The sequence below is a fragment of the Aedes albopictus genome, chromosome 3 (genome assembly GCF_035046485.1).
Source record: "Aedes albopictus strain Foshan chromosome 3, AalbF5, whole genome shotgun sequence".
NCBI lineage: Eukaryota > Metazoa > Arthropoda > Insecta > Diptera > Culicidae > Aedes > Aedes albopictus.
In genome coordinates, this window is record NC_085138.1 from 429,696,727 (window position 1) to 429,768,815 (window position 72,089).

Here is a 72,089-nt window from a genome sequence, read left to right on the forward strand (position 1 = left end):
GAAGGCGATTTGACGCTCGTAAATAGCGCCTTCGCTAGCGCCCACCTTAGCCAGCGAGTCCACCTTCTCATTGCCCGGAATCGAGCAATGTGAAGGGATCTAAGCTATGGTAGTGGTGTATGAGCGTTTGGTCTAAGCACTCAATACTTGGCGTATTCCATTCAGGAAGTACACTGAGTGCTTCATCCGTTTCATTGACCGAACAGCCTCCAGAGAACTTAGACTGTCGGTAAAAATAAAGTAGTGCTCAGGTGGAAGAGTGCGAATGTACTCTAAGGTGTAGTATATAGCCGCTAGCTCAGCAATGTATACCGAACATGGCTTTTGAAGCATGTAGGTGGCGCTGTGAAATTCGTTGTAGACACCGAATCCAGTCGAATCATCGGTTTTCGAACCATCTGTGAAGAACTGTCTGTCCCCGCTAACATGCCCGAACCTACTTGCAAAGATCTGTGGAATACATACGGAACGAAAAGATTCCGGAATACCGGTGATCTCATCCTTCATAGAGAGATCAAAATCCACTGAGGAGCTGTCGAAGTTTGAGAAGTTGTCACGATTGGTGTTAACCGGAGATGGGCTTACCTCCAGCGTCATGTACCAGTAGTACACACTCATAAAACGGGTTTGAGGATTTTGTTCGAGCAGCTTTTCAAAGTTTTCTATGACCAATGGATTCACAACCTCGCATCGGATGAGGAACCGGAACGACAACTCCGTAGGGGAGACTGGGGAGACTTGATCCCTTTTTCTTAATTTAACTGTAACTTTAAGAAAAACACAAAACTAGATCCGATTTCCGTACAGAATGGCAGGTAAACATCTTTTGCAAGTTATTACACAACAGAAGGCCTTTAAATCATTGTTAAAGTTTTCAAAACTGTGTTTTCATGGAGGCATGTCTTATGATGTATTTTTCAAAAATGGGTGACACTTGATCCCCCTTTGAGCACATGGTTTATTTAAAGGGAAAATAATTCCAGAGTCTTACTATTAATTTTCTTTTAGCGTTTTCTTGTATTTTCGATGAATATGGAGTGTTTGAAATTGTAAAATTTCCCTAAATTTTTAAGGATATGCGCTATTTTCAAAATGGGGAGACTTGATCCCCCTTTTCATGGTTTGTACTGAAGTTATAATTATTTGACACGTTTTATCGTTGAATAGACTAGAATTTCAAGTAAATAGAGGCTTCCGAATAGAATTTTATTTTTCACATATATAATGTGTGTGTAATCCTCGAGGGATCAAGTCTCCCCATGTCACTGTTGTTTATACTAAGCTGATTTAATTAAAATATGTTAACAACAGCCTTATTTGGATAAATAAGTTAGAAAGTATTTTATTTAAACTATGTGCTGTGAAATTTTGACACGATTTGGTTCAATTCTCACAAAGTTATTGAGATTTTTCGGAATCGCCGAAAAGATTTCTGAAGGACTGAAAACAAACCATCAGCCGGTAAAAAATAATGCAATGTAGAATCGAAATCACTTGTAGCCAAAACATAGTCGTTTGTCCAGAAGTAGTTTTGGAAAAATTATACTAGAAGAAAAATGCTTTTGATTCTGAGAAAATATGGGGGGAACAAGTCTCCCCAGGGATCAAGTCTCCTCAGTCTCCCCTAAAGCGAAACTGATACTCTTCTCGCGGTGGAAGGACTTCTACCGATTGCTCACCGTCGATAATTGCTTCCGCGTACTTCCCCCAGTCAATGTGTTTCGTGAGGTCGTAGGAAATGTCGATAGATGGAGGTTGACGTGAACCATTGGAAATAGAAACAACGATCGGAAGGTGATCACTACCATGGGGATCCTGGATAACCTTCCATGTACACTCCAGCGATAGTGAGCTCGAACAGATTGAGAGGTCTAATCGGCAGTCTCTAGGACTGCCATCTTTAGCTGGAGGTGCTACTCGCGTAACTTCTCCGGTGTTCAAAATTGTCATGTTGAAGTCGTCGCAGAGGTCATATATCAAAGTTGAACGGTTGTCATCGTACAGTTCCCCCCAGCCTGTACCATGGGAGTTGAAATCTCCCATGAGCAGCCGTGGCTCAGGCATAACCGAGCAGATGTGGGCGAGATCCCTGCGAGATATCGCAGTTCTCGGTGGAAGATATCTGGAGGCAACACTGAGGGTTTTACCTCGGATGGTCACCTCACATGCGACGGCTTCGATGCCTGTCATCGGATGAAAATCGACTCTGTAAAATGAGTACTGCTTTTTGATCCCTACACACCGACTATAATGTGGCGTACTATCGTTGATTATGTCTTGTCTTAAATGTTATGTTGAACAAAAAATGTATGTGTGTATGTATGTATGTATGTACGTATGTATGTATGTATGTATGTATGTATGTATGTGTATGTAAATGGTACATTCCGGTAAATTACATTCCGGGTAATGGTATAGAATCAGACCATACCGGAATCGGCGAACCACTCTCGACAATAAGAGGTCTCAAGACCGATTAAGCAAGCGAGGATCAGGAATCACAAGCATACCAATTCTAACTTTCCGAAGGACAATTCAAGGTAACATAAAGGAGAAATCCACCAAGAAACAGTCGCCTATCCGTTACGATAAGACCAGCACTCGCCGACGATGTCATTTCCTATTTTCCTCCCCTTGATAAAAAGTTAACGATAGCCGACCAATAATGCTTAGATTCTTCAGCATACCACCAACGGTATCATGGTCGCGATTTTTACCGCAGTCAAGTTCGCAGATTGTGAACAATCCTCGGTACCCAATTACATAATTTATGTTTAGTTCTTTACTGTCAGATCGGTGTAAAATGCTAAATCTCATTTACACGAAAGGCAATTTACACGGAAAAATACACGGTAATGAATATTATTGGGAACCGGACTGGACACACAACATTTAATGGTTTTCTTTGATACATTGAGGTCTTGAATTTAGTCTATGATACTACTTCAATCATTTTATGGCTATATCGGTCTTTTTCTACTCAGAGTGTAAGGGAGTAGAAATCAAAGTTGATAATAAAATGATAGATTTGATAGTATTCGTTAGGTTGCGAACAAGTGTGAAAGTTTATAGAAGGTGAAATTAGGCAATTTGGCCATGTATTGAACGAATAGATCGAATGCGTGAAACTTCTGCCGTACGACCTGTGCTTTTAAAAAAATCTGCTTGGTTGGTAGGTTCGGTGTACACAAATCACCATGAACGATTACAGGGTTCATGTAGTCGATAATGTAAATTGTTTGTCACTTGGTGGTGATGTCATTATCCTCACGGACCATCTCATAGATTTTCGGAAATGGATAGCTTACCAGACTTTCGTAAAAATTATGGTAATGATAGATGTGATCCTCAATGAGTTCAACCATCATCCCTACTTTGCCGCCAGAATAGGGACCATCATCACTTGGTTCAAGGATTGTTCAGCCCTGACCTCCACCAAAGCAACAACTGAGATGCGTGAAATGCTAGAATGGTTGGAAACCCGGAGATGAACAACATTATATGAAACGCCATCATAATGCATAATGTATTGGGCACTTTTACAACTTTTACCCAGGAGTTTAATTCAACTGGAAAGCCGATTGAGAGGGAGGTCTCAGCAAAGAAATGGTTTCGGTGGATTGCGCTACTCCCTAATCTTCAAACTACGAAAATTCCGCGTTGCTACTTTGATGAAGCGAAACCATCAAACTTTCAGTACCTTGAATTGTAGCTTACCGTATCCGAGATATTTTGAGTCTCACCAAACCAAACGAATGGGGCTGGGTCGCAACCAAGAAGAATATAGCCGATGTGTTAACAAAATGGGGAAAAATGGAACACCTTTGGAGACCGGAAGCGAATGGGTGCGTCACCCTAACATTCTTTATTAATAAATTATGGGTGGTCATAAGAGGTGCACTTCAAAAAGGCAATTTCCGAGGACCGAGGTCAAGGACCTTGATGCCTTTCACTTACCCGGTAAACATTGTTCAAACCAGTTTGAAACCTAACCAACGGAAAGTTTAAACTCCAGAAAGATAGTTTGAAGTGAGCCAAATTGATGAGCTAGAAGAGGAGTAAAGTGGAGTGAAAGTGAGAAGATCACATCAGGTAACGTAACTCAACCACCCGTCGTCCCCCTGTTCCCTTACACCGAGATTTTTCCGCCTATTTGATAAGGACCCCACAGTTTCGGATTGAAGCTACCCAACAGTTCTTCCTAGCCCTACCCCGTCCTAGTGCTTCAACCGGGTAGATTCCGACAGCGTTGTTGGCTGAATGCCGATTAGTCCAATATTTGCAGACTAGGTCGTGCAGGAGGGTCCATACTCAGCTGCAACTGTACCCCAAAGCCACCCTAAGGCGAGAGACGCGGCCAGACGTGGCCTGAAAAATCGCACCTCGTAAAAACGGACACCGGCGGCCGATCGTGAGCAGAAAGAAGGTGGAAAGGAGGTTGCTGCAGAGAAAATGGGCCCCGAACAACAGAAATAAGATTAGATAGATTGTAAGGAAGTTGGGAGGAGTAAAGAAAGGAGTAGGGCAATGAAGTGTGCACAGTGTCAAGAAATCCAGTAAACGAAATATAGGCCCTGTTTAAGTGAAGTGCTTGATGAACACCCTAAATCGAGTGCGAAAGTTGCCTGTCCTGCGGGTAAGCGTGGAGGCAGTTGAGGCGGGGAGTCTCTAAGGCGCTTCTGATTTGCTGACCCGATACTTACACGTGCAACGTTTATCAATTGTACTCCAGAAAGGCCACGACATAACATCGAAAATCCTTGTACACTATCATAAAAAGTTCGGCCACGTGAACCGCGAAACATTTGTGAACGAACTGTGTCAGAGATTCTAGGTTCAAATACTCATGCTGTTATCTGCAGGTCATTAAGGACTGTTCCATGGTGCAGAGTCAACAAGTGTGTAGTAGGGCAGTTCAGATTTCAAGCATGTCCAAATTTCAAAGCTCCCGTATGCTCATTGCAATCCTAGGTGCAAAACATTTTTTTTTTTATTATCTGTATTAACGAGATTTTTAGCCCTTGGCTAGTCCATCTCGGGACCCACGCTTTACTTCCCTTCCGAAGGAAGAACTCAGTGAGTTTTGTCGGGAGTGGGATTCGATCCCAGGTCCTCGGCGTGAAAGGCATGCGCGTTAACCATCACACCAGGTCCACTCCCCAGGTGCAAAACATTCATCATTGAGATCTTAAGAAGTCAATTTGACTTCGACCCTACGACTTTATCCATGTGTAAATGTTCAACATCGAGGAGAATTTTGTTCAAAAATTTTCCATAGTAATTCACATTTAAACCTTTTTGCTTTTGGGCCACCATTAAATCAGCACCGAAATGGCAAAATAATGACAGGATTCTAGTTTTGCACCAAGGATTGTAATGAACATATGGGAGCTTTTAATTTTGAACATGTTTAAACTGTGAACTGCCCTAGTGTGTACCTGCGGTTCCTAGGATGGCTCCTTTACAGGTGTAGCTTCTCACTACTCAGTTACGTCCGTTTAGTTATGTAGGAGTGGACTACTTCCGGTAGTTAATACAGTAGGGCAACGCTCAGAAAAGAGGTTGATTTGTCTTTTTACTTGTCTGGTCACCCGGGCAATCAACATGTAAATCGTCCATAGCCTGAGCAGCCAGTCTGGCAGAGCCTCTCAAAATTATTGAAATTCGGAATATATCGACGCAGTTCATCTAGCTTAGGCATATCCGCGTGAAAACTAGTGCATTGAGCTGAAAAAAAGTTCAATAATGTCCAATTTTGGAGAGCTTTGACCCTGTTGGCGTAACTTTAGGGTGAGAAAACAGCTTTTGCAGTTGCTGGACTGGGCAGCTTCAAAGCTGTATATTTTATTCAAATTAGTTCAGTTTCTTTTACAATATTATAACTACAAACTTACATTTCTGTTTTCTTCCTACACAAATTCCACTAAAAACAATATCAACGGATTCCAACTGAAAGAACTGTGAGCTGATTTGAAAACTAATAAACCATCATCACTTACTGCGTGACTGTACTGGTCTCTACAAAACGGACTGATCTTCCTTTGTGTCGCTCAAACAGTTATTGAATTCTATATCGGCGCGCGAAGATGAGCCGGTTGTTTCACAAGCTGAATCGACTGCCCTAGGCGCTGCCCATAAACTACGTAGACTCAATTTTGGCAATCTCAGAACCCCCCCTCCCCCCTCGTAGACTTTTGTCCATACAAAATTTTAGAAATTTGTATGGACCGTAGACTTTGGCCAGACCCCCCCGTCCCCCCTCTGAGTCTACGTATTGGGCAGGCCCCTACTACACAGTGGTTGCGGCAACAGCCCCCAACTACGGCACAAGTTGGCACTTATGCGCCCAGGTTCATCATCCAAAATAACAAAAATAAAAGTTGTATTATTATAAGAAGTTTGTACAGGGGATAGACAAAATGATCGGGACAGGCAAAATTTTCCCTTCTCAAAAAAATGTCAAATAGCTGTAACTTTTCGAAAAATGCACCGAATATTCTCAAATTTTCACTGTAAGTTGAACAACTATTTGTGTATCAGTGAACAAAATTCGGAAAAGGTCGAACGATTCTGCACGAAGTTATGAAGATTCTAAAAAAAGGTAAAATTATCCGATAGCCAACTTTGAGCTGTTATATCTCCAAATTTAATGAACCGAATGCAATGAAATTTTGACCATATATGACTTATATAAGGCTGACACAAATTTCGATTTTCTCTAATGTCACCCCCCCCCTCGGAAAATTTTGGTTGGAATTCGACATTTTGAGGGGGGACACAAATAAATTATACAAAAATTTAAAAATTTTGAGCTGAAATTAGAGTTTTCGAGAAAATTTCTTAACAAATCCGATGAGTTTTACAATTTTGCCTAATTGTTTGGGTAATTTTTCAACAAATACATTTATTATTTATTAACCACCCCCTTGACGAGTCAACGAGCAAAGTGACAAAAGAAGAAAATGAGATTTGTTCCGGCCTAATAAGCTTCGAAAAACTTTTGACATAACTAAAAATTCTTAACACGGAAGAAAATTATAACGATTAGATTATTTCTCTAATAAAACACCCAATTTTCTTAAATTTCAACATCGTTTAAAAATTCAAGATGCTAATTGTAGTTCATTTAAATTCCCTCTGATTCTCTCGAATACAGATATGTTTTGAAAGAAAATAACAACATAGGCGGCAATTCATTGAAAAAGTAATGGGATGCATATTAAAAATAGACCAACTTACTGAAAAATCATAAAATTAATGAAATCGCTTTAACTTTTTCTCTCGTTAATAACTTCAAGTTGTGTCAAACATTTTTCAGATGTCATTATATAAGTCATAAACGGACAAAATTTCATTGCATTCGGTTCATTGATTCCGGAGATATAACAGCTCATAGTTGGCTATCGGATAATTCTACCTTTTTTTCTAAAATGCTTATAACTTCGTGCCGAATAACCCGATCTTTTCCAAATTTTGTCCACTAATACACAACTATTTGATCAACCTACAGTGAAAATTTTAGAATATTTGATGCACTTATCGAAAAGTACATTTTTTGTAAAGTGGAAATTTTGCCTGTCCCGATCATTTTGTCTATCCCCTGTATATCAACTCTTGAAATGTGCACAATATATTGCTTACCATTCTTTTCTCAGCTCTGCCTAAATTGCATATCGCCCTTGCTCAAACCAGCCAAAAGCATAGCTCTAAATCAATAAAGTGGACCATATTTAGAGACGTATTATGAGCTCATTCATTCCATTAAGCAGTCACATTCCATTCTTCCACCACTCGGACAACAACGAAGAGCGCCAGACCAATAAGCTACTAGTACTAAATCTTCTAAACTCTCACTTGATATCCTGTGTGTAGGCTAGCTCTTCTGCTTCGCTCCCACCCATCGACCGTCAGTTGTTGTTCATATTGTAGGCAATTCAAAAGTGCTCCCACAACAGCAAGTTCAGGCCAATAGAACACCGAGATGAAAAACAGCAGCACGGACGAACTATAGAGAGCATCAACGCCTATTCCTCGTGGAACGTCGACTCTGCTGACAGTATGTGTATACGGAACGTGGATCACTGGCCGCATTAATATCACCCACCCGGGCCGAAGAGCTCTGGCTGAAGCTGACCAGTTCGACGTTTCCAGCTGTTTATTCTCACCCCTTGTGCTATTGTTATTTCGTTCAGCAACAACACCAGGACCGACCTGGGGGCCGAAGCGTAAAATCGAATGAATGCCGCGCGCCACGTTGTCGTCGTCATCGCCATCGTCGTGTCGTGATATTTGCCCTTCTGGAAAGTAGCAATGAAACACTTGCCGTGGAATGACAAAACAGGACTGGCCGGTCGCTTGCATGTAGATAGTTTGTGGAAGCCTATCTGCTTTAAAGTAAGGTGGGGTGGCTACTAAGATAATTTATAAATTAGGCAAATTTCCTCTTCACTAATTGAAACCTTTTTCTTTTACTTCTTTTGCTTGACATAATATCTCTGCTTCAAAAGGCGCACATTCCCCTTTATTGGGAAAATTTGTGTTTCTCAGTAAAGTGTTCTACAGTAAGCAATTACGCCCTTTTGAAATGTTATTTTTTTTTATCTGCATTAACGAGATTTTTAGCCCTAGGCTAGTTCATCTCGGGACCCACTCTTAACTTCCCTTCCGAAGGAAGAACTCACATTTTGCGAGTTTGTCGGGAGTGGGATTCGATCCCAGATCCTCGGCGTGATAGTCAAGTGTTCTAACCATCACACCAGGTCCGCTCCACATTTGAAATGTTAGTGTCCAGTTATTATCTGAGAGATTCCTCTACCAAGGCCAGGAAGTCGAAATATATTCATCATTCTTGCTGATTTTTTTTGTAAACTTCACCCCACTATACTCTATTTGCGACGGAATCGGAGCCAAACCTAGAACGGATTCACTGCAGCGACAGTAGCGTAATTGAATACCGAGCTTTTAAACTAGCACCTTCATGGCTGAAATATGCGAAAGTGTCCAATCAGCCTAGGACCTGCTCACTCCAGCTTAGGCTACCATTACCATTCGCATCCTGTTTGGGTTACATTCGTGAACTGACCACCAAAAGGCCAACCGGAAGCGGCAGACACACATTCCGAGCTACAGCTACATAGTGCTGTTCAGGGACCCATATCAGGCATTCCCTCAAAATAGCTGCATAATCTTCAGTGTGCGTTTTAGCAGCGCTTGGCGATGTTCCAACCTTCCCGTTGTTCAACATACATGCTTTTCGGGGACGAAGGCCACCACAACACAGCATACCACCACCAACTGCAGCAAGTAAACTCGCCACGGTGGAATTTTCAAATAAAGCGCAAGTGGTCAACTGAGGCCAGTAATTGAATCTACAGTAAAGGATTGTGAAATGCATCGAAAAGATCTATGGGATGCAGCGTTTGAGAAGTGAACAAAATGTCTCTTGAATTATTTCGACGTTCCTTTCAGGATATATCACATCACCCACTAGTTTGTTTGACAATGGCGCTGTCCATAGCTACGTAGACTCATATTTGACCACCTCAGATTTCAATTCCACCTAAAATTTTCGAAGTTTGTATGGTCCGTAGACTTTGATTAGACGCCGTCTCCAATTTCCGCAGTTTCTTCCCGCTTTCCGTAGTTTATGGACAGACCCCAGGCAGTTTAATAAGAGGGTCCCACAGGAATTTCTTCCGGGATTATTCCTTTCGGCATTTCTCATGCAAATAATTCTAATATTCGTCCGGCATTACTTTGATTGCGCCAGGAGTACAAGGGCGTAGCCAGCTTTTCGGCCAGGGGGGGGCGAGCACCCTTACACTGAAAACCACTTTGCAGTAACAAGGAGTTCAAATACTTCATCATTTGAATAAAAATAAAAGTGAAGTTTGAAATATGGGTGATTAACAGGAATGGTTCAATGGAAGAATCATATATGATTATAATCCTGAGGAATTCCTCAAGATATTGCTTCAGGAAATTCTTAACAAATGCCATCATGAATTTGAATTTATCCAGCAGGTTCTCCAGAAATTTCTTTAATATTTTTCCAGGTTATTTTAATGTAGATATTCCAGAAGAAATTACCTACGGAAAACTTGCAGTAATTCCGTTGGGAATACCTTCAGAAATTTCTTCAATAATTCCTCCAGAAGTTTTATTACGAATTTCACCATGCATTCTTTTGAGAGTTTCCCCAGTAATTTTTTACAAATATCATTCTTAATTCCACCAGAAATCCGTTTGAGAAGCTCCAGAAAATACTTTAAGAATTTCTCCGGGAATTCTTTCAAAAATTCCAATCAAACTAAGATTCCTTTCCTTGAGGAATACCCTAAGAAATTTTTGGAGAAATTTCTTCGAAAAATCCATTAATGAATTTCTTCGGAATTACGGGAAAAAATTCTTTGAAAATTTCTAAAGGAACTCCTTCGGAAATTCCTGGAGGAATATTTTTGGAAGTTTCTAGAGGAATGCATTCGGAAATTTTTAAAGGAATCAATTAAAAAATAATTTCAGGAATTTATTTCAAAAACCCATGAAGAATTTCACCTGAAATTCCTTGACAAATTCTTCAGAAATTTCTTGAGGAATTCCTTCATTTCTAAAGCTCGTTGAGAAATTCCAAGACATTCCTTCGAGAGTTCTTCTACGATTTCCTTTAGAAGATTCTTCGGGAATTCCTTGAGGAATTTCTTTGAAATAGATTTAGAATATTCCTTGAGGAACTCCTTCGGAGTTTTCGTGAGGAATTCTTCCGAAAATTCCTTGAGGAATGCCTTAAAAAATTCTTGGAGGAATTCATCCGGAAATTTCTGTGAGAATTCCTTCCCAAATTCCTGAAGCAATTCTTTCGAAAATATTGAAAAAAAAAATCACTAAAAGTCTCTTGAGATATCCCTTCTGAAATTCCATAAGGAATTTCTTTAAAAATCTTTCAAAACTTACTTGAAAAAATATTTCGGAAATTCCTGAAGAAATGCTTTTTGTGATTTTTTATTTCCTAGAGGAACTCATTCGGAAATTCTTTGATGAGTTCCTTTAAAAATGCCTTGATAAGGAAAATTCGGAAATTGTTAAAGGAGTTCGTTTGGATTTTTTTTACATATGTCTGAAATGTCTTATGGAATACCTTCGGAAATTTTGTGAGAAATTGTTTGATAAGTTCGTTGAGGAATTTTTTTCGGTTTTCTTATAAATCTTTACGAAATTCCTCAAGGAATTCCAGCGAAAGATCCTTGAGAAGTTTCTTCGAAAATTCCTCAAGAAATTCCTTCAAAAATGTATTGCGAAACTCCAACGAAAACTTGAGAAACTTCTTCAAACATTCCTTTAGAAACACGTTTGGGGATTATGTAAGAAAATCCTAAGGAAATTTTTTGAGGACAACCGTCAAAAATTTTTGGAGGAATTCATTCGGAAATTTTTGGAGCTATTTCAAAGCAAATCCATAAGATATTTCTTTGGAAATTCCGGGAGGGATTTCTTTGGAAATTCGTATAAGGAATTCTTTCGGAAATTCAGGAGAAAATCCTTTGAAAATTCCAGGAGAAATTCCTTTGAAAATTCCTGGAGGAATTCCTACGAAAATTCCTGCACAAGCTCCTTCAAAAACTCATGGAGGAATTCCCTCGGAAATTCTTGGAGGAATTCCTTCGAGAATTCGTGGAGGATTTCCTTCGGGAATACCTGGAGGAATTTCTTCGGAAGTCCCTGGAGTAATTCCTTCGGAAATACCTGGAGAAATTCCTTCCTGAAATTTCTGGAGGAATTCCTTCGGAAATTCATGGAGGAATTCCTTCAGAAAATCCTTGAGCGATTCCTTCGCAAAAGTCCTGGAGGAATTCCTTCTGAAATTTATGGAGGAACTCCTTCGGAAATTCGTGAAGGTATTCTTGGAGAAATTCTTTCGAAAATTCCTGGTGGAATTCATTCGGACATTAATGAAAGAATTCCGGAAATTCAGGAGAAAATCCTTTGAAAATTCCAGGAGAAATTCCTTTGAAAATTCCTGGAGGAATTCCTACAGAAATTCCTGGACAAGCTCCTCCGCAAACTCATGGAGGAATTCTTCGGGAAAATCCTGGAGGAATTCCCTCGGAAATTCTTGGAGGAATTCCTTCGAGAATTCGTGGAGGATTTCCTTCGGGAATACCTGGAGGAATTTCTTCGGAAATTCCTGGAGTAATTCCTTCGGAAATACCTGGAGGAATTCCTTCCTGAAATTTCTGGAGGAATTCCTTCGGAAATTCATGGAGGAATTCCTTCAGAAAATCCTTGAGCGATTCCTTCGCAAAAGTCCTGGAGGAATTCCTTCTGAAACTTATGGAGGAACTCCTTCGGAAATTCGTAAAGGTATTCTTGAAGAAATTCTTTCGAAAATTCCTGGTGGAATTCATTCGGACATTCATGAAAGAATTCCTTCAGAAATTCCTGCAGGAACTACTTTGAAAATTCCAGGTGAAATTCCTTTTAAAATCCCTGGAGGAATTCCACGGAATTTACTGCAGGAATTCACTCGGAAATTCCAGGAGGAATGCCTTCGGAAATTGCTGGAAGATTTCTTTCGGAAATTCCTGAAAGAATTCCTTCGGAAATTTATGAAGGAATTCCTTCGGAAATTGCAGAAGGAATTTCTTTGAAAATTCCTGGAAGATCTCCTTCGGAAATTTCTGAAGAAATTCAGCCGGAAATTCATGGAGGAATTTCTCAGGAAATTCCAGGAGGAATTCCTTAGAAATTCGTGGAGGAGTTTCTTCAGAAATTCGTGAATGAATTCTTTCGGAAAATTTCTGGAGCAATTCCTTCGGAAATTCATGGAGGTACTCCTTCGGAAAATGCTTTAGGATTTCCTTCGCAAAATTCCTGGAGGAATTCCTTCGGAAATTCATGGAGGATTTTCTTCGGTATTTCCTGGAGGAATTCCTCCGGAAATTCCTCGAGGAGTTTCTTCGGAAATTCGTGGAGGGATTCCGTCGGAAAATTTCTGGAGGAATTCCTTTGGAAATTCATGTAAGGATTCCTTCCGAAAATTCTTTAGAAATTCCTTCGCAAAATTCCTGGAGGAATTCATTCGGAAATTCATGGAGGAATTCCTTCGGACATTCATGGAGGCATTCCTTCGGAAATTCCAGGAGGACATCCTTTAAAAATTCCAAGAGGAATTCCTTTGAAAATTCCTAGAAGAATTTCTTCGGAAATTCTTGGAGGAATTCCTCCGGAAATTCCTCGAGGAATTTCTTCGGATATTCGTCGTGGAATCCCGTCGGAAAATTTCTGGAGGAATTCCTTCGGAAATTCATGGAGGAATTTCTTCGGGTATTCATTAAGGAATTCCTTCGGAAATTCCAGGAGGAAATCCTTTGAAAATTCCAAGAGGAATTCCCTTGAAAATTCCTGGAAGAATTCCTTTGGAAATTCCTGGAGGAATTCCTCCGGAAATTCCTAGAGTAATTCCTCCAGAAATTTGTGGAGGAATTTTTCCGAAATTTCCTGGAGGAATTTCTCCGGAAGTTCCTGGAGGATTTCCCTCCGAAATTCCTGGAGGAATTCTCTCGGAAATACATGGAGGAATTCATTCGGAAAATCCTGAAGGAATTCCTTCGCAAAATTCTTGGTGAAATTACATCTGAAATTCATGGAGAAATTCCTTTGGAAATTTCCAAAGGAATTTCTCCAGGAATTTCCGAAAGAATTTCTCCTGGAATTTCTGAAGGAATTCTTCCTGGAATTTCCAAAAAAAATCCTTCAGGAATTTCCAAAAGATTTTCTCCAGGAATTTCCGTAGGAATTTCCATAGGAATTCCTCCTGGAATTTCCAATGGAATTCCTCCGGGAATTTTTAGGAAATTTCTCCAAGAATTTCCGAAGGAATTCCTCCAGGAATTTCCGAAATGATTGCTTCACGAATATCAGAAGGAATGCATCCAAGAGATTCCGGAGGGATTTCTCCAGGAATTTCCGAAGAAATTCCGAAAGAATTCCTGCAGGAACTTCCATGAATCTTCAAACGAATTCGTCCAGCAATTTCCGAAAGAATTCCTCCAGGAATTTTTGAAGGAATTCCTAACGGAATTTGTAAAGAAATTCCTCCATGAATTTTCTAGGGAATTCCTCTTGGAATTCCCAAAAATAAAATCCAAAAAGACTTTCCGAAAAAAAAATTCTCCAGAAATTTCTGAAGGAATTCCTCCAGGAATTTCCGAAAGAATACCTCCAGGAATTTCCGAAGGAATTCTTCCAGTAATTTCCGAAGAAATAATTCCAGCAATTTCCGAAGCAATTCCTCCTGGAATTTCCAAAGGAATTCATCCAGTAGTTTCCGAAGTAATTCCTCCAGGAATCATAAAAAGCATTCCTCTCCTCTAAGAAATTTAGAATGATTTTTTTCCAGGAATGTCCTAAGGAATTTATCCAAGGATTTTCTCAGGAATTTCTTTATAGATTTCTGAAAGAATTCCTTCAGAAATTTTCGGAGGTATTCATCCAAGATTTTTCGAGGGAACTCCCCAAGGAATTTCCGAAAGAATTCCTCCAGAAATTTTCGAAGGAATTCCTTCAGGAATTTCCGAAGGAATTCCTTTAGGAATTTCCGAAGGAATTCTTCCAGGAATTTGCGAAGGGATTCCTCCAAGAATTCTGAAATTTTTTAAGGAATTCCTCCAGGATTTTTTGAAGGAATTGCTTCAGGATTTTCCGAAGCAATTCCTCCCGGAATTTCCGAAAGAATTTCCCCAGGAATTCCTAAAGAAATTCATTCTGGAATTTCCGAATGAATTCCTCCAGGAATCTCCGAAGGAATTCGTCCAGCAATTTCCGAAGGAATTCCTCCCGAAATTTTTGAAAGAATTCCTCCAGGAATTTCCGATGGAATTCCTCCTGGAATTTCCGAAGGAATTCCTCCAGGAATTCCGCTAGGAATTTCCGAAGGAATTCCTGCAAGAATTTCCAAAAAAAATCCTAAAAGTATTTCCGAAAAAGTTCCTCCACGACTTTCCGAAGGAATTCCTCCAGGACTTTCGGAAGGAATTCCTCCAGGAATTTTCAATGACATTCGTCCAGGAATTTCCGAAGGAATTCCTCCAGGAATTTCCAAAAGCATCCCTCCAGGAAGTTTGGAATTATTTTGTCCAGGAATTTCGTAAGGAATTCTACTAAGGATTTCCTCACGAATTTCTCTATGGATTTCTGAAAGAATTCCTCCAGGAATCTCCGAAGGTATTCATCCAAGATTTTTCCAAGGAACTGGCCAAGGAATTTCCGAAGGAATTGCTCCAGGAATTTCCGAAGGAATTCCTTCAGGAATTTTCGATGGAATTCTTCCAGGAATTTGCGAAGGGATTCCTCCAGGAATTTTGGATGGAATTCCTTCAGGAGTTCCTCCAGGTATTTCCGAAGCAATACCCTCAGGAATTTTCGAAGGTATTCCTCCAAGAGTATCCGAAGGAATTCCTGCATACATTAAAAAAATACGAGGATGCAGGAGAATTTTATTTTTACTAGTCAAAAACAGCTCTGATCATCTAAGTTTTTCGGTTAAGTTAGAATATAGTTGATCGGTCAGGGGGGGGCCACGCCCCCCCCCTGCCCCCCTGGCTACGCCCTTGGAGTTGAATCTGGGAGTTTCTCATGTGATTTCTCTAGAAATTCAATCGTAATTGGGCATCGTACACAAATTACGTAACGCTATAGGGGGAGGGGGGGGAGTCCAGCTTAGCGTTACGATCCATACAAAATATTTTCAATTTTCATACAAAAAGCGTTACAAGGGGAGAGGAGGGAGTCTGAAATGTACAATTTTAGCGTTACGTAATTTGTGTACCATGCCTTGCTCAAGAAGTTCCTCTGGAACTCCTCAAGGGACTATTTCTGAGATTTCTCCAGGAATTCTTTATGTATCCTCAATGAATATTTTCCAGGAAATCTTACAATCAAGAATTTCTTTTAAGATTCTTCCATCAACTCCTTCCGGGTATCCTCCAGAGACTCCTTCTAGGAATCCTACAGAAGTTACTTCACAAGTTTCTCTCATTGATTCTTCTGAAAATCCTCCAGATTGTTTTTTAAATCCTTAGAGAAGTGTTCAGAAACCTCAACCTGGAATTCTCACAAAAGTTTTTTTAAAACTCCCAAACCACTTTCTTGAGGAATAACTCATAAAACTTGCAGTTCTGTTTTCCTCCATTTTTTTCTGCAGTTCTGATTTTCCTCCATTTTTTTCTTCATAGAAAAAAACAGAAGACATTAGAAACGAAACAGGAGGCATCTCAGAAAAAAAATCGTCAAAGAGTCCCTGAAAGAATTCTAGAGGAATTTCATAAGGAATCCCTGGAAAAATCTCGGAAGGAGTTCCTTAAGGCTTAAGCTGTTCTGGATTAATTTATGGAGAAAACACAGTAAAAAAAACAAATTCTGGGGGAATCCTGGATCAAATTATCCAGAGGAGTTCATGAACGAATCCCAGAAGTATAGTTCAGATTTCAAACATGTTAAAAATGCAAAGCTCCCATATGTCCATTATAATCTTTGGAGCACAACTAAAGTCCTTTCAAATTTTCGGCCATTTCGGTGATGATTTAATGGTGGCCCAAAAGCAAAATAGGTTTATATGGGAATTGCTATGGAGAATTTTCGCGTTAGAGAGCACACATGTATGAAATCATAGAATCAAAGTCAATTTGAATTCTTCAAATCTCAATGATGAATGTTGCCGAAAACCGCAACTCGTTTCGACTCACGAGACAAAAGTTATAAATCAATATTCATCTTGTATGCTTGAACAGAAGTCCACTGCTCGATCGACACGCTTAACACGCAATCATTGTATGCGTGTTACCTTCTTGCACACCTTGCAGTATATCGTGTATGAAAATGCGCATGCGAGTGAGAATTTGTTCTATTTATTTCTATTTTATTCCCGATTGTCGAAATAAGTTCCGGTCTGCGGCAACATTTAAATTGCCTTTGACCCTTTGACCCTATGACTTCATCCATGTGTGAATGCTCTACAACGCGGAGAATCAATTTTGAAAATCCTCCATAGTAATTCTCATATAAACCTATTTTGCTTTTGGGCCACCATTAAATCACTACCGAAATGGCTGAAAATTTGAACGGACTCTAGTTTTGCACCAAGGATAGTAATAAACATAAGGGAACTTTGAATTTTTAACATGTTTAAAGTCTGAACTGGATCCCTCACAGAAGGAGTTCCTGGTCAGACATCTAACAGTGTATGTGTTAGATATTCATCTAATCCCATCCGAAGGAGGTTTGGATTGTGAAAAGAAGATAACCATGTGCGACTGTGGAATCGAGTTCAGTTCTAGGCCTGCTGGCGACGGAGATAGCCGAGTGACTCCGTAGCTTGAAGGAATAGAAGCGCCCGTCTAGCGAATTGGGAGTCATGAGTTCGAGTCTCACAGGAGTTCGTGATTTCTTTTCATAATTCAAATCTCAATTTGTTCATCGAGCACATGTTCTGTTGTGCACATGGATGTCGAAGCATTTCCAACAGTGTAATTTCCCACATGGCTTGGTCAGCCAAGGCAAAATCAAGAAATTGACAATCGCAGAAGATACTCCTGAACAGGCTTGGAAAGCGTCAGCGTCAGCACGGGTCATCACGCGAATTTTACAGAAGTGCCTTTCTAAATGTCATCGAAACGGAAGGCAATGACCAAGAGAGGCTAACAATATTTGCTCATTTTTCGGTCATGACGGAGCGTGACATGGTTGTAAACAAGGCCAATTACTACAAAATTCATGGATTTTGTCATTGTTTAAATCCTGCAAAGCATAAATGTATACCCTCACTATCTGTTAAATATAACGGCTAGCCTGAATTTGCTTGGACCAGGTGAAAATTTTAATTTCAAAACAATATAAAAGTTTCCGTCATGACGCTTGATCATTGCAAAATGACATGACGAAGTGCGTGAATACTCGTTTTGTCTTGTGACGACGAAAGAGCCTACTTGTTCATTGTCATGGGAAGCTCACGACCAATAACAGCGCTGCTCCTGAAGAGGTTTTGGGCGGAATTCCTGGAATAATCCCGGAAAGAATTGTTAAGAGAGCCTCCTAATGAATATCTGAGTAAATCCCTAAAGAAATGCCTGAATCAAACTCTTAAGGAAGTTCTGGAGGAATCTTAGAATGAAGTTCTTGAAGAATGCCGGAAGAACTTCGGTTCAAACTCCTGAAATTCTGAGAAAACTCCGAGTGGAAGCTCAGAAGATAGCCCTGGAGGAAATCCAGAAGCAGCTCCTGGATGAACCCATCATCAACCTCTGGAGGAACCTTTGAAGAAATTTCGAAAGGAATTTCAGAAGAAACCTATGGATTACAATTAGAAGGAGGAATCTGTAACCGTTTGGTTACAGATTGTTGATTTTTGTTTTTTATTATGTGTTGTTTGTCGGACCCTTCACGTTTCTTGTGTAAAAACAGTTGGAAATTACCACAGAAGTGAAAGGGTCAAGTACCGCTGTAACTGTGTTGTCGCTACCAAGAATGTAATATGGCTGGCTGTAATATAATATTAAAAAGTGGAATGGGAGATGATGAAAATTGAGCTGCCATTGCCCAAAATTAGGCAGCTTTTGTAATCAGGCGTCCGTGTGCTAAGACGTGTTTGAAATAGTGCAGTGGTTATAAGATTTGAATCTCGGAAACCGACCCCCCCCCTCATGGCCCTTAGCAGGAGCTAAGTGGGAGATTGGGGAGAATACCGTTCAGGTAAATAAGATACCCTGCACATTGCACAGCAATTGTTTCTAAAATGAACTGTCCTTTAGGACCTCTTTTGTATGGACCTTTAGGGTCTACCGTCCAGCACACGGCTCGGCCCGTGGAACCGGGAACGGTTCACGCGCCTAATCGTAAAAGACCGTGAGTCCTTGTACGAGGACCAATAGCTCGGGTCATAGGCCCTAAACGCCAAGGAGCTTTCCCCTCTCGGCCGTCCAAGGTGGTTAGTCCACGGCCGGCCGATTGCGTCCAAGAGGGAAGACGCCTGCATCCCCCCACCAGCAACGCCCGCTGGCCCGTCGGCCGAGTACCGGCCTAGACACCGCTCGCCTTGCCATCCGGCGAGATTTCCGGCCGCACAGCTCGATTGGAGTCGCTGTGTCGGCCGCCGAACCCAGCACCATCAAGCAGCAGCGGTATGTACCGGTACCATCATTAGAATAGGCAACACTTAACAAATTTACACTAGGGGTGGTGGGGGTAAAGTGGACAGGTGGGGTAAAATGGACAAGGTACAGTTTCATGGCTTTTATTGTTTTTCAAAATGTTTCAACGATTGGAGCTTATGCCTAAGCATGAATCATTATACTTTTGCTGATCTTGAACATTAAAATCAAATAAACCTCTTCAAGATGACAAAAACTTTAAAAATCACGTGAAAAATCGGAAATGATGTAAAATCTGCTTATAATTGCTAAGGTTTTCTTGTAAGTTGTTTTCAAATAATTACAAGTTTTAAACCCTAAACCAATTAAGTCCACGTAGGAGAATATATTTGACAGAAAAAAAAAATAAGTTTTGTAAAAAAAAAGTTTTTGGAAATAATTTTAACAAAATCAGACCGTGGGGGTAAAATGGACAATCGCTTCAAATTTCACCAAAATTTCATATTATATTTTGCAAACTTCAGAATCATCAGCCGTCATACCTATCGTGAGATAGTTGAAGTAAAAAGTTATAAAAAAATAGTTTATATCAACAAAATATAATTTTCATCCAAAATAGTGCTTGTTTTTTACACTATTTTTACAATAATTATTTAAGTGTGTTTTAAAGTTTGCATTAAAAGTTTGAAAACAAAAAAATAAAGGTATCGTATGAAATTTGATAGTTTGTATTTAAAAACATAGAAACAATATGCTGTTATATAACTTTTAACGACTTGTTCATTTTACCCCATCGATTGTCCATTTTACCCCCACCATTTTTTTTCACGCTATTTTGATGCACGATTTGGTGAAGAAAATAATCAAAGAAAACAATATTTTTTAAATGCAACCCCTTACAAGATTTCTAGAGTATATCATTACCTTCCATGTAACTCGGAAAAGCAGATGGATTTTTCCGCATTTCCGCTGGAAACGACCAAAATGCTTAGGTTGTCCACTTTACCCCCACCACCCCTAAACAACACGCACACGCCACAAATAGGAACTTTTAATAAAAATGTGCAAGTAACGTGAAAGATCTGTGTTTAGTGTTTTTGTATCGCGAACCGCCTTTGATTACCCGGTAGCTAGCCGACCCTGGGATTGCCGGGGAATCTCTTGTGTCCTGAGTCGGCCCGGCACTGATAAGTTGACGATTAGTTTCAAATCTTTAAAAGTAGACATACACACTTATTTCAGAGTCACTTGTTCGGCTGTTCTATTTTCGGTAAAAGTTCGGATTACCGAAGTTCAGCACAGTTTACCGAAGTTCGGCTATTTTTTACCGAACGTTCGGTAAACATTACCGATGATTCAGTAGAGTTTACCGAACGTTCGGTAATTTTTTGACGAACTTCGGTAATATGTTGCTGAACATTCGGTAATCTGAACTTTTACCGAAAATAGAACAGCTGAATACGGTACTTTATTTTAAGTGTGTACAGACGAACACCCGGAGTAATCCCATGAAGAATACCTTTAGAAGTCTCAAATGGAGTTCTTGGAAAAATCCAGGAATGAGCTGCCGGAGAAATACCAGAAGAGACTCCTGAATTGTGAACACACCCCCTCTGCCGGATAAAACACCAGCAGTCGTAACGAACACCAGTTTAACCTTCAGTAACTCTCACGGCTGGCCACCACCGCCAGCACTACTCTTATGCTGAATACAAAAAGCAAGATTTTTTCAACGTGTTGCATAATAGTTATTTATGCAACAAGTTGCAAAATGATGATTTTTTCAGCACGAGTTGTACGTTTATCCAACGAGGCTTGCCGAGTTGGATAAATACGACGAGTGCTGAAAAAATCGAGTTTTGCAACGCGTTGCATACAAAGTTTTTTGTAATTGCAAAAATACCCGTACAGTATAATCTCTCTAGCCACACAAACGTGTATCAGCAGCAACCACGTGCGAGCCTCCATGCGCGACAGGACGTAGTGCAAAGTATTTTCTTCGATCAGGTAGGCTATGGTAGGCCAACTGTCGTAATTTTTCAAGCTCCCGTCGTCATCATGCAGCATCATAAGCAAAAGCAAAAGTAGGTTCAGTTTCTGCGTCTACGCCTGGTTGGCAGATCAAATCAAAATCTGAATCGTCCTGATTCGGACTCGAACTGCTCAGTGCATGTAGAAGCAGAAACTGTATCTACAGAAATAGCGGAACTTAACAAAAAGTGTGTGCTGGCAAAAGTGCCGAAAAGTACTACTTTCAGCACTCTAAAGAGTGCCGAAAAGTAGTACTTTTCGGCACCTTTGCTTCAGTGAAGAAAAGTAGGCCGTTTTAATATTGTTTCCACGAGTGAAAAATAGGGGAATTCGCAACGCAATTACAAAAAATAAATACAACAGTGCGACAACTCGAGGGTTAATAGTCAATTTGAGCCAAACAAATCTGTATGGGTTTGACACATAATCACTAATCAGGTCTGTTACTCGTCAATAAAAAATTGGGACTATTTTGATATGCTGTGGCAGAGTTATGGATAAAAACTGTGTTTATAGGCGTTTTGATACAATTTTAATGAAATAAATAAATATGGAATAAAATTTTGTAGTAACAGGAAGAAGAAAAATCTCATAACCTCTTGATGTCGGAGAATCGTTATTCTACTATGGAATAACGATTCTCCGACATCAAGAGGTTATGAGGTGGAGGTGCACTCGAATAAATAATAAACTACTAGTGCTTCTTGCAGAAAGGAACATTGGCTAAAACATTTTAAACTATTTTTTTCGTCAGTCTCGTCGTGTCTTTTTCCTAAGTTTTTGAAGCTCTCATATTCATCTATTTGACCGGGGTCTTTCATAGCTATAATTAATCATCATACTGAAAAGAATAAGATATGATTACGGTCCCGTTCAATAGTTTTTTTTATTAATGACACTTTACACTAAAAAGTGAGTTCGTGTCAGAATAGTTTTGTTGTATATTTGATTTTTTTCATGTATTTTGTGCATCAGGTATCTCTATGATTACCCCAAAATGTATTTTAACAACTTCAGTAATGCTGGAAAGGGCAGCTCTTAGTTAATAGTTGTGGAAGTCTTCATAAAATATATTGTATACATAAGCTGGTAACCAGGTCGTATTCCAGTTGGGCCATGAACATAAAGAAACAGATTTCATGGCATTTATTCTAGCCATGATGCCATGATTCAATGAACATTATTTAACACAAAATAAATGAACATCACTCCAATAAACTCGATTTGAGTCGAGTCAAGTACAAGACACTGAAGACGGCCTTACAGATGAGGTCGAATTACGTATCTGTCAAAGGATGCAAGTTCTTAGTGGAATTCAAAGGAACAGTACTTAACACGATTTTCTTTTTACTTACAGATATTCCCCTAACACGCCCAGGTTCATTATCATCGAAAAAAATATCACTGATTCTATAAAAAGTGTAGAAAATAATAAAGTAAAAGTGCATTTTATCTTTTTTTTTAATTAAATTACTATCCTATTATACTATTGTTTGAATTGTTATGACTGTAACGGCCGTGACTCTAGAATGGTTGGGATGGCCCAATACATCGCCTGTGCTGTGAAGTTAATCTCTCATACTTTGATGTACATGTATGGATCTGATAAAATCAGTTCTGACATATATATTAGTTTGATATCCTGTTACAAGAATATATGAATAGGCCCAGGACATTACCATGACCGAGTGTAGAATGCAGTGTTGTGAATACTCACTTGTGAAAAGTTATACTCACTTGCTTCTATCTCAGTCCAGAAGCATGATATCAAAAAATGATGTTTGAAGAGATTTTAGATTGTAGTTTAATCTAAAAGCTTGCCGTATAAAGTAAAGGTCGCAGACGCATACCAAAATCGTGAGAGAGTTGTGAGCACAATGTGAGTATAAATTACACGAATTTAATCACCTCGTACTCACAGCTCACTCACAACTTTGGTATGCGTCTGCGACCTTTACTTCATTCGGCAAACTTTTAGATTAAACTACAATCTAAAAGCCCTTCAAACATAATTTTTTGATAGCATCCTTCTGGACTGAGATAGAAGCAAGTGAGTATCACTCTTGCAAGGGAGTATTCGCAACACTGGTAGAATGAGAGAACCTAACTAGTAACTCGGATTTTAACGGCTGCGCAGTCTTGATAAATCAAAACGAGTTGTTATCTAACTCGACGTTTCCACATTTTGGATGGCTCCTTCTTCGGGGGAAAGATACGCCCCCTGAAGAAGACACTATCCAAAGTGTCGAAATGTCGCGTTAGTTAACAATATCATTATGATTTATCAAGACTGCGTAGCCATTAAAATCCGATTTTCACAGCATACAGTTGATTCTCCCCCATTATAACTAGTAACATTATATGTTTCAAAATATATATTATAACATAAATAATAATGCTCATTTGATTCAAAAAGTAAACAAAGACTTTTCTATTCAGTAGACCAGCTTCCGAAAGTTCTGGATGACCTGGAGGTCTATATTATAACCAGTGCTGAAAAATTCATTTCGTCATATCTAAATTCTACCACTTACAGCTCATTTTAGAAGCTGATCCTGTGAATATGGTATATAGAAAACTTGTGCGGCTAGACCAGTTCTGCTAGAAAGTCACTGAAAAACCGCTATTTTTTGAATAATTAAGGTAAATGTCACGGACTACCTTTGAAAAATGCAAATGATATTCACGGTGAATATCATTTGGCATTTTTCAAAGGTAGTCCGTGACATTTACCTTGAATATTCAAAAAATAGCGATTTTTCCGTGACTTTCTTGCTGAACTGGTCTAGCCGCACAAGTTCTTCATATACCATATTCTCAGATTCAGCTTGTAGGTGGTTGAATTTAGATGTGGCGAAATGAAATTTTCAGCACTGATTATAACTGTATACTATACAATACTAGCTTGAAATCAAATAATTTACTTTTGCTTCGTTATAACGTACAAACAGAAAATTTATTTGTAAGTTAGGGGAACTTACGTATTTTCGGCACTTTTGTTCTCTTCGTCATGGGGGTTTTTTTGAAGCCTGTTGAACTCAGAGTTGGCCTCAAATCCTTTCCAACCAAGCTGAGTTATATGCCCAAATTTCAGGCAATTTGGCCCATAAAAACCCTCCATGACGAAGAGAACAAACCTGCCGATAATACCCTTCGTCACCCTATATCAAAGAGTACCTGCATCGATTACAAAATTGGAACAGATCATTGTCACAGTGACGCAGTGGCTGACTTCATCATTTATTCTACTCCTTCATCTTGGCGTGACGTCCCAACTGCATTGGCGTATCTAGGATTTTCTCCCAGGGGGTGTCTAGGGGGTGCCAGTTTCAGTGGCTTCTAGGTTATTTTGTTTTTTTTTTTTTTTGTAAAAGGAACTACCGATCTACCCTCAATTTCTTAGTATAATGATATACTGCGTCGCGGAAAAAAATAGAACGTAAATTTAAACGCGCTATATTTTAAAGAACTGTTTTTTTTTGGAAAATCCAAACCGTTGTAGGGTATCGCGCCACTTGGGCGGTGGCTTCTATATTCGTCTGTTTTCCACTATAACTCAGTCAATTTTGATCCAATTGACTTGAAATGTTGTACACGGGTGGATACTATACCTATCTCACCGCATTCCAAAAGTTGTGTCAATTGGTTCAAATTTGACTGAGTTATAGTGGAAAACAGACGAATATAGAAGCCACCGCCCAAGTGGCGCGATTCCCTACTGATGTGAGGTTTGGAAACTTGATAACTTGATTGCGTATAATACATGAAATTTGTATTTTAGAAATTGTTGTGCAATTTATTTCAATTAAGACTTCTTTTGCAAATCTCTCAGAAATTCCTTTGGATTTGGCAAATTTCTTCGGAAATATCTTTGGATCCCTTTCGGCAATTTCTTTAAGAATTTTATTTTGTAATATGTTTAGAAATTGACACTAAACACCTTTCACGCATCTTTTGAAAATTTTATCGGCAATAGCTTTGAAAATTTATTCGGAAATTCTTTTATAAATCGCTCCAATAATTGTAATGAAAATTCTTTAGAAAATTTCTTCTAGATTTCTTCTGTAATTACTTAAGGAATTCCTGCAGCAGATAGTTTTGGAATACCTTCGGCAATCCCGATGTTACTTGCATTGAAAATTTATTTGGGAATTTTATCAGCAATTTCCTTGGAAATTTTGGTTACTTCGATTATTACTGTGGAAACTTCTTCGGTAATTCATTTGGAAATTGATTCGGAAATTCCTTAAAGATTTCCTTCGTAAATTTATTTGGAAAAAAAATCTTTGGTGGTTCTTAAAAATTCTGTCACGGTGATACTACGACAATTTCTTTTGGAATTCTTTCAAAATTTTATTCAGGAACTCTTTTGATGATTTCGGAAAATTCTTTGAGGATTTCTACGATTTTTGTTTGTGAATGTTTGTGAAAATTTTTAAAGAATATATTTCGGCAATTTATTTTGAGATTACATTTAGCCAATTAAAAAAAAGCCTTGATGTTTTCTTTAGGAGTTCCACCGGTAATGAATTCCTTTGCTACTACTTTGAAAGATTTTTTTATCTGTATTAACGAAATTTTTAGCCCTTTTTCAATTTCTGTGGTAGTTTCATTGGAATTTAATTTATTTAATTTCTTTAGTTTTTTTTATAATTTCAATAGCTATTCTTCTGAAATTATTTCAGCATTTTTTTCCAGTTGTTTTGCAAATTTCTCAGGCAATTTCATCGTGATTACTTTTGCAATTCTTTATGATTTAATTCTAGTTATATCTATTGCTCCCGAAAATTGCTGAATTGAAAAATCAGAAATTCTAAACTGGGCTTGCTTGAAGAAAATCCTATGAAATTCACGGAAAACTTCCCGACAAATTCCAAAAGAAATTACTGGGAAAATTTCCATCAAAATTACCTTAGAATTTTCGAAGTTGTGGAGTGGACCTGGTGTGATGGTTAGATCACTTGACTATCACGCCATGAACCTGGGATCGAATCCCACTCCCGACAAAATCACAAAACAATGTGAGTTTTTCCTTCGGAAGGGAAGTAAAGTATGGGTCCCGAGATGAACTCTTCGTTTTTGGATGTGTACGAACAACGTACGAAAATCAACGCAGTCAGTCGGACATTGTGCTGTAGATGGGCTAGATCACGCCCGAAACCGGCAATTTTAATCTTTTCTTGATGATTGTAAGAACGATAAGTGTTATGTCTTGTCTCATGTCACGTCTCGTGTGTGATGCTGAAGGAACCTGCAAAGAAATGGCCATACTGTGGTCTAGCGAACACGGAGTCGTGGGTTCGAATCTCACCCATCTCTTAATTTGTCAATTAGCTATAATTTGTGCCTTCTAATTAATTATAAGTTTTTCCCGTACATCCCTAAACGATTTTACTAGTGATTTTTCTAGTAATACCTCCTGGAATTTCTCTGGAAATTCCAACTATTCCCGAAATTCTTTTAGGAAATCCTCTAGAGATTTAGCTGAAGAAATTCCACTTCAGCTGGAATTCCTTGAAGAAGACCAAGAGGAGTTCCTGGAGTATTATCATGATTAATTTCTAGAGCAATCCATGAATAAAAGCTCTAGAGGATCTCCTGGATGAGTCTTAAGAAAAATCCCTGGAAGAATCAAATGCATTTCTGAAAGTATCCAAGGAAAATTTCCTAGAAGAATCCCAGCAAGAATACCAGAAGAAATCCCTAAAGGGATTCCTGCAGGTATAACAATAAGAATTTCTGGAGGAGACCTAGGAGGCATTGCTGACACATTAGAGGCAGCAGGAATCGCTTATGGAATCCTAGGAGGAGTTCCTGGATGAAAGTCAAGAGGGGTTCCTGGAGGAATCCAATGATAAATATTTGGAGATATCCCAGGAAAAAACATCCTTTAAGATTTCCAGGAAGAAACACTGAAGGCAATGCTCCTATGAAGATTGCCTTGAATAATCCCAGCAAGTTTTTGGAGGAATCCCTGGAGAAATTCTTAGAAGAATCCCCAGAAGAGTTCCGTGAGGTATTTCAGTAAGTATTTCAGGAGGAGTGCTAGGAGGAAATGCTGGAAGAACCACAGCAGGAATATCTTGAGAAATCCAGCTGAAATTCCTGGAGGAAGAGCATTAGAAGCTTATGAGAGAATCCTTGGTTAAAAATTCCTGGAGGAATCACTGGAGAGCTTCTGAAGAAATCACAGGAAAAATCTCAAGAGGTATTATTTGCAGGATTCTGGGATGTATCATTGTAGAAATCTCAGCATAAATCCTAGAAGGAAACTACACAGGAAATGCCTGGGAGAATCCAAAGAAAAAATCCTTGGAATACCTAGAGAAGTCCCTGTAAGAACTGGTAAAGGTATTTTGAAAGAATTTATAACGAAGGCCCTGATTGAATCGCAGAAGGAATTTCTGAAGGAATCTCAGGAAGATTTTCCGGAAGAATTTCAGCCACAAAGCTAGGATAAATTTGTATAGGAATCACTAGAAGAATTTCTGGACATATTCTAGTAAGAATTTATGGAGGAATTGCAGGAAAAAACGCAGGAAAACTTGTTTGAGGCATTCTTGAAGGAAGGCCAAAAGGAGTTTATGCAGGAATTTCTGGAGGAATCTTTGGGTAAAATCTCTGAAGGAATTCCTGGATGAGTGCATGGAGAAATCCGTGGTAGAACAATCAAAGAAATTTCTGCAAGAATTCCAGGAAGTTTGCCTGGAAAGATCCCGACAAAAAATCCAGGAGAAAGCTCTAGAAGAATCCTTAGAATAATTTCTAAAGTTCCACAGTTAGAATTTCTGGAGGAATAATAGCTGGAATAACTGCAGGAATAGCTTGAGGAATCCCAGCTGGAATATCTGGAGGAATTCTTAGAATCAGGAATACCGGGGGTATCCTAAAAGTAGTTCCCCTAAAAATGCCTGGAGGATGCCTGGAAATCTCAGAAGGATTTTCCGAAAGTATTGCAGCAAGTAAGTATGCCAGGAGAATTCCCTAGAAGTATTTCTGAAGGAGTTCAAATGGGGATTGCTTGAAAAATTCCAGCTGGAATTCATGGAGGAAGGGCAATAGAAGTTCTTGGAGAAATTTTCTGTGGAATTTCTGGAAGAAACTCTGGAGGAAGCCCTGGATAAATCCTTGGAGAAATCTCTGGAAGAACCACCGAAGTTATTTTTAGAAAAATCCAAGGGAGATTTTCCGGAAGAATTTCTGGAACTTCCCTAGTAGAATACCTGAAGGTACCATATTGAGATTTTTTGGAGGAGTTCTAATAGAAATTGCTGCAAGAATCGCAGCAGGAGTTGCTTGAGGAATCCTAGCCACAATTCCCGGAGGAAGGCCAATATAAGCTCCTGGAGGAATTCTATGAGAAATTTCTGGAAGAATATCTAATTAAAGTCTCTGAAGGAATTCCTGAAAGAATCACCGGAGAAACTTCTGAAAGGATCCCTGGAAGATTGTCTTGAATAATCCCGCAAGAAATTCCCGAAGGAACCCCAATAGAATTTTTTAGAGGAATCCCTAGAAGAATTCCGAGAATTTCCTAAGAAATCCTAGGAGAAAATGCTGGACCAATCTCTGTAGAAATTTCTAGTATGTACAGGGGGTGGCCAAAATGTTTGGGATAGGCAACTTTTTTTTCTCTCACAATAAAGTTCAACATGCTATAATTTTTCATAGAGTGCATCGAAAAATCTCATTTTAATTTTTACTGTTTGTCAACCTATTATATGTGCAGTAGTATGGGACAAATATCAAATCATCGCTCCAGTCGACTTTTTAGATCCCATTTAGGTCCCATATGAAGTGTGCAAAATTTCAGCGCAATCGGTGAAACTATAATTTAGCGCAAGCGGTTCAAAGTTTTCATAGGATTTACTATGGGAAAAGTTACACTTTCAGATAAAAAATCCCAGAGGTCGTCCCTTGTCTCCTTAATTTAAATCGATCAATGATTCTTGTAGAAAAATCAATTATGAAACTTTCCTTCGAAGACCGCAAAACAATTGGATGCTTGTGGAAAAAGTTATTGATTTATTACCAATTAGTGATCCAATGAACGGCTTTTTGTTTTGTTTTATTAGCAGCACTGTAGCTGCTGCCTTGGCTGCTGCTGTTTCTGGGGGTGGTGATGCCTCCCGCCACCCCATGCAACAACGGCAGCAGCAGTGCTGCTGATAAAATAAAATAAAAAGCCGTTCGTTGGATCACTAATCGGTAATAAATCAATAACTTTTTCCACAAGCATCCAATTGTTTTGCGGTCTTCGAAGGAAAGTTTCATAATTGATTTTTCTACAAGAATCATTGATCGATTTAAATTAAGGAGACAAGGGACGACCTCTGGGATTTTTTATCTGAAAGTGTAACTTTTCCCATAGTAAATCCTATGAAAACTTTGAACCGCTTGCGCTAAATTATAGTTTCACCGATTGCGTTGAAATTTTGTACAGTTCATATGGTACCTAAATGGGATCTAAAAAGTCGACTGGAGCGAGGATTTATTTTTTCCATACAAGCGTGTACCATACTAATGTGCAGCATCATTGGTACAAATTTGGGCTCAATTGATCAATCTTCCGCAAAGTTAACTAACAAAGTTAATTAGAACCGTTCCGGTAAAACACTATTTTTAAGCCAACTCATTTTTGAGCTTTTATATCTCGGAAACCAGTGAACCGAATTGAATGAAATTTTGAACCCTCTGTACAACCCCATCAGGACTGCCTGGAGAATCCTAAGGGAAGTTTATTGAAAGAAAAACCGGTAGGAATCCATAAGAAAACCTAGACAGAGAAATCACTGTATAAATAGATAGAGGTATTTCTGGAGAAATCCATAGAGAGTCTGTTGATTCTGACCAATAGGCGACAAACATATCTAAAGGTCCAATCTGCAAAAGAGAGGCTCTCTTTGTTCCGGTTCTCTTTAAATTATTACGATGTCACTGTGAACATTTTGACAATTTGTGATGTAAAGATCGGCAAAGGATTGTTTAATCTACCTTCCGATGCAAGAAGTAAATCAAATTTTATAAATATGAGCACGTTATAACCGAAAGAGAGGTGACTTGAATAGAGCCTCTCATATGCACGACCTATAGAAATGTTTGGCCTGAATATACTAAACGCCAAAACGTACAACAAGTGTTTAAGTAATTCTGAGTGTGCTTAAGTTTTGTTGAAATGTGCCATTAATAAATATTAGAATTATTGTGTTAAGTTTTAAATTTTATGTGTCTGTCAAGAAAAGATTCTAGGGGGTGCCAAATTTGTTCTAGGGGGTGCCGGCACCCCTGGAACCCCCCCTAGCTACGCCAATGCCCAACTGGGACAAAGCTTGCTTCTCCACGCTTAGTGGTCCATGATAACTTCCAAAGTTTATATCTGACAGGTTCATCTACCAACGGCCTTTTTGCATGTGTATATCGTGTGGCAGACACGAAAATACTCTATGCCTTTAGAAATCAAGGTAATTTCCTTTATGAGAAGTTCATGGACTGACCGGGAATCGAACCCGTCATCCTTGGCATGGTTATGCAGAATACCAACTCCTTCACAGCTGTGGCTAATGGGTCCTTGGCTTAACATGGAAGCAATAATGATTCCGAATATCATTCGCCCAAAAACAACGCCAAGCAGCTGCTTCCTTTAGAGGCCATCGTTTCCGGTTACGTCGTCCCATCCGAAAGCACAACTCCCCGGCCAATCATCTGTTTCAGCGGATATTTTGAATTATTCCGCCCCTCGTCACATTTAGCGTAAATGTGCACTTCCGCCTTCTTGCATTTGCAGTTACTTTTGTTTGCCAATTTAATACATTTTAATAATAATAAAATTTTACGACATTAGGGATCCCGGGTTCTGGACGGTTTCCGACAAACACCAACCAGAACCCAGAAGTCAAGCGCCGGGGCTAGAGAGGTGTCCGACTGGATGGGGTGCAAGAACCGCCGAGCATAGATAGCATGCCACGTAGAGAGCGAGAGGTATCCCATGCGAGCATGCATGCATGTTAAACCGACCAAGCTTATGGGGATGGGTGTGAAATTGCATTCATCCCAACCGAAAGTGAACTTCCGCAAATCTACTGAGCAGGGCTCGGAACCGATGGCAACCGGTGATATCGTTCCACAACCGACGATAACCATCGGTTGAGTGGTCGGATTTTAAACGGAATGTTTACATGCATGCTCTATAGTTTTTCCTGTTTGCGTTGTCCCGGATCATCGCCGCATTCCGACCCAGAGCCTGGTTTGGTGCAGGAAGAGGGAGGACAAAGGAAAGGGCAAAGAGATGCGATATTCCCATTTTTTCGCTAAATGATGGTCAGCCTGCAGTTCTGGAAGTTTTTTCCCCTTTTCCGCTTTTCAGTTAATATTTTGCTATCCTCTTAGCAAATTGGATTTAGAGCTCTGAGCACTGTATGTAGTTGCTGTCATGTGCCCCGTCGCTTCAGTTTGCTCATTTGGAAGGTCCAGTCTAGTAATCCTACATTATAGAGATCTGCGGAGGCGGCCATTGTAAGCCAATCGTGCAGAAAGAACTGTCAAAGTGTGAGCCAAATGAACAGGCTGATCGTTCGTAAGAAGGCGTCGATTGAACGGTATTGCAATCCGAACTAAATAAATTAAAATTATTTATTTTTAATATCGAGAAATTGACGGTATATGTAAGTTTAGTAAAAAGATAGAATTTAATTAATTCTGCTTTCAAAAGCTCAAGCTTATGAGGAAACTTTTGTTGCTGCACTTCTCGAAAAAACTTTCATTGCTGCTTCTTGCTTCAGTTCTGCCGATATGTTTAGCTTAACACTTTGCAATAAATTTCAGATTTCATCGATTGCTCCGCTATTTTTTTCAAAATTTTGAACAAAAAAATTCTACCATAATTAGAAAATGTAAACAAAACTACTTGAACCACTACGAAGTCACGCACAAAGTTTGAACATCTAGCTTTGCAGCAAGTGTTGGCAGCTGATGTAAACAAAATGAACAGCGTTGCCGAATCGACATATGTAACTTCCGCTTATCTCTATGTAGAGGATTTCTAGTCCAGTCGGGGTGAGCCGGCGATGAGAGGGGTGTGGAGGATGTGTGTATCATACAACAATTAAGTATTATTTTTCAACGTTTACTTTTGCTGCAGCTTTTACACGATGGGTCAGGAGGTGAAGGGGAAGAGATTGTAATGTTTTTTGCTGACTGCTGCCCTGTGTTGAAAGGATAACAAGGAAAATTGCTTTGCTTATGGGAGTTTAGTTTTAACAGCGTAGTCAGTGTGGAGTTTTAGCCGTTTAGCACTCATTTAAGATAAATGACTAAATGAGTTAAGTATTCTATTTGGTAGGAGTTTACTATTTGTTTCCGAATAGAGTTAGGTGGGTCCTAATGATTGTATTAGAGTTCAAATAAAATTGTTTCTATAAGGTGTTGTGCCAAAGCTGTTCAAAGCCATTTTAAATAAGACTTTATTTCTGGCACGGCAAGGGCTGGCAACCGCGATTCAGACGACTTAGAAGGACCTTCAGCCTGTTGCTATATAACTCCGATTCCTACCTCCTAGTTGGCATGCCGAGCAGGAGAAAATAGCTGAAGAATAACTAACTCATGTATGGAAAACCGAATACCCACAACCTGAATGAGGTATTCAGTAGCCCTGCATAAGAGGTAAAATACCTAAAATAATAACTGGTGTGTATTATGTGCATAACGCGTGAATAATTACATAAGGTATGGCAAAAACTTAATAATAATCGGCGATTTTTCCATACAAATAGCGATATTTCCATAATTGAATAATACCTCAAGCAATCCTCCAATCCAACACCAATCCAATAACTCGTTGAGGTATTGTATCAATACCTATCAAATAACTCATATTTTGCGTGACTTTGGAAAATCTTTATGTTCCACAAGCTTATTTGAAACTCAACTTATAAGATATACATAAAAAAGATTGAAAATCGGCTGAAAATTGAAAAAGTTATGACACTTGAAGTGGAAACACGTTTTATTTACGTGAAAATTCAAATATGAGGCGACCAAAGTCCAAATAAAGTCGTTCAACTCCCATACATTGGTTTAAAATTTCAGGGTTCATGAAGTACTAGCTCAAAAAACTATAATACCTTCGCATAATGTTACCTTGCACTCTACTCTGCTCATGTTGCTATGAGCAACGAACTAATGTTTATTCAAATATAAACACGAAAAAATCAAACTCTGGTAGGTAACGTATTAAGAAATCATTTTGTTTAAACTTTTTTAAAATTGTTTTATTTTAGGAAAATGAAACTTTTGACCTTGCTGAGTGGACGAAGGAGTCTCAAAGATGTGCAATGACCTGACAGGATTTCAGCGGGCGATTCCCTACCAGGTGCGGCGTTGCTGCGGCTGAGCGCGCCTAGGTGAAGCGGTTTGTATGGTGCACGAACCCTTAACATTTAACCAATGTTCTTTCTATTTTAGGGTTCACGTAACTGACCTTGAAAAAATGCCCTCTATGCGTGCTGTTGCAAACCTGCTTGCAAACCCTTCCGAAAGTTTCCTCAGATTTGCACAAGGATCTGTATGACGCGAAAGTTCCACGGCATACGAAAAAATACGTGTAAAATTGAGCGCATGAAGCAATCTTGTGTCATGTACTACAAGCAATTAAAATCTCTCAGTAAATATCGATTTTTCTTTTGAATTTGTGCATCAATTATCTAAAAAAAAATACTCCCTGAAATTATCCTGAAACTAAATTTTCTAACTACCAAGGATCTCCTAAAACTCATGACGAAAAAAATCATGAATACCTGCCAAAATTCTCCTCACAGATACCAGACAGTAACAAGGTTCTTCTCCAGAATACCCGCTGAATATCATCCGCTCTCTCAGAATGCCTCTGTATGTTGGAGTACGAGGGAGTCAAGTGGTGTAGAAAATAAAGGATAATGACGACAACACATGAATTCGATATATTAAATTCAGTGTTGAACCAGGAGCTTCGGACTTAAGGACAAACGTCTTGAAATCTCGCTTCAACAGTGCATCAGAACTTCAAACACACAAATCTCGAGAATCAAGCTTCATACAACAGTGCATTTCATTATTCTGTTCTTGCTCACTCGTAATAAGCTTAAAATAAGAAGATCAGGTGCGCTGGTTTTGCTTACGAAGAGATTTGTGCCATCGAAATCGTGAGTAGGTACCAAAGTCGGCCATTGTGGCGGCCATTTCGGGATTCTAACAAGTCTGTCCTTAAGCGTTTCTCCGACTCCACCGGAAGTCGGCCAGCTTCAGTTTCGACTAACGCCAAAACACCCGTTGATGGGAGGCGGCCGCCAGGAAATCTAAACAAACTGGAGAATTTCATTCTATTTCTTCCATTATTACGGTAGTCATAGACTTAGAAGCCTGATAACTTGGAGATGACAAATAATGCTCAGATACCAAAAGCGAAACACTTTTCTGCAAGATAATCATGACATATTGAAAATTGGTTTGCTGTTATAAGCTACTACATCATCGTGAGCTACTGCGTCACAAAGTTAGTGAAAAATGAGGTAGTCAGCCAAACGTCAAACTTGGGTACCGGGGACCAAATGTAGTACTAGAAGTGGTACCCGGTTTGAGCCTTAGTGCGACGACTTAATTTGGACTTTGAGGCGACCTCTAAATCTCAATATTTTTTGCTCAAACTCAGAGGTTTCTCCTTTTATGTCAGGCCCGTGCACAGAAGTGGCGCCAAGGGAGGGGTTTTTTTCCCTATTTCGGCAAAATTCAGAAGGGCACCTAGTGTATGAAGCGTCATAATGGGGCACGTTCGGTGTAGTACTAGATTTGTAGTAATGAGCTGAATTTTTGTATGGTGAGAAGGTCAATTCTCCGTTTCTGCAATGAAATGGTGCAAAAAGTGTGGGTATTATGATTCCTTGCCTAATTTGATGCTGTTTTAGCAAAACTTTGGATAACTATGTTGTTTATGTTGCAAGAAATGGAGAAAACAACAATACTGTTGCCCAAAGTTTTGCTCAAACAGCATCAATTTAGGCAAGGAATCATAATACCCACACTTTTTGCACCATTTCATTGCAGAAACGGAGAACTGATCATCTCACCATACAAAAATCCAGCTCACTACTTTCAATCTAGTACTTCACTGATTGCTTCCTATTGACCTTCTCACCATACTAAAATTCAGCTCATTACTACAAATCTAGTACTTCACATATTGTTCCTGTCCATACTTTCCTGCGCTTCAGCATTTACGTGCTGTCGTTTTTTACTGCGATGGGTTCGTCTCTGTGCTGCTTTTGCCACCCCGTACCAGGTTGCTGATAAATAACCCGAAACCACGACAAACTGTCCATGACAGCTTTTGAGTTTCACTGCTTCCATGTATGCTTTTGAAAGTCATAGCTTATTTTTTTTGTTGGGATTTGAACCACTGCGACCATTACTTTGATCTATTGTGGTATACCCCTGTTTAGTTTCGCATTTGTTCAGGACGACGAGTCACCATTGAGGGTTGACGTCGTTTGCTGATTATGCAAAGTACCCCAATCTGGGATGATTTTGAGGAAAATCAACCATCAAATCGGGATTTTTCAACCAAATTTCAGAAGGATTTCACGGTGTGTTGTGTAGAACAACTTTATAATAAAAAAATAAGTAAGTCTGAAATTTTGCCCAATGATACTTTGGGCCATTTCCTTCAATTTGCTGGGTCGGTGGAAATCATCCATCGGGGGGTCTAGAACAAAAATTTTTTTTGAAGGTTTTTTATGCAAAAACTGTTAAAACCGCATATTGTAAATTTTTGCATCTCCTACAAATAGTCACAACTTGTTTGTCTTTGAAGATAGAACCATAAAAATTTCTGGCGTTTCGAAGTAGTATGCGTAGATGACTGTGTGAAAATTTTATTGAAATATGTTGAATGGTTTTCAAATAATACCAAAACTTTCAAACGCATTCTAAAGCTTAGTAGCAAAAGTCCAACGAAATATCTATATTTTTTTATATATAATAATACAAGAAAAATATTTAATTCTAAGCACCTTGAGTCATTATGATGGCAGTACTGTGAAAACTTGTTTTTCAAATGATGAACAGATACATAGTCAAATACATGAAAGGAATTATTTATTTCAAGAACGTGGTTTTGCGTATACATGTTCACAAGTACAAGTATGCCTGTATTACGAATCCTAAAATAAACTCATTTATTATGATTGCTGAGCATGTCGGCCTTCCCCGAAAAAATATATAAATGTTTATTGGTAAGCCAAGAAAAGCACTCGAGGATTGGGAAACATCTCTGTTTTGAGGAAAAAGTACAGAAGCTAAATTATTTTGAAACTAATGTTTACAAGCTTAAAATTAAATAGTATTTCACCTTAGGGGATTTTTTTTTTATTACCGAACAGGTTTGGACCGAAGGGTCTCCGATTTCAATGAAAATTTCACCAGAGCTACAGGTCGTGGATATATGATCAAATTTGGAATTCAAAAAAATCATAGTGGACTATTTTCCCGAAAAACGCTAGATGAAATTTCCCAATTTTCCCAATTTTTTCAAAATACCCCAAACTTCAAAAAATCATATCTCAAAAACTATGCATCGTAGAACAAACTTTTTTTAGTGAAAACGACGCCAAATTACCTCAGCAATCCGATAAAAATACATTGAGAAAAAAGTTTCTCGGAAAAACTTTCACCATAGAGAAAAAACGTCTAAAAATGCTGATAAAAGTACCGTCTGTATCATAGATTATTTTGAACAAAATTTTTCCTAGCGCAAAAATTAATGTTCTTCATTTCGTTCTTTGACGCCAAAATGGAATCTTTTACCGTTTTAGAGATATAGCCAAAAAACCAACGGCCAGTCGCTATATTCTCATAGGAAGCCATCAACAAAAGCGGCCGTTCACTTGTTGCAACATATTTGCTTCGCGGCGAGCAAATGACATAGGGTATCGCGCCCCTTGGGCGGTGGCTTCTATATTCGTCTGTTTTCCACTATAACTCAGTCAATTTAGATCCAATTGACTTGAAATGTTGTACACGGGTAAATACTATACCTATCTCACCACATTCCAAAAGTTGTGTCAATTGGTTCAAATTTGACTGAGTTATAGTGGAAAACAGACGAATATAGAAGCCACCGCCCAAGTAGCGCGGTTCCCTACGCTAATTGTAACGTAATTTTGACACTAACGTGAATCGGAGTGCACTGACAGCAAATATATGACATTTTAGTGCCTTTTAAATGCAACAACTTATCAAATTTTGAAATTAATGGATTTGTAACTAGAAAGCGTTGCAAATAACAAGTTTACAACGAGCAAACGCATATTTCAACGTATTTTTTTTCAATCAAAGCAATCATATGCCGTTAAAGATGAATGGATATCAGGTAACTATAAGGTCTTTTTACACATGTAAAGCTTTATTTTGTTTTTATAGAGTTTTTGTTGCTTAAATGATCATTGGTATGTGGATTCTTCTATACACCATAAAGAGACATTTTCCACTCAATATTTAATAAATAGCATGGTCTGTGCATAATGTGTTTGTATAATGTGCTTTAGAAAAAACACTAATTTAAAACTTAACGGAACTTTAAGTTCCGTTATATACCATGGATGAGAGGAACAAACATGTACTCCCTAGAGCGGATCTGGTGTGATGGTTACAGCTCGTTACTGTCACGCCGAGGACCTGGGATCGAATCCCACTCCCGTAAAGTGTGGGTCCCGAGATGAACTAGCCTATGGCTTAAAATCTCGTTGATACAGATAATAAAATAAACATGTACTAATTAGTACGGGCAACAAATTAAAGTTTACCATGCCTACAACTTCTTAACGCGCTAATAAAACATTGTTGCTTCAAACCAAGCTTTTCCTGTTCTAAGAAGCGACACAATTCCAACAGTGACGATAATAATATTCAGCAATGGTTAGCAAAGATTAATACCGAGCTCTGTATAGAGCTACTGAGTTGACAACAGTTGAGACAGACGGTACACTGGAGGATCGATTATTACCGTTAAAGTAAGTTTTGACATTGATTAATAGAAAAAACACTGAAATGTAAGATCAATCAATTCATCACTTTTTTCTAACTAACAATTTGTTGTCAAAAAGACTTCATCAGTTTTGAAAACGAGCATGACAAACCCATACTACTACCCATAATATATTCGAATCAACCAATAAATCGGTGCACGGTTCGAATGATTAAAATATTGTCTAAAATTGTTTAATGCTCTAAGATGTCAAGTAAATGTTTAATTTCAAGAAATCCTCTAACGTCCTCATTTTCATTCACAGCCTGTGCATTTACGAAGCTTCATGGGTAAATATTGAATCCTTAACTATCTATATCTTTTGAAAATTTCTAGAATGCTTTCGTTATTTCTGAACGAAGCAAAAGAATTATAATCATAAAATACAACACAACTATGCATTTTTGTTACTTACACAGTTAAAAATGTTATATCATTTAACCTGTAACAAAAGGACCTCGTCGTATCGCACGCATTTTTTCATCAGTTTATAAATTCACAGCTTGCTCTCAGTATGAAGCTTGCGTTCAACATTCCATACAATAAATTGTTTAATGTAAAATTAAGTTAAATAAGATAGAAATTCGTGTGCAATTTTTTTTTTCGTTAGGTATAATTTCAAATATTTTGCTGAGTAGTAACCATTCTCCGTTAATAGTTTTCTTTGTTTTCATTGTTTTCTTAAATTGAAATGGAGAACATATAGGGCATGAGTGCTATAAGTAATTTTACGCTCACCGGTGGCATTAGCTCGTTGTTAACTTGTTATTTGAAACACATTTTAGTTAGAAACCCGATCATTGCAAAACATGACTATTTAATGCATTCAAAAGGCACTCAAGTGCTATATATGTGCTGTCAGTGCACTCCGATGCACGTTAGTGTCAAAGTTACGTTACAATTAGCGTATGTCATTTGCTCGTTGTAAAGCAAACATGTTGCAACAGGTGAACGGCCGCTGTTGTAGATGGCTTCCTATGAAAATATAGCGACTGGCCGTTGGTTTTTTGGCTATATCTCTAAAACGGTAAGAGATTCCATTTTGGCGTCAAAGAACGAAATGAAGAACATTAATTTTTGCGCTAGGAAAAATTTTGTTCAAAATAATTTATGATACAGACGGTACTTTTATCAGCATTTCTAGACGTTTTTTCTCTATGGTGAAAAATTTTCTGGGAAACTTTTTTCTTAGTGTATTTTTATCGGATTGCTGAGGTAATTTGGCGTCGTTTTCACTAAAAAAAGTTTGTTCTACGATGCATAGTTTTTGAGATATGATTTTTTGAAGTTTGGGATGTTTTACAAAATTTTGAAAAATCGTGAAATTTTATCTAGTGATTCCCGGAAAAATAGTCGACTATGATTTTTTTGAATTCCATATATGGTCATATATCCACGACCTCTAGCTCTGGTGAAATTTTCATTGAAATCGGAGACCCTTCGGCCCAAAGTGTTCGATAATAAAAAAAAATCCCCCTTAGTCAAACAATAAGTTAACTCTGTTAAAGACCTCATAATAACATTGAAGTTGTGGGTATGAGTCTACATTAAAACACTCTCTTGATTGAAGAACACAATAAAGAGAACTGAATTCAAAACAGAATTCAGTTGGGTAATATTCGATCAAGGGCAACTTCACGATACTAAACATAGTTTCCGGATTATTCCACGATATTTGACATAGCTGTTAGACCTAAACTTAAGTTTGTCTTTGACTTTAATAGCAATATGTTGCTTATTGCTTATGCCACCATTTATTAACAAATAACTGAAAATAAGTACGGAAAAAATAGTTGAAAGAACGGAGTACTTATTGAAAATGTTTCTACATTAAGCATGAAAATTGGCTGTTCAGCATAAAGCCCAGGAAAAACAATTTGATAACAATGACTTAAATATTCTTATCGATTTGTATATGATGTTTAAAAAATATTTTCTGTGTAATTTAAAACTTCCAAGCATGAGGAAGAGTGATTGATCATTGTTATGGCGTTGTTTACTAGTAGAATATTTTCTACATAAAACTATATGTTTCGAAAAAATAACAAACATTTTTTTTAATCCAAATTATTGGGCCGCGCTCGTCTAAAGCCTTTCGCTTGCAATTTGAGATTTAGATAAGATCTGATTCATTAAAAAAATGAAAAAAAAACATGTATACGCAAAACCACGTTCTTGAAATAAATAATTAATACTTTAGTGAAAAGCTACATAATGGCAGTGTGTGTGTTTTCCTTTCATGTATTTGACTATGTATCTATTCATCATTCGAAAAACAAGTTTTCACAGTACTGCCATCATAATGACTCAAGGTGCTTAGAATTAAATATTTTTCTTGTATTATTATATAAAAAATATATAGATATTTTGTTGGACTTTTGCTACTTAGCTTAGTATTTTAGAATGCGTTTGAAAGTTTTGGTATTATTTGAAAACCATTCAACATATTTCAATAAAATTTTCACACAGTCATCTACGCATACTACTTCGAAACGCCTGAAATTTTTATGGTTCTATCTTCAAAGAAAAAAAAGTTGTGACTATTTGTAGGAGATGCAAAAATTTACAATATGCGCTTTTAACAGTTTTTGCATAAAAAACCTTCGAAAATTTTTTTGATCTAGACCCCCCGATGGATGATTTCCACCGACCCAGCAAATTGAAGGGAATGGCCCAGAGTATCATTGGGCAAAATTTCAGACTTACTTATTTTTTTTGTTTTAAAGTTGCTCTATAAACACACCGTGATTTAGAATACCCTTGGTGAAATATTGTCTTCTGCGCACAAATAGTGCTGGACAGTCACATAACAGATGGTGAGAGGTCTCAATTGCATAGTTACAGAATCAAAAGACATCAGTTTGACATTGATTAATATTTTTCAAATGATATCGTGTCCGGCAGTGCCCCGTGAGATGCCAAATAGCTATGCTCAGAGATTTTTTATTAATTTTTAATAGTTTTTCTGTAGTTTTATCATTCAGAGTTATGAACAGTTTGGATTGTCTTGATGTTTTCGTAGCAATCCAGTTTGATTTTATCATTTGATCCTCTCATCGCTTTACTTCCATTTGTATTTCACATTTGGATACACCACATAATGGTTCTGGTCCTATGAATTGAACTTCAGAGCCTTCTCTGGCAAGTGTATCAGCTTTCTCATTACCTTCTATTCCACAGTGGCCTGGTCCCAGTACAGATTAACCTGGTTTTTAGCTTAATTTGTAAATGTAAAAGGGGATCGGTGCAACATTTTTACTAGTTTCAGAGAGCGAGTGCTGGGGATCAAGCCAATGCTTTTGAGTATGGACATTAGGCACTGTCTATAAACTACGTTGACTTTTGTTCATAAAATTTAACCTAACTCCCCCCACACTAGACTGGCCCAAATACAAAAATGTCGAAAAAGTCTACGGGGCACCCTCTAGAATCGGATGAGAAGTGCAATCTGTGAAAATTTCAGCTCAATCGGTTTAAAACTGAGCTGGCGCAAATGAGTTGAAGGTTTGTATGGGATCTTCAGTCTAAATATGTGGGAAATTGGATGACCTCCAGTCTCTCATTCAGCACGCTGGTTTGAAGAGGTTTAAGGAACAACTATGTAGAAGACCAAATCATGATAAAACTTAATTTAGATGCGGTTTCAGCTAACGAAAGCAGGAAAAGGACATCTTCCCCTCTCGGTTGTTATATGCGGCACGTGGTTGGAGCTCGAAACTTGCGCTCTACCTCATAGGTGGCTATGTTGTCCTTCATTTCAATTGCTCACGCACATGGGCGGATATCGAAACAATAGTCCTGTTCAACGACATAGGTTGAACTTGCTCGAACTTGCTCCATCCCGCTTATTCCTGTTTGTTGACAAATGGGTAAGAGTAGGATGCAGCAACTTCGAGCAAGTTCAACCTACGTCGTTGAACAGGACTAATGAAGAATTACATAGCTGCCTATGATATAGCGCACAAGTTTCGACCGACAAACACGTGCTGCATGTAGCAACCGAGAGTGAACGAGGTAAGATGTCCTCATCGTGCTTTCGTTAGCTGAAACCGCAACTAAATTAAGTTTTATCCTGATTTGGTCTTCTACAATGTTGTTCCTTAGGGTATCAACTACCATTTTTTAAATTCTGAGCCAAATCGAACTTGCTGAACCAGCGTGCTAAATGAGAGACTGTAGGTCATCCAATTTCCCATATATTTGGTCTGAACATCCCATACCAACCTTCAACTCATTTGCACCAGCTCAGTTTTAAACCGATTGAGCTGAATCTTTCACAGATTGTTCTTCTCATCTAAAGGCACGATTGTAGAGGGTGCCCCGTGAATTTTTCCAACCTTTGTTTCTCGCCATACAAATGTGGGCCGGTCTACCCCACACCCTTTAGGTTGTTCATGGACAGACCACAAAGATACCTTCTTGTTTTTCGTGGCTATGATTATCAACAAGGGGCTGTGCATAAACCACGTGGTCATTTTTCTGGATTTTTAATCCTCCGCTGCATATTTTTTTGTTTATACAAAAAAATGTGTGAGCTGTGGTATTTGCCCAAATAGACAGGAAGTGGTAGTGAAAACTCATCAATCCAAAGCTTTTAAGTTTGACAATGAGGTGACAAGAATAGTTTTTTTTTCAAATATTATTGAGCCACATAAGATGCTGTAATGCAGCAATAGTATACATCGTAAATCGTACAAGATAGCACTTCAAGTCGTACAGTGGTATTATTGTTTCGCCAATGTACGTATATTGCCTCCACTTTTGTGCGCATAAGGTACTTTTGCTGCATCTTATGCGATGTGACTTTCCCGTTAAACGTGTAAATTAGTTGTCAAGTGAGGATATTGATGTAAGACTGTCGTTTTTGTTTCACTCCGATTGAAGGTCCATTAGGATTTTCCATTCGCGCGATATCCAATGCGACTGAACGAAAAACTGCAACTGCTGGGGCAGGGGATCAAACACATGACCATCCACTTAAGGGGCCATTAGACTGTTTGTCATCATGACAAATATTTCCCATTGAAGTCCGACATTCGTCCAAGGTTGCTATGATTCACGTTGTGTTGGTTATTTGTTCGGCTTGTTCGGCCAAATACGTGCTATGTCTAATGGGACTTTTAGGGACCGTTTATAAATCGCGTGGACTTTTTGGGGGGAGTGGGAGGATGGCCAAACTCTACGTTCCATACAAATTTTAAAATTTTTGTATGGGCAATAGTCTACTAGGGGGAGGGGGGGGGGGTCTGAGAGGGCCAGAATTAGGTCTACGTGGTTTATGAACTGCCCCTAGTGAATGTGCTGCCCATTACGCTACGGGCCCCGATGTATGAATGAGTTGTATATGTAGGAAAGAGGACGGGCGTAGATAAAAAGCTATAAAATAGAAGGAAAAGGACGAGTCAGCGATTAAACTTAGTACCTTCTGCATACAGACAAGATCAAGATAGTTATCCCAAAAGCTCGCTTAAATCCAACTCACAACATCAACAGATCCAGAAGTGACAGTGGTCAGTTTGCCATCCAACCAAGCCATCAACTAATGCAGCCAGCACAAAGCAACTGTCAATTTAAAGGGAAATTTTCTATTTTCATAGGAAAGCTGTCAGCCACATCACACCGAGCAACAGCAGGTTCCCAAATGCAGCTTGGTCTGTCCGTCTGTTCCCACGTCCATTTGGTGATGGGGACCAGGCAAACCAGGGGTCGTACTCGGGCCACCGCCAGCACCAGAGGGAGGACGGACTCGTGGATAGGAGGAAAAGCTTATTTCTTGTTTGTATACCGCCAGAATGAAATTAAAATTGATGGCCCGGTGCTGGCTCGCTTCGGGTGTGCTGCTGTGCATCAGACTATAGTATAGCAGTTTGTGCAGGCTTTGGCAGTTGATGGTATCTGCTGGTGATAGTCGAAAAAAATCAATTCGCTCCCGATCTCGACTGCTGCTGCCGTTTTTGGCTGGGGGCTTCAATGTTTGGGTGAGTAGAGGCATAGGGTGGTCTTGCCCTGTAAATTCATTGCTTAGGACTCCTAGAAGCTTTGACGTGAATTTTTGAGGCCCCAAATACTCTATGACATTGAATGCTTTTCCACTGGGCTGAAATATTATCGGAATTGAGACGCGTTAGGTGTTTTCTTGATCAAGATCTTTGGAAAATAATCTCTTCACTGCAACTATGTATATTGGTTTTATTTTATATAAAGTAAATCCGAGTGATCTTTGCCTGACTATCAATCGATACCCATAATAAACTTAATTGCACACCTTTGGAAAGTCGTTATTCTTCGAAAGTCTAACGTTACTTAAGATGTTCTAGTTTGGAACGTTTTTAAATTGATGGACCACCCTAGAAAGTCCAACTTTCATTTTTCTTTCTTTTGGACAGCACTAGTCTCAAGATAATTCTATTCAGTTGAACTTTTTCCCAGTTCATGTGAGAGTAGTTTTTTTTTTTCAACGACAATCGTTAGATTCGTTTTCCCCGATTCCATGTGTCCCTTTCACAGTCAGCTGAGCGACCGAACAAATTGCGTTTATTGGTGTCACATGGCATGGTATTTTAGCGAATCGAGATCGAAGCGCTCACAGAGACTGACGATAGCCGCACATATTGCTTCATTGGTACTGCATGTGCACAGAGTAGTAATTTTGGAACCTACGCTTTAAGCTGTTCTACCGGTATTCCGCGGGTTGATGTCATCTGTTTTCACGGACCACTCTGAAAATGGCCAGGTGGCTACGCACACAAAGTATCGCTGATGAATGTCGATTGAAATCTGGCCGCTTTTTGCCGACCTGATTGAACGGCTCGATAGCGAGCAAATTAAATGCTTCTGGTATGCCAACTCACTGCTCTTTGAAGTTGCAGGAATATTTTTTGTTTCACAAACAGAATTGGTTTCCCGCCAACGAACCAAATTGGAACGCAAATTGAAATTGCTTAAACGAATCAATCGGTATCGTAACCATTGCTTAATAAAACTTGATGGAATTCACTGTCATACAAACATTAAAAAAAAAATCATTGCTTTGTCAAAATACGTAGATAACATAATTCTGATTAAATTTAAAACTTCAATATCCACACTTGAACCTCCATCAACCGATCATTAGTTATCGGATTTACAAAAGTGACTAGCAGCGATCTCTTGAAGCATCAAGTATACGATTCATATTCATACATCCTCATGCAACCATGTTCTTTCTAGTTGTAAGTCCAATCAATGCTTAACCCGAGCAACACGACTTGTTTCAAAGCCAGTAACAGCAACCTTAGTGCAATTTATTCACTGTCCGTATTGTACACGATAAAATGCAATTGCTTCTTCTTTGAAACCCAAAACGCGTAGATTCTGAATCGTTATGCAACTTGAATGAGAGGGAATGACAAAAATGCAAAAAACAAAATTGTCAGACTCGAACCATGGACACCAGGAGTATTAAGTACTCACTTTACATACTACACCAAACGCTCTGTGAGAAAATTGCTGCTAAACACATTTATTAAAGGTACTGTTACTTAATTGCACCTTCTATGTGACAAGTTAGAGAACTGTCAAAATGAAAAGAAGCGCAAGTTTTCCGCAACATGTTTGGAACATAATTTGAACAAACAAAGCGGAGTTAGATGTTGCATGACTGTAACGTAGCACATTTAATGCAAGCTGACTGTTTTATCTCTTGGAAGGAATATGTAAGCTCCGCCTCTACGAATGGATGTCAAACACGAGGTATTTGGTGATTTCTATGAAACAAAACCGAAACTTTATGAAATTCGGAGTTTAAATGCTACTCAATTGATAAGATGGAAATTTCGTGTGCTTCCAGTGCAACTCATGCAGACCAAAACATAGAAAGCCACATTTTGGATGATGTTGCAGGTGCTGCTTGGGAAGGATCTCCAAATCACTTCCATATTCAGGTGATCGAATCTACAAGGACTAGGGTACAAGGACTAGGGTATTTTTAAATAACTTGGAACATAGATTTGCTTACACAGTCTTTTGCAACTTTCCTCTGCCAAGTTTCTATGGCTGTTTAATGTGTCAAGAAACTCTCTTGAGTTAAGTTCATCGATTCTACAAACGTGACTATTGACTTCTAGCTGTTTCAAACAGTGTTTGTATAATCACACTCAAATCCCAAATATGAGCCTCTCTCGCGAGATCTAGCTCATGCCAATGAAAAGATTAATAATTAATCACATTTTAGTCCAATAAAATATATTTGAAGTCAGGTTTGAAGTTGTATAAGTAAAAAATGAGCACAGCCTTGAAGATTTTTGAAAACAAATCATAAATTGCATTATTTAGAACAATGTTTGGACTAATCGAAATTGGCTTACACACTTAAAATCAAACCTCGAGCTCGGCAGAAAAATATGCTGACTTCAATCGGCAAACCAACATTTTGCTGACATTTCAGCAAACAGAACATGTTTGCCGAGATTGTCTAAAATATTTTACTGAGATATCAGCAAATGATTCGAAAACTCGAAAAAGTGACAGCATTTTTTGCCGAGTTTATCAGCAAACATAGATTTTACTGAAATCAGTAAACGAGATTACTGAAAATTCAGCAATTTTATTATCCATTGCCGAATTTCGGCAACACAGCTGTCACTTTTGTCGCCGCCACCTCGGTGGAAAAAGACAAACAAAAATAAATCAGTGCTGCACGGAGATACCCGAAAAATGGAAGAACACTGAGCTCAGAAAAGTGTAAGTAAGTATTCAAGAATGAATTTATTCTGTAAATATTGTAAATATTGGCAATTAATGTCCATTTACAATTTATTACAGGTTGGCGGCATCATAATTTTAATACTGCACAGTCGCGTTCGAGGAGCTGTCTGGTGTTTCCCTGCATGATGCTGCCTTTGGAGTAAATAAGGAATAACTGTCGCATGCCGCAAAATCGTTATTTTTATTGCAAATGTAAACCTAAATAAATATGCGTAGCAAAATTGTTCCATCGTATTTCCAAGCGGGTGCAAGATCAATGAGCAATCATTTCATTTTGATTTTTTCCTTTTTGATTCCAAAACAAAAACAAAACACAACATGCCGAGATTCAGCAAATATTATTGCTGAGATTTCGGCAAAAATATCGTTAGCTGTCAGTTATGTGATTGCTGAGATCTCGGCAAATCAATTTTTTGCCGAGATGGTTGCCGAGCACTCGGCGGTGCCAATCTCGGCAAACGTTTTGCCGAGATTCGGCAAAAAAAACTTAGTGTGTATATGACATATCATTAATAATGCTGAATAATAACAAAAAAAAATGAAAATATTATGATTACGATTACTGATTTGTGATTATGATTAATCATTTTTGATAGTTACCCGAGCAGAAGGAAATAACAACTCTATAATAAAATGCGTTATTTTGGCAAAATAACTGAGCGATGGAATCAGTTATTTTCATGTTATTAATATAACATATTATGTTATAAACATGTCTGTCATAAGCGGCAAAATAACAAAAATCATAACAAAAAAATGTTCCTGGAAGACCAATTTGATAACATGTTTTGTTGGTTTCAATAACAACTTAATAATAATGAATATAAAAATATTCCAATAACAAATTTTGAACTTTCGAAGTTATTGATAATATTTTAAAAACAAAATTAGTTATGATCGCAATTATGATAACCATGTACTCATTATCAATCAATAACTAAACAAAATTTCTTAAATACACCTGAAATATAATAATGTACCTTATGTTTAATATTAGGTATGGTAAATGCCACGAGGGAGGAGTGCCCCACGCTATGTCTGTACCAGCAGATTATAAAAATTGAATGTACATCGGGTTTCTTTCCACTAAACATCAGTATTCAAGTTATATTTTCATTTGCAGAAGGTTTCAAAATATTCTATCGGTGAAAATTTTTCCATACATTTTGTATGGGAGAGAAATTGACCGAAAATGACAATTGGGTTTTTAAATTAAGAAAAAATCAATGATTTTATATTTTTAAACGAAAGAGCACCTTTTTCTAAGCCTCTATGATTTTTTTCAGATTTTTAGAACTTTGTTTTGATACCTAAAATCAATTTCAAAAAGATTTTTCGAAATCACCTTTTGACAGCTGGCCCACTGCTTGACAGCTCCGCCCAGTACAAAATGCGACGAGGGGTGATTTGACAAATCGCTCCCATACAAACTTCAAGTTGATTTTTAAATAGGTTCCCGGGCACCAAAATTCATGAAAATTTGGATTTCGGCTCAGTTTTGCATGCAGATTCAGAATATGGAACTATCTCAACACCGCTAAAGAAGCCAATTGCATGCAAATTTGTATGAAAAACAGCTAAAAAGATGAAAAAATCCAAATTTCCCCGATGAAATATTTTAAAAGTTTCTGCATATGATAATATAGCATGAATTCTGATGTTCTATGGAAAGAAACCCGATGTACATTCAATTTTAATAATCTGCTAGTTCAGACATAGCGTGATGCCCTCCTCTCCCCATAATCGACCCAAGTTTGTGAATTTCCCCAGAAGACTTGTCTGAAGTTTATGGAATCTTTCTATGTAACCTTTCAATAAGTTCCTCTTGGAATTTTGCTACTGATCGAAAACACGCCAACGGCCCTTCTTGGAATCGTGAAATCGTGTTCTTTTAGATACAGGTCGCTCATCTCCGCTGATCAATGTTGACTCTACTATCCATAACACTAAAACATAAGACTGAGAAGCTGGTATGCTACCAATTAGGATGTAAGGCCAGAGAGAAGAGAAGAAGAGAAGAGAAGAGAAGAAGAGAAGAGGAACAGATGAGAGATTATGCATAAGCTCTCCATAACAGAATGCTGAAAATAACGTAAGTCTAATGATGTAGTTTTGATTTCAAAAAACTTGTTATCGTTGTGGTATTGATGATTAAATATTTTTGCACACTCTATAGCCCAATAATAACTAAATTTGTTTTACAACAAAACATATTATTTAAATGTTATTTAATGAACGTATTCCAATACCGTGCTCATAACAAAATAAGATTGCCCTACAAAAGATGTTATGGAGAAGTAATGCCTTGATAAGATAATGATAACAAACCAAGATATAAAAACAGGTTATGTTATTTCGTAGTTATTAATTAGATATTCTCCTCTGCTCGGGTATCAGTGATCATGGTCAAATTAATTGTATTGTTATCCGAGGTTAAATATTAAAACCATTCAAACAAAATTTACTAGAAGTGGTATTTTCTTCTGCTGCGGAGTTAAAATTTAACTGGAAACAAAATAATATAATCAGTGCTTTGATTGGAGTCAACCGCAGTGCATGGCTCTACCCCATTTGGCATAATGCCATTTGGCATAACGCCGTTTGGCATAATGCCATTTGGCACAATGGTCATTTGGCATAATGCCGTTTGGCATAACACGAAGAACAGCCTTCTTCATAAGAATGTGCATAATATATGTTATGCCAAATGGCTTTTATGCCAAATGGCATTATGCTAAACGGCGTTATGCCAAATGGGGTAGAGCCCCGTGAAAAACTCCTCCGCGTCAGTGATCTCATCTAGGTTCTTCAGCTTTAGAGTCGCCTCCACTATAACAGCCCTCTCCACCCCTTCGCCAAGGACCTCTTCCGCCAGACTTTTGTAAGCGGCGCTCTTGCGATCCTTGTCACGCTTGAGCTCCAGGATCTTTTCACCCGTACGAGTACGTCTAATACTGCGCACGTCGGCTCCCAAATCTACGAGCGTAGACTGTTCGGTCTTGATGACGAGCGCGTCGCCCTTCACTCGCTTGGCACCTACTCTTGTACGCAATCTTGGTTTAGCGTCCCTGATCTCCTCGATTCGCTAAACTTTTGTCCAAGGAGGATCTTTCCCTACTCTGTGGTTGCTGAGGGCCTAACAACGGTCGCAACCCCCTGTTCCCTTCCATCCGAAACGGGCAAACCTTTTCATGCCCACCCTTCCCAGCTTTCCGAGACGCCTGGCTAGTGTCCGACTTACCGGAATTGCTGCCGACCTTCGGAGTTAATATCCGTCTAGACTTGTGGGCACCGCCAGAAAGCTAACCTGACGGCTGCCTCACCCGCTTCTACGAATGCTTATCAAAAGCAGTCGCATCCGCCACACTTTACCATGGGTTTATGAAGGCCTTGCTTGGCTGTCGTCATTGACTATCGAAGTCTCAACAGCGCCTGCTTGAGGTCCTTGCTGATGTTAGACTTCAAGGACGACAAAATCAATGCTGGAGTCAAGCTGCTGCGCAGCCACCTCCGTCGCAGAGAGCCCATCTCAGTTCTTGTGAATGGCCCTCATCAACCACGTTCCGTCCAATACCTCACCCGACAAACTAGCCGGAGAGGAAATTGGGTTGCCGATACGGGCACTGCGTGCACTGCATCCTACTCCTTCTTCTCTTCTCCTTAACGGAGACCTAGCCAATCCGCTTCTCACGAAGGGGTTGACTTCGCCACGGGTCGCTTGACACCTAGAATTGGGGTTAGTAGTCCTATTCTTAGTCGGCAACTACACGGCTGACTCGCAAAAGGAGGTTGGGGATGGGGACTCGTAAATCCCCTGAACTACGCCCCTGTGGCCCCGTCAGTCTACTGGATTGCATCTAAGCCCGCGGCTGGTCCCCGGTAAGTGCCGGGGCAGATGGAAACCCGGCTGTCAGAAACTTCTTCTGGTATTCTAGTAGCCTGAGCCTACAGCCTTGGTGGTTCCGGAGCGACGTAGAGTTTGGCAGTAATGGAAATGTGTTTAGTAGGTCGGAGGTGTAGTCCTGTCTTCTACTTTGTCTGTAGGAGGTGGTCCGCAACCCCACACTACCTGTACAGATGTATGTAGAGCAAATAGACCTCTCATTGCTTAAAAAAAAAAATGTACGAGAAAGACACGTCTGGACAGTTGTTAATCGACCTGGCAGTCCAGCTGAAAAGCCATGGCATTAGCATCTCGGCATGATCCGTCAAGAGTTCAACTCATCACCCGTGTCAACACCGAACCTCTATCATTCCCGAGCAGAAGGGCATACCTTACAAATACCATGCGAAGAGCAACATGTGCTCTAATACCTAAAATTGTTATTGCTGCGTTATTCTATGAAATGTTATGAGAACATCACAATAACAGTTGGAGGTTTTTGAGCAGAGTTTGGTATTGATGTAGTATTTGTTGATTTAGCAGTGAAAATAACCGAAGAACAAGATTTGCTATTACATCATGAAGTCATCGAACAAATGAAACATTTAATAATAAGAAATGCTTTTAGTTTGTTATTCAATAACTTTGGGATAACAAATACAGCACTTGAAATTTTAGGTATGCATTCATTATTGAAATAACAAGATTTGTTATTTTCTAGGTGTTCTTCTTCTTATTTATGGCTCGACGTTCGCATTGGAACTAGGCCTGCCTCGCTTCAACTTAGTGTTCTTAATTGCACTTCCACAGTTATTAATTGAAGGGCTTTCTTTGCCTGCCATTGCATGAATTTGTACATTGTGTGGCAAGTACAATGATACACTATGCCCAGGGAGTCGAGAAAATTTTCCCGACTGGAACGGGAATCGAACCCACCGTCTCCGGATTGGCGATCCATAGCCTTAACCACTAGGCTAACTGGAGACCTCTAGGTGTTATTTAAACAAAATTTTGGTATTCGTTTTTGTTATTTTGCCTCTTATTACCACCTAATGGAGGGCATATCAAGGTATGGTAGTATTTAAAAAAAATACCTTGATATGTTATTCTCTTGTCATTTTCTTCTGCTCGGGTTGCAAGAGAGAAGAGCCTTCCGAAATTAAATAGTGCCTCAGGGGCCACTCACGTATCAGCGGCGATGCTGAAAGCTTAGCCGAATATCGTTACAATTCCGACTGACTGGATGCAGTAGATCATACCTAACCCTTTGACGGCAGCAGGCACGGCTGCAAACCGCATGATCATGAGTGGGTCATATTGTCACGCTCCGTATCATCTACAAGGGTGTCCCTGTGAAAACTGTCGGTGTCATTGTACAAGACAATTTCGTGCGGAGTACTGCACAACGGTGCCAACTTTGACTTGGCTGATGGCATTGCTCTCTTAGGTCAACGATGTTTTAATATGTAGAGTAAGCTCTATGATCTTGTCGATAGCTCTTCGGAAACAGGTCTTCCCATCAACGTCAAAAAGACCTATTTGTTGGATATACTTACTTTCAGTCCTGGGCACCCATCCTGGGTGATTGCCAGCCATCGCCTTGACCTGTGGCCAGGTCAAATTTCTGTCGACTTGCTTGATTTCGTTATTGAGGCTGCGCCGCCATGAGCCTCTGGGTCTGCTTCTGCTGCGATGTCCTGCTGGGTTCCAGTCTAACGCTTGTTTGCAGATTTCGTTTCCGCCCCTGCCTGCGTAGTGTGTGGTTTCACTGGCGTATAGCAGCACAGATTTCACGTTTGAGTTGAAAATTCAGATTTTGGTGCGTCGACTAATCTGGTTGTTTTTCCATACTTTTCTTAAACTCGCAAAGGCAGCCCTCGCCTTCTTGATCCGTGCACCTACGTCGATCTTGGTGCCGCCATCGGCCGCCATTTGGCTACCAAGATATTGGAAGCTTTCAACATTCTCTACTGATTGCCCAGCTACCGTAAAAATAGAAAGTGTTTACATCCAACGATTTGGTCTTGTTGGCGTTGATGGTAAGACCTGCCGCTGAGGAGCGATTGGCAAGATCATCGAGCTTGCTCTGCATATCAGAGCGCCGTTGAGCTAGGAGAGCAACGTCATCAGCCAATTCGAAGTCATTTAGGTGTTCCATTGTAATGGGCTGCCACAGCAATCCACGATTTGGTTCACGGTCAATCGCACCAACCAGGATCACGTCGATTACGAAGAGGAACAGTAGCGGTGATAGTATACATCCTTGCCTCACTCCAGCAACGACCCGGATGAGATTGGATAAACCACCGTTGTGCAGTATGTATTCTGCACGAAAATGCTCTGTACTGTGCATCAATTTGGCCGATGATTTTCTCAGGGACACCCTTGCGCCTGAGGGCTTAACACATGTTTCCGTGATTGAGACGGTCTAAAGGTTTTTTGTAATCACTGAACACCAGGTAGAGAGACTCTTGGAATACATTGATTTGCTCCAGAATGATACGGAGCGTGACATTATGGTCCACACAGGATCGTCCGGCACGGAATCCTGCTTGCTGCCGTCGGAGAGCTCCGTCAATGTTCTCCTGTATCCGGTTAAAAATCACTTTGCAGAGGACTTTGAAGAACGATATACAGTAACATGATGCCCTACCAATTATCGCATACAGTCAGGTCACCCTTTTTTTGGTACCTTTACTAAGACGCCTTGCATAAATGTCGTATGTTGCGGAATAATTGATGCATTAGTTGTGCGGATACTACGGGATCAGCTTTGAGCATCTCAGCTGATATGCGATCGACCCCTGGGGCTTTGTTCGATTCCATGCTACGGATGACTGTTTCTATCTCTTGCACTTATGGAGCTTCGGTGTTGACACGGGTAATGCGTCGAACTATTGCAGATCGTGCTGCGGATATTCCGGAAGGTGGAAGCGTAGACGAACAATAGAGCGCCATCAAGAACGCCTTCATCGCCACCGGAGAGAATACCCAGGTAACCACTGTAACCGTTCGTAGAATAGCGCTCGAGGTGTTAAAAACTTGGCGGCTTAAGCGCCACTCTCATGGATGAGAGACCACCAGTTCAAGTTGAATTTGCCCGACTTTTGTTGACTCTTTCCCTCAGGGGACTCTCGAACGGTCGCTGGTTAAAGTTTAATGAAACTATACAAAAAATACTTACACTAACTCCGGGATTTCGCTACTACTCTCCCCTTTCAAACGCAAAAAAAGAAAACCTTAAGCTCGCTCAAATTGCTGAACGCTGTTACGCAGTAGGCGAAAGCTCAAAATTCTAACTGAGTGAGAAGCGGAAAACCAAACTTAACACCGTAATTGGAGTGAATAACTCAGCACCGACAAACGGAAGCAATCAAAACACAAACTCAGCTAGATTTCAAACAATTTCGCAAACTTAACTTTATTAGCTCATTCGGGTTGGACTTAAAGTTGTTCGATACGGAATGGAAATGAGCTACTAAATCATGGCCATGAATAGAGGAAAAAGCTCACATACCTGCGCAGGATTTTCTTACTCGGTGAACTCGTTGACACGATGACTCGAAGGCTTGACACGATGGCGTCCTCGCTCCTCCTGATTCGGTGGCGATGGCGGCGTTGTAACGATGCCGCTGGCGCTGCTGATTGGCGGCAGCGATGGAGGTCGAGCTCGTGCGGTATGGCCGAAACTAAAGCTGCGGGGGTGAGTGGCGGCTGGGCGGAGGCCTTCCGACTTTGTGTAGGACGAGAACGTCCGGATTCGCCTTCCTCTTCAGAGGGAAGCCCCTTTTCCCAATCGACCCGGCTTCGCGTACCTTTCCGCTATGACCGAGCGGAGTCAAGGGAACTTCCAACCGTCGATTCAGGTCTCGATCCTGCGTACACTAATTGGCGGTGTACGGGGATCGCGTTCTCGATCGAAAGATCCAGGGGATTGTAGCTTGTCGGATCTTCACCGGCGGTTGATTGGCGACCGCGGTAGTTTTCGCTTGATTTGACTAGCGACTTCACTCACCCTCGTTTGACTGCCTCCGAAAGGCGGGCCTTGACGAGTGCACGAGCTCCAAAATGTCCGTGCTCCACGGACGGAAATGGCGGGCCCTGGTTTCGCCACAAAAGATTCCCCGATCCGACTCCGGTCGAATCCACAAAACTCCAGCCCGTACCAAAAAGCGCTTGGCGCTGTAAAGTCCAACGCGAAATCACAAATTAATTATCTATATCAATCTAAAACACAATTTACTACAAATTACCTTTCTATACGTTTCAACGAATTCACTAATAGAAATTTCGCGGAATTGGTCAGATATACTGACGTTGGCAACGAAAAACTGTCGATTAAGGAAAATTATGGTCAAGAACTTAATAGCACTAGAAATTCACTCCAATCATTCATTACCTTTGTCTAAAAACCACTATTTAATCTTCAAACTTCAAAAACTTCAAATTTAACTCACTATACTTCGAACTCTCGCGATACTTCTATCCACCAGCCGTACTTGAGCGATAATGATCGAGCTTAAGATCTATGGCAAGCATGTAACTTCATCTTGAACTCAAATCTATTATTTCGAATATTGCGCCAAGCAATTTTAGGATGGCGACATTGAGTTCACACCATCGGTGAGCCGACAAAAACCGAGTACATAAACCATTATAGTCGGGTTCATGCCCAATTCATATTGGATAACAGTTTATAGCACGATCTTAGTCAATGCACAAACCCGCAGTCGACATGAGCAAATTCAAATGTTGTCGTACTGATGACGTCATTTTGACTCTACTTAACGTTTCGTCCTAATCGATTTATAATAACATTACTCTAATTCAGTTTATTCATTTTAATTCAGTTTATTATTTTACTTAAAAAAGATAAAAACGTCAAAAGCTATAATTACATCAATAAAATTCAAAATAATATTTTGCTTAAAAAGACAAAAAACGTCAAACGTTACACCACTAAGCATTTGAATAAGCCGTGTATCAGCCCGTATTACGCATTTAAACTGCTTGCTGCCCTACAAAAGCAGTTCGAATGCATATCTGCCTTGAGTTAGCATAAGCTGTGCTGCTCAAAAGCTTTCGGCTGTTAATTAGCATTTCAACTGCATGAAGTGGTTTCACTTGGGAGCATACAGAATGCTTTTCAACTGCTCTTTAAATGCTAGGAGCGAAAAGGTTGGGAGATATGTTACGCATTTGGCAACACATTTTGTCTCTCTCTTACAGAGCCTATGCTTCTGTTTACAAATGTGTGCATCTTATTTGTTTCTTCATTTTCCCCTACTCATCCAAAAGCACCAAAGAAAACATTACTGCAGCTGGATTGGATTGAGAACTTGTCCATCAAAAAATCATTCCAATTATTTATCATTTCGTCGGAAAATATGTGCCGAATAGGTGGATGCTTTGGTGGATCATAGGATTGTTTGAAAGAGGGAAGAAACAATCATATTCCACAGATATTTAAAAGAAGGGATTGTAATGCTCTACCACAATGAAATACAAGTTTTGGATGTTGAATCTGAAGCTGTTATCGAATCATTCTTTATATTGGCGATTAAATCAACGCACGCCACCGGGACAGCTTTAGCATTGTGGATCAGGAGCAACAGAATCCGAAGCAGATATGATTAATCAATCTCCGGATCGTAAGTTCAAACCTACATCACTACAAAATTCAGCAAAAAAGTACCACCTAGCACCGGCTGGAATATGGAAGGACGATGAAGCGGGGAAGCAGGCTGAGAGAACGAGAAGCAGACGTCAATCTATTTTTGTTTTTTTCTTGCTCGACGAGGCGTTACGCTTCTTTGACATTTTGTCACGACGTTCCTGAAGGGATAGCACTAAGACAGCCCGCTATTTTGCCAAAGCCTGCCGTGAGGTAGCACTATAGGCGCATATATGGCTAATTAGCATTAAACGCCTTGTCGTAAAGGCTACTATAATGCTGAAGGAATGCTATTTTAAATGCTTACTGGTTACTTGGGTAATTTGGGTGAGCTACGCACCCAGAGAAAGTATAGGATCACCGATAGGAAGATAGAGAAACGAAGGAACGCAAAACAAAGGCGCGATAGAGTGAGCAAAAACACGAGGACCCAAAGCCGTAGCCCGTCAGAGCTATCCGGCTCTCGAGAAGGAAGTGAAACGCTCATATAGGTAGCACAAAAGAGCGTGAGCGGACTCCCTAGACGACGAAGGAGAGAAAACCGCTAACACCGGCGGCATCCGTCTCCTCTGTGATGTGTCATGTCGCTTTAGTGGGACTAAGATTAATGCGATACCCGTGAAAGACACCTTTGGACAGATATTGACCTGGCCGGTTAGTTGAAACGCTGGCTTGAGCACTTTGGAAACCTTTGGAAGTGTCGGCCACGTCATCAACACCTCAGCATGATCCGCTAGGGGTTCGACGCATTACCCGTGTCAACACCGAAGCTGCATCAGTGCATGAAATCGAACAGGGCCCCGGGGGTCGATCGCATATCAGATGAGATACTCAAATATGACCCCGTAGTATCTGTACAACTGCTGCTTCAATTATTCTGCAACATATGGGGAACCGCACCATTTCCGGCCGACTAGATGAAAGGCGTCTTAGTAAAAGTATCAAAAAAGTGACCTGACTGTATGCGATAATTGGCGGGGCATCATGTTACTGCATATTGATCTCAAAGTCCTCTGCAAAATGATCCATGCAAACAAGAGTTAGATTGGAACCCAGCAGGACCCAGCAGAGGCAGACCCAGAGGATAATGGCTGTGCAGCCACAACAATGAAATAAAACAAGTCGGCACAAATTTTACCTGGTCACAGGTCAAGGCGACGGCGCGAGATCTTTCAATTCGGCCCTCTGCACCACCGATGATACTCAGGACTGAAAGTATGCTAGTGAAACCTGGTGTGTATCAATTGAGAACACTCAACGTTTCACAATTTGAAATCCATTGCTGAGCTTTATCGTCGATGACAAAAGTCAGAGAGTGAAAAGCGGAAGTGAGTCAACCACAGTTTACCCAGGAGTGAAAACCGAAATCAATAGGCAGGAATCTCAGCAGAATATCCTAGAAGACGCAGGCCCAGAGCAAGATAATAGTGGACAATCGACATCCTAGGTATTACACGACCGCCCGATGCATCTGTAGGGGTGTCACGGCGCTTTATATACCGTTATCATAAAAAAAATATCAAAACCTGAAACGCCGTCCTCTTTCTTTATCATTCCTACACGTCTGGCCAAATTTAAAAAAAATAGTTGGATTAAATTTTTAGTTACGCCCTTTTAAAAGGTCAAACCCAGGATTTCTATAGAAAACCATCATATTAAATAACAGAAGCACGCCTTTATGTCCCAAATAATAAAAAAGTATCATAATAATGCTACAATTTGATACTATGCACTAATATTGACTGAATTTGATATTAACATTGTCCATTACACTAATATAAGGGAAGTATTTTATTTATTTATTTATTATTATTTTAGTAATAGGGTGAGGTCCCATGCAAAAAATGTGTCATAGGGTTAAAGGCCTTTTTTAAAAAAGCGTAACTAAAAATTTCGCTTTGCGATATTTTTACAAATTTGTACAAAGGTGTTGGAATGATAAAGAAAGAGAATGGTGTTTCAGGATTTGATGGTATTTTTTTTTTTAATAACGGTCAATGAAGCACCGTGGGTGTACAGGACTGAAAGTAAGAAAGTATTGTCTTCTGAGCTTATAATTCACTTTCTTCAACTTTCCCAAATTCAGATGTCGATCGGATAGCAAGCCAAAATGATAAACTCCGAATTAAATCGGCTTTGTCGCGGTGTTGATTCAATTGACGCCTTTGCCGCTGTTTAATATTTATGAGTCCCCCATGAAGGGGTTAATCTCTCTCATCGCAATAACAACATAAAGGACTCGTTTCTATCCCAAAACCCACCGCCCATGCCCATGCACCATATACTACTGCTGCTGGATGGGGGACATTATGTTTTGCGTTAATAAAATCACCACCTGTTCCGTTTGATGGCTATAATTTCCAAATTGAATTGAAATGCTAATACAATATCGGTCGGGGAGTCAGAAAATATATCACTTCGGTGTGGGCAGTCACCTGATTGGCACGAATTTCCGGAAGAATGGGGTGGGATGAGAATGGGGGATAAAGCGGGAATTAATTGAGGGGCGCACGTGCAATGATATTTTAGTCACTCTTTATCCAGATTCTGGCGGAAGCAAGCCAATTAATTTCACCGTGTTTGCGTTTGGAATTATTGGGAAGTCTAATGTTTTCGCACCGGGAAGTTGATGCGGGGGGAACCGAAAATTAAATATGTCCATCCGGATTGGTAAACAATAACGTTTACGTTTTAATTGTAAACCGTGGGCGTTAGAGAAGGTCTTTGTTTATCCTATATGATTTCATTTTCCCAGGTATGTCACTATAGGTATATTGAATGGTATATATTGAAGCGATGATTGAAGGTTTAAGGGATTTATCGAGTATTTTTTTTTCAATTTTTTTGTGATACTGCGAAAAGGCAAGACAACTGTGCTATACCCAAATTCCTGGAAAGTATGAAAGCACGATGGAAATTGGTTCCATAATATTGGTATGATCCTAGAAAGCAATTATTTCGGTTGATAGAACTTCCAAGGTCAACTCTACATGGACAAGTCTTCTAATGAAGACGCACCCAACGGTTGACTGTATGTGGCAATATTGCTTCGACTGACCCGAATTCGCTCTCCTCTGCGATGGATATTGTGCATCCCAGCTTAATCACTCAGATGCTGACGATCTCAACCAGCCGTCGTTTATCGCGAAAATATTGTGCCCCGTATGAATTGTATACGGCGGCTGATTATCCATGACAGCTCCCACCCGGCGGCTGCAAAAACAGTTCTAGCCAAGGTGCACACCGTGTGTAAATCATACGGGCGCGGTCTGGCGCGATCTGATGCTGCGCGTTTCGTACGCAGCTTGTTGAGAATCTAAGATAAGCGCGACAATAATCATATTATGTTGAAACCCATTCAACACCACCGTCGGTGGCCGTCATCTGTTGGAGCCAACGGCTGCATATAGCCCTGCGCCATAAGTTGCATGCTCTTGGTGGAACGCACTGCTCATAAATAATCCCATATTCATGCATTCACGTGCATATTTGACGTGGATCCTAAACTCATTCAGCACTGTGGCTACCACGCCACTGAAAGCTGACCCTATCCATCCGTGACCGATGGCCAAAATGTCTGTGGCTCCGGGTCAGGATCGGACTCTGGCGAAAACTCATTATTCCAACTTTGATTGCATCATTCCGGTCGGTCCGGGATTGTGTCCTACCTAACCTAACTGTGTGGGCAATAAAATGCGAAAAGCTGTGAAAATGAATTTGTATGAGGCGACACCTAATGCTATTAAAATTTATCACTAATATGCATTTATCGAATGTGTTGCCATTATAACTAGCATGACTAGTTATGACTAGCTGTTGCTGCCGGCGCCGGAAAAATAGTACATTGAGAATGATGAATTTCGCCAGTGAATTGACGTGTGAGTTATTATCCTTGGTAAACAATAATTGTGGAAATTGCGCAATGAAGTGAGCAATGATGATTGAAAATACCCATTATGATGAGCTCAATCTGATCTGAGTGATGATTATGATGGATCATTATTTATTTCTAAATTAATAGTGGAAATCCCAACAACTACTCTCCGTGTATTTCCTCAAAATTCATTGATTCCTGAAAAACAAGCCCAGGTCAATTTTCAATAGCACAGTTCTCACAAAATTGCATGATAAAAAGCGCGACCTCAAAAAAAAAAAAAACGAGTTCATTCGCATTTATCAGCCCTACATGAACAAAGCGAAGCCACGTAGCATCATGGGACATTGAAACACGTGTGAACATCCAGGAACCACCAAAGATTGATTTATGAAAAATTCAACGCATTGAATTGAAATGTTGTTGCCGTAGGAATCGATAGAGAGAGGACACAACAAAAACACCACCAACCACACATCTCTGTTTTCTGACAGCAACCGCGCGTTTCGTTTGTGGCCCTACTAGACTATGTTGTGGAACAATGGCTGCCTCTGATATTACGCCCACCCCGTGATAGGGGTTTAACTGATCTTTCTTCGTTTCAGCGGGGAAGTTTTCTACGCGGCCAGAGCGTACATAGTGCGGATGCATGGTCTCTACAGCAAGGTTTTTCGAAAGGTCGTATAACTGCAAACAATTCTTGTGATATAGTACATGGAAGAAAACTATTACATCTGCTAAATGTGATCTATACATAACGTGTTCTTCTTATACCTGTTCTTTTTTATATTAAAAGATTTCGGGAAAACAACGTAATAACACGATAATCTCGTAGCAAACTATTCGAAAAAAAAAATACAACTGTGAAAATCTTTAGAGAAACATTTAGGGAGATTTTCCATTGAACGGTTACCTCGATGATAACCTCAACAACAGCTGAGTTCTTGCCGGTGTCAGGTTAGAGAGCGGAAGGAAAACAGTCAGTGATAACATAACTCCAGCCCCACCACACCCACACCCATCCTCCACGAAATAGCCTCAACATTCGGCATGCCATCCATCCCGTTCTCGGTTGAAAGTTCCATCTGTCAAGCCCACGACATCGAGCTCGTATCGAAACGATGGAAAACATGTTAGTAGGGGAATGTGGAACAAAATACCTTATGTACCTGGAATAATAGCGTAATTGGGTGATTTCGTTGCGTGCACCTTCTGGTTGTCTGGCTAGATTGGTATTCTACGAACTTTTCTTTTTTCACTACTTATTCCGAAGATATCAAGACAAACTTTTGCTTGAAATTCATACTGAAATATTTGCTTTCAGACATATGACAGAGGACTCTCAATATTTCACAACATAATCCTAGAACAGAAGCCAAGCTTTTGCTCAACTTGTAAGTAGATCTGTTCTAGGATTATGTTGTGAAATATTGAGAGTCTTCTGTCATATGTCCGAAAGCAAATATTTCAGTATGAATTTCAAGCAAAAGTTTGTCTTGATATCTTCGGAATTAGAAAATCAAACAAACCCAACATAAATTCTTACCATATTAATAAACTCTTCTAATCCCGATGAAAATTCTTCCATGAATTCCAAAACTGCAAATTTTTGCTACATATTCTCTAAACATATAGAATTTCTTTTAGGAACTCTTCCAACTAAAAAATACTTACATTCTTATACACTAAAACCATTTTATGTAATTTATTTTTATGCACTCTTAGTTTATGGACCTTGTCAGAAAAGAGGGAGAGCTTCTTAGAACCAATATTGTGCATAAGAAAATGTAATGACGGCAACTATGGCAATGGCAGCCAAGGATCATTTATAGGGGAGAGCAAAGGGAGGCGTTACAGAATATCCCAAGGGGTTTCAGGGGCATTTCGGGGTGTTTCAGGAGGTCTTGAATGAGTTCCAGGGGGCCACAGAGGTACTTCAAAGGGTCTTAGAGGCGTTTTAGAGAGTCTTAGGGGCGTTTCAGCGAATTTTAGAGGCATTTAGAGGTGCGTTACGTCCGAGACGCTTTTGCTGGACTTTGCAGGCATTTCATAAAGTTTTATAGGATTTTTGGCGGGCACTCTATCGACGTTTTTGGGGGTATTGGGGAGTCGCAGCGCAGATACGTTGCATAAGGTCCGCTTTACAAAAACCCCCGAAACTCCTTGAAACACTTTTTAAATGCGAATGAGTGTAATCAGTTATGCACCTTTCAATTCCGCCCTATTTTTCTTATCCTTTGACAGATACGCGTATTTCGACTACCACTTGTACCACGTAGCTGATTACACTCATTCGAAGAATACCCTGCTTAGAGGGTTCCAAAAGTCGATACAAGACTTTTTATATGCCAAACCAAAGGAGTTTCAAGGACATTTCAAATAGATTGCGGAGATTTCATGGGATTTCAATGAGATTATGTATGTTTTAGGGGCGTTTCAGAGTGTTCCCAAGTGGCTAGTCGCTTGGAACAGTGTGTCAAGAGGTGTCAAGTATACCGTCTTACACGATGTGTGGCAAACCGAGGCATCCTGAGGTACACTTTTGGCACTTGATTTTGAGCGAAATACTGGCAAATAATTGGCACAAGTAAAGATGCGCTCAGCGTCACACCCTTGAGTGTTCCTTAAACCCTCTTGATTCCACCCTGACCTTAAATGCTACGAAATGCCCCTGAAACCTTCGTAATTCCATTTAAACATCCTTGAAATCATCATAATCGATTTGAAATGCTCCTAGATCCTCTTGGAACGCCTTTGAAGGCTCCAGAAAACTATTTGAAATGCTTCTGAAATACTGTCAAACGCACCTCCAAATCTCCGTAATCCCAGTAAAACGCCAAGCCAAAAAAAATGTTCACGTTTTCTATCAAAAATATCTGCCAAAATGTCAAAAGCGAAATAAAGATCTATATCAAACCTACAAAAGCATTGCTCACAGCGTCGGTGTCGTCGACAATGTACTTCAGTAACATTTTAAAGACTAATTAGTCTTGTAGAGGTTTTGAAAACCGTCTAAAAACCATTTATCTTTTAATTTGGTTTAATGATGGTTTTAAGAACCTCTTCTAGTCTATTTGACTAAAAAATATAACTTGGGAATCAATCATCAAGTACTGGATGGTACCCATTCTTTGTCGGTTTGCCTGCCGTGGAATGAGAGACGAGTTAAAAATACCTCTATATCAGATCATTGACATTCTGTCATATCGGTTTTGAGGACGTTGGGCACATCTACGTAAATGAAAGTCCACTCTCCAGACGCATATTGAACGCAGTGAAACAGATTAGAAAGGAGGGCCGTATCCACAGGGTATCTACAAAGAATGGATTGGTCTCTACCCACGAGAAAGCAGATGACGTCGTAGTAGATAACCTTTCCTTGCTTATATCTGGTTTTTCCTTTGTTTCCGACCCTATCAAATCCATCATATCATATCAATTTATTTATTTTTAGAGCAACTTGTCTGCACTATGTGATTCAAACTTCCTTTGTATGAATTGTTATTCATAGTTCGTTTTTCTTCATGTTGTGTGGATCTTGTTGAAGTTTCTTACTTAACCAATCAGATTGATATTTAAAATGCTGGCTAACGCGTACAGCGCACAATGGTTCAATTTTGAGAAACTCAATTTTTGAACATCTCTTTATTCGTAAGTTCTTGTATATATTAGGCACCTGCAATGGACAAAGTATCAAAATAACACTTTTGGCTTCAAAATTAATATCACATATTATTAGTACGAGAAAATCCTATGCTTCAACTTCAAAGTATCTAACAAATCGCTCCCAGCTACTCCCCACGCAGATATTCGGTTCAAACGCTCGTCTGCGGAATGGATAAGGAAAGTTGCAGCTGCCAAGAGGTGCCAGAAAATTAGGGCCATAATCATATGTGTATAGCCAAATGGTATGAAAAACAGCAATTTTGTTCGGAATTCGTTCGAAGAAATCGACAAATAATGAAAATGCCATTAATATGAAATTTAGAGCTCAATAATGTTTCAGTATATTCATTTAGGCCAAAACTAGCAGACTACTATGATTTGGCCAGTTTTTCCACGCAATTTCAAATCTGGGCCACTGTGCAGCGTCAGTGCTTCCACAAGTACCATGATTCTCAGAGCAGTTTTGAGGGCTGCTTTAGATTCAAATAATCTAAACTAGCTGTACCCGGCAAACTTTGTCTTGCCTACTGCGTTTGTTGACGTTTGAAGTCCCTAGCCAAGCCCAAGTCCCCGTTCAAAATGTATGAAAAGCCGTTTTTCAAAAACTCTCAATTTTCCCATATTTTTTGCCTCATAAACCTTCTTTGGGTGGAAACTAACAGAACAAAACTTAGACGACCCAAATCGGACCATCCGTTCGCAAGTTATGCGCGGTCCCACGTATGCCACTGCATTTTTATATATATAGATATTAGTCGTATTAATTTACAGAGCCTGGTAGCACGCAGATTTTCAACCAATGAACTTAATTTGAATGTAATCTTGACATAATCTGTATGACAGAGACATGGTTGGATGATTCCATCAATAATCGTATGGTTTCTGTAGATGATTATAAGATTTTAAGAAATGACCAACACAGGGATGGCGGAGGCATTTGCATTCGTGATGGATTTGTATGTCGTGTTTTAAAGCATCAGTCAACGATGGTGGTAATGGGCGAAGAACAGAGTTTTGATGTAGCGACGGTTTATGCTTGCGGTAATAATTAGATGTCGATTGTTCAAATACGCTGCTGCAACATTTTGATGAATTTACTGTTAACTATGAATCTACCCTTTTCATAGGAGATTTTAATACAGATTTATTAAAATGCAATAATAGGCAAGTTAAAATGCAAAATTAGACTCAAAGATTGTTGAGAACGTGATTTCTTGGAAGAAGCGAAACTTCTCGAGAGCAGCTTACAGTTTCGGCAGCTTCAAGACTGCAAATAGTTCATATTCTATTAGTTTATATTACACTTACATTTGCTTAGTAACTTACATTTAAGTTCCATTTTTGTCTTCGCATCGCGCGATCATAGCAACAACGATAGAACGTAGTCGTCAAGCATTATAACAAACCACGCTCCTCGAAAAATGAATCGCGAGGCATGTGCGGCCATGATGCGATCGTTATCATGAAGTCCAAATGATAAATACCGAAAATTATTCACTGTTTGTGCATTCTTGTTGCTTTAATATCAAGATATGCCAATGAATGTATTGTTTTCATTCATGAATTTTGTTTATTGGTCCATAAGTGGTTGAAATCGTGATGAATAAAATTTATCGCGACTTGTAACATGATCCGAGAACGTGTGATCCCATGATAAAGCTTGCAACAGATGCACGGAGCGAGAGTGTCAGCATCATGTTACTGCAAGAGCAAAGGCAATCTTAAAAGAATAGTAAAGTTTTTGAATAAGCACAATACTTTATACAAATTTTAATATGGGCTTAGAAAAGGATGTAGTACTTCAACAGCAATAGTAGAAATAGTTGATTATTTTAATTAACAAGATCGATAATAAATGTGCTATTGGTGGTCTTTTCATAGATCTAGAAAAATGCGTTCGATACCCTGAATTACAACATTTGGTTGCAGAAATTAGAATATTTCGGAATACGTGGTACTGCAAATAACATTGCCATTTCCACTTGAAAGATAGGCAACAATATGTAGCTATCGAGGATTCCCACAGCTCAGTACGAACGTGCAATATTGGAGTACCCTAAGGCATCAGTGTTGGCCCTTTATTGTTCCTTATATACACAGAAAAAAATATGTAATTAAAATTCAGCTAGAAATCATGCACATAAGGGGAATGCTAGAGTCAGTGCATTTTTACATGAGATATAATGTAAAATTACATTTCCATCGTGTAAATTTCCGCCAACCATCGCGAAAACCATCATGGACTCCCACCGGTTACATGACTATTAGCGGAAATTTACACGATTGTAACGTAAATTTACATGATATCTCATGTAAATATGCACTAACTCTAGCATTCCCTTTATGCGCATTATTTGTCGCTGAATTTAACATGAATATTTTTTCTGATAAGAACACGGGGCCCATATAGCCGAGGCGGTAAACGCACGGGTATTCAGCATGACCATGCTGAGGGTGACGGGTTCGATTCCCGGTCGGTCCAGGATCTTTTCTGAGAAGAGAGAGAGAGAGAGAGAGAGAGAGAGAGAGAGAGAGAGAGAGAGAGAGAGAGAGAGAGAGAGAGAGAGAGAGAGAGAGAGTCAGATCCGGATTCCCGGATAAACTTATACGATTGATCAAGGCGACGATAGATCGAGTGATGTGCGTAGTTCGAGTATCAGGGCCACTCTCGCAAATGATGCGGTGTCGGCACCGCTCAAAAGTCACATTTTCTGTGGGAGTAAGCAGGCCAGCATAAATTCGTGCTGTGGATCATGGGGATTTTTGAACATCTCTTTATTCGTAAGTTCTTGTATATATTAGGCACCTGCAATGGACAAAGTATCAAAATAACACTTTTGGCTTCAAAATTAATATCACATATTATTAGTACGAGAAAATCCTATGCTTCAACTTCAAAGTATCTAACAAATCGCTCCCAGCTACTCCCCACGCAGATATTCGGTTCAAACGCTCGTCTGCGGAATGGATAAGGAAAGTTGCAGCTGCCAAGAGGTGCCAGAAAATTAGGGCCATAATCATATGTGTATAGCCAAATGGTATGAAAAACAGCAATTTTGTTCGGAATTCGTTCGAAGAAATCGACAAATAATGAAAATGCCATTAATATGAAATTTAGAGCTCAATAATGTTTCAGTATATTCATTTAGGCTAAAACTAGCAGACTACTATGATTTGGCCAGTTTTTCCACGCAATTTCAAATCTGGGCCACTGTGCAGCGTCAGTGCTTCCACAAGTACCATGATTCTCAGAGCAGTTTTGAGGGCTGCTTTAGATTCAAATAATCTAAACTAGCTGTACCCGGCAAACTTTGTCTTGCCTACTGCGTTTGTTGACGTTTGAAGTCCCTAGCCAAGCCCAAGTCCCCGTTCAAAATGTATGAAAAGCCGTTTTTCAAAAACTCTCAATTTTCCCATATTTTTTGCCTCATAAACCTTCTTTGGGTGGAAACTAACAGAACAAAACTTAGACGACCCAAATCGGACCATCCGTTCGCAAGTTATGCGCGGTCCCACGTATGCCACTGCATTTTTATATATATAGATATTAGTCGTATTAATTTACAGAGCCTGGTAGCACGCAGATTTTCAACCAATGAACTTAATTTGAATGTAATCTTGACATAATCTGTATGACAGAGACATGGTTGGATGATTCCATCAATAATCGTATGGTTTCTGTAGATGATTATAAGATTTTAAGAAATGACCAACACAGGGATGGCGGAGGCATTTGCATTCGTGATGGATTTGTATGTCGTGTTTTAAAGCATCAGTCAACGATGGTGGTAATGGGCGAAGAACAGAGTTTTGATGTAGCGACGGTTTATGCTTGCGGTAATAATTAGATGTCGATTGTTCAAATACGCTGCTGCAACATTTTGATGAATTTACTGTTAACTATGAATCTACCCTTTTCATAGGAGATTTTAATACAGATTTATTAAAATGCAATAATAGGCAAGTTAAAATGCAAAATTAGACTCAAAGATTGTTGAGAACGTGATTTCTTGGAAGAAGCGAAACTTCTCGAGAGCAGCTTACAGTTTCGGCAGCTTCAAGACTGCAAATAGTTCATATTCTATTAGTTTATATTACACTTACATTTGCTTAGTAACTTACATTTAAGTTCCATTTTTGTCTTCCAATACTCGACTCAACATCCCAAATATTGCATCATTAATAACTCTCGTTACGATGTTCTGCTAACTACCTTTTAGACATGATACTACAACAACTGTTGTTTTCCCTTTCTTCTGTTGTTACTCAACTGCATCCATGGCAGAATATAACGAAAAATACTATGCAACGGATAACTCGGGGCTCACTAAGCACTGAAGGAAATCTTTTGCCTATTTCTAACAAAGATGTTATATCCGGGATGCAATACTTACATACCTTACTGGTCAGACTAAGACCTGAGTGACCTCTGCTCTACATAGTAGTCGTCTCCATTCTGCTCGGTCCATGGCTGTCTACCATCATACGATTGTATCATACGCTGATTTAAAATCGATGAACAAGTAATGTGTGGTCTCGTTGTATTCGTGGCATTTCTGCATCACCTGGTGTATGGCGGCCATCTGGTCCGTTGTACTGCGTTCACCCATGAATCCAGCCTGATATTGGCACCACAAACTCTCTTGCAAACAGTGATAGACGGAGGAATAAAATTTGAGAGAGTATCTTGTAGGCAGCGCTCAGTAGTATGATCGCGCGATAGTTTCCGCGATCCAACTTGTCGTCCTTTTTGTAGATGGGACACACGATACCTTCCATCCATTCCTCCGATAATACTTCCTCCTCCCAAATCTTGGTAATGATCCAGTGTAGTGCTCTGACCAGTACTTCTTCCCCGTATTTTAGTAACTCGCTTGGTAGTTAATCTGCTCCAGCGGCTTTGCTGTTTTTCAATCGGCTAACCTCCTCAATCTCTTGTAGCGCATCGCGCGATCATAGCAACAACGATAGAACGTAGTCGTCAAGCATTATAACAAACCACGCTCCTCGAAAAATGAATCGCGAGGCATGTGCGGCCATGATGCGATCGTTATCATGAAGTCCAAATGATAAATACCGAAAATTATTCACTGTTTGTGCATTCTTGTTGCTTTAATATCAAGATATGCCAATGAATGTATTGTTTTCATTCATGAATTTTGTTTATTGGTCCATAAGTGGTTGAAATCGTGATGAATAAAATTTATCGCGACTTGTAACATGATCCGAGAACGTGTGATCCCATGATAAAGCTTGCAACAGATGCACGGAGCGAGAGTGTCAGCATCATGTTACTGCAAGAGCAAAGGCAATCTTAAAAGAATAGTAAAGTTTTTGAATAAGCACAATACTTTATACAAATTTTAATATGGGCTTAGAAAAGGATGTAGTACTTCAACAGCAATAGTAGAAATAGTTGATTATTTTAATTAACAAGATCGATAATAAATGTGCTATTGGTGGTCTTTTCATAGATCTAGAAAAATGCGTTCGATACCCTGAATTACAACATTTGGTTGCAGAAATTAGAATATTTCGGAATACGTGGTACTGCAAATAACATTGCCATTTCCACTTGAAAGATAGGCAACAATATGTAGCTATCGAGGATTCCCACAGCTCAGTACGAACGTGCAATATTGGAGTACCCTAAGGCATCAGTGTTGGCCCTTTATTGTTCCTTATATACACAGAAAAAAATATGTAATTAAAATTCAGCTAGAAATCATGCACATAAGGGGAATGCTAGAGTCAGTGCATTTTTACATGAGATATAATGTAAAATTACATTTCCATCGTGTAAATTTCCGCCAACCATCGCGAAAACCATCATGGACTCCCACCGGTTACATGACTATTAGCGGAAATTTACACGATTGTAACGTAAATTTACATGATATCTCATGTAAATATGCACTAACTCTAGCATTCCCTTTATGCGCATTATTTGTCGCTGAATTTAACATGAATATTTTTTCTGATAAGAACACGGGGCCCATATAGCCGAGGCGGTAAACGCACGGGTATTCAGCATGACCATGCTGAGGGTGACGGGTTCGATTCCCGGTCGGTCCAGGATCTTTTCTGAGAAGAGAGAGAGAGAGAGAGAGAGAGAGAGAGAGAGAGAGAGAGAGAGAGAGAGAGAGAGAGAGAGAGAGAGAGAGAGAGAGAGAGAGAGAGAGAGAGAGAGAGAGAGAGAGAGAGAGAGAGAGAGAGAGAGAGAGAGAGAGAGAGAGTCAGATCCGGATTCCCGGATAAACTTATACGATTGATCAAGGCGACGATAGATCGAGTGATGTGCGTAGTTCGAGTATCAGGGCCACTCTCGCAAATGATGCGGTGTCGGCACCGCTCAAAAGTCACATTTTCTGTGGGAGTAAGCAGGCCAGCATAAATTCGTGCTGTGGATCATGGGGATTTTTACACAGGTGGCTTATTGGGCCTACGCCAACACTCCCAGTTCTGTTTAACGTCCCAACCCACACTGGGACAACAACGCTGATGGGGCTACCACTTTGGATCTAGCATTTCTTACTCAGCCACTGGATGCCAGAACAGACGCTGTTTGAGCCGCACTTCCTTGGTGAACAGACGCTCGGGTCGTACCTCCTCAATCTAGCTGAAGTCAGAAGGACAACAGTGTCCAAGCTGCACTACCAGCTAAGCACACAACTCTTAGCTAGCTGGCGGTCTTTGTCAATGGTTTGGTTACGCATTAGTGGATGGCATACGTTTGCATTAACCCTCGAGCAGTCGGGTCTTCGACTACCTGCAGCGGCACTACGTTCACACTGTGTACAACAAGCGTGCATTTATCATGGTGCGTGTACTCAGTACACGACGTGACCGCTCCCGGGCTAACAGTGAATCACCCTTTTTGCTCTAAACGAGTTACTCATTGCTAGGCTTTTGCTTGACTAATTCGCCCGATAAGGTTTTGAAACACTATCAAATTTTACTGCATGGAGTCTTAAACCATGCCATGGTGTTTGTTTCGTTGAAAATAGGATCACCCAAGGATAATTCCAGTGTTTACTGTCGCGATTACTCTAACTTAGACTCTCTTGCTTTACAAAGTGCATTCAATTGTATTAATTGGAATTTTTTTTTGCGAGATTATCCTGATTTTTTATTAGATTATCTAAATGATAAGTAACGTTTTTACATGATACATATATACCCCTTCGGATTAGTAGGCCCAAGAATTAGAATAGTAGGTTTACTTGTGAAATAGAACGAGCGATTTTTTCACGTAATATAGCATGCGAAAACGAGAACAGCTTTCCCGGGGAGCTTACTAGACTGATAGAAGCAGCGATGGACGGTGTGCAGAACAGCACATGGATTGCGAGTGAACTATCCAGTTTATTCGAATCTTGATGGGGACTGTGGTAATCGCGTGTGGCAAACCCGAATGTGCATCAACGACTAAATGCTACACTGCCACGCAGCAGTGTGTATGCCGGCTGTCGCACCATTACTCAGGTGCGTATGCGTCGGAGGGTAGTGAACAATGTTGATTCTCGGTAAGATTTCGGTAAACCATTACCGAGTCTCGGTGAACTTTGCCGTGATCTCGGTAAAAAGTTGGATTACCGAGACATCGGCAAAGTTTTAACGACATCTCGGTAAAACTTTTACCGAGATTCAGTGAAAATATTTGCCGGACTCTCGGCTGTTGGATTCTCGGCAATCCGTTTGCTGAGGTCGGCGATTTAATGTAAGTGTGTATGAGTAAGGTACTCGTCATCACAGGGACTACGACAAGGAGATGGACTTTTGTATAGTAGTCAGATTCAATGTCGCTCTGGAAGGTGTTAGCCGACGAGCCGGGCTCAACAGCCGGGATACGATCTTCACGTAACCCGGCCTATTTGTCTGTTTTGCTGATGATATGAATATTGTTGCTAGAATATTTGGAACGGTTGCAGAACTGTACACCAGCCTTAAACGTGTAGCAGCAAAGGTTTATGCGGCTATAACAAAGTACAAGCTGGTAGGTTGGGTTGGACTTAGCGAGACAGGAC

The 72,089-nt window shown here is 39.6% G+C and overlaps 2 long non-coding RNA genes across 3 annotated transcripts; one reads left to right on the forward strand and one right to left on the reverse strand.

Annotated features, from left to right (window-relative positions):
* Positions 1-33,216: 33,216 nt before the first annotated feature.
* LOC134292075 (uncharacterized) lies at positions 33,217-33,852 on the forward strand. Of its 2 annotated transcripts, none has more exons than XR_009999443.1 (3): positions 33,217-33,390; positions 33,446-33,568; positions 33,630-33,852. It is a non-coding gene; the product is annotated as an uncharacterized LOC134292075 (long non-coding RNA). The 2 variants fall into 2 exon arrangements; XR_009999442.1 differs by having other exon boundaries at positions 33,218-33,386.
* A 20,603-nt stretch (positions 33,853-54,455) lies between these two features.
* On the reverse strand, positions 54,456-57,090 carry LOC134292076 (uncharacterized). Its single transcript, XR_009999444.1, has 2 exons — positions 55,248-57,090; positions 54,456-55,179 (listed from the first exon to the last, which is right to left on the reverse strand). It is a non-coding gene; the product is annotated as an uncharacterized LOC134292076 (long non-coding RNA).
* Positions 57,091-72,089: the final 14,999 nt, after the last annotated feature.